General features: G+C 35.7%; 3 protein-coding genes across 3 annotated transcripts in view; 2 read left to right on the top strand and 1 right to left on the bottom strand.

Annotated features, from left to right (window-relative positions):
- The first annotated feature begins 14,294 nt into the window (after positions 1-14,294).
- LOC122010365 lies at positions 14,295-28,511 on the top strand. Its single transcript, XM_042566870.1, has 3 exons — positions 14,295-14,853; positions 23,117-23,374; positions 28,197-28,511. The coding sequence occupies exons 1-3, from the start codon at positions 14,446-14,448 to the stop codon at positions 28,389-28,391; spliced, it is 861 nt and encodes a 286-aa protein (XP_042422804.1). The 5' UTR covers positions 14,295-14,445; the 3' UTR covers positions 28,392-28,511.
- A 26,622-nt stretch (positions 28,512-55,133) lies between these two features.
- LOC122011311 lies at positions 55,134-56,144 on the bottom strand. Its single transcript, XM_042567698.1, has one exon. The coding sequence runs from the start codon at positions 56,142-56,144 to the stop codon at positions 55,134-55,136; it is 1,011 nt and encodes a 336-aa protein (XP_042423632.1).
- Positions 56,145-60,671: 4,527 nt separating this feature from the next.
- Positions 60,672-72,089, top strand: part of LOC122010362 (N-alpha-acetyltransferase MAK3-like) — a 33,768-nt gene continuing 22,350 nt past the window's right edge. The window contains exons 1-2 of the mRNA XM_042566869.1: positions 60,672-60,989; positions 61,074-61,194. Of these exons, the coding sequence (XP_042422803.1) occupies positions 60,765-60,989; positions 61,074-61,194 (346 nt within the window). The 5' untranslated portion in view covers positions 60,672-60,764. The remainder of the gene's footprint in view (positions 60,990-61,073; positions 61,195-72,089) is intronic.

Genomic DNA, 72,089 nt, shown 5'->3' with positions numbered 1-72,089 from the left:
ACATCTACTTCAATCTATCAGATACAAATATGAGAATAAAAAAGGTGGAGAGCATATAAATTTTATGATACAATTATAAGATACATCTATAAGATTAACTATATTTCATTGAATTCTAAACGCATTATTAATTGGTGTACAGATGCTATGAGAATATTTTAAATGCATGAGGTTTTCCTAGAAATTATATAAAATTATGCAAACATAAACAAGAACCCTCGAAATTATATAAAATTATGAAAACTTAAACAAGAGCTCTCAAAATTATGGTAGGAACAAGGTATTTGCTCGAAGGAAGGTAACAAAAGAGCCAACAATATGACCTTAATCAGATAGCCTAATGATTGCAAGGGAGCAATGCTGAGAGGTCCACCAAGAGAAGACTACATGATTTAGCCTAATGTTTCTTTAGCAATAGAAAAGGAAACAAAACAAGGTAATGTTACAGATGAGTTTTTTTAGGGACATATTTTTAAAGAAAAGCAAAGCAGAACAATGATTCTAACGACTCTTGCTAGCATATAAGTATCAGGTCATCCCAAAAGACACTAGCAAAACATCATTTGAAGTAGAAGGGAGCGGTGATGGGAGACTAGAGAGGCTGGAGGCATTGCCGCATTGAAGGGAGTGGCGTCGACGAAGATCAACATGATGAAGGGAGCAATGTCGACGGAGATTGACGCGACCAAGGGAGAGGCGACGTTGAAGGGAGTGGTGTCGAATGGGCGAATGACAGAAGATGTAGGGTTTAGGAATTAGGGATTTCATTTTTACCTCACTTATATTATTAATATTAGTTTTATTATTAAAATCGAGGCGAGTTCAGGGATGGGGATAACATACCCATACTTGCCCTGGTTTAATTTCGAAGATTTTAAAAATCCCCGAACTCGAACTCACCCCCGTTTTGGGTTTTTCCCACAGGGCCTCGAACCTGTGGGAAAAATTGCCATCCCTAATCCGTATGACGTATAATAGTGCAGTGGTTAAGAGGGTGTATTCGATCAAGAGATTTAATAATAATTTTTATTGACTTTTTTTAAATGGTAGATTTTTATGAGATTGATAGATTTTTATTGACTTTTATAGAATCTCACAGAGTTGTGAAAAGAATTTCATGAAGTTCTATAGACTTTTTTGCAAAACTTTTATATATATTTGTAAACTTTTTCATGAAAACTTGTGTATTTATAGGAAAGAAAAAAAATCTAAGGTTTGTTATTGTCAATATGATGAACATCATTTCACATTTGATTCACTATTGTATCTCTCCAGGCATTAACATTTACTTATTGTTGTTCTTGAGTAGAAAAATAATTGATCAAAGCAATCAACATCATAAACTTGTTCTGACAGGGATGATAAAATTTCATTATCTAGTTCAACTAGAAATTCATTAGAAAACACTCCTTGCAAAGAAAATTTTACAATCTGACACAAGGCAAAATTGTTGGGTTTTTCGGGCCACGAAAATCATTTTTTCGCGTCGCGGAAACCCTGAAACCCCTTAGCCAACGGATCCGTGCGAAGAATAGATTTCGAAAACATACGAATACGAGTTTACCTAGATCTACACTTAGATCTACATGGAGAAAATCTTATACCTTCGATGCGTGCCCTTCGCGAATCTCGCTCGTCCAAGGTACGCCGGATCTCGTGATTGTCAACGTAGACAATCCTCTAGAAGTATCCACACGAACAAGATATGTTCTCTAACACACAAGGATGGAGAAGAGAGCACCACAAGTGTGCTAGCACTCTCTAGGGCTCTCGGGTAGGATTGGAAGAAGAAGAAAGGAAAAGAAGAGAACACACTCCTCTAAAATCTCTATGTGACTTTCACTAACCTTTCTTCTTGGATTAGATTCACTCTCCTTTCTTCTCCCTTGCTTGAAACCCACGACCAAGAGAAGAGAAGGAGCAAGAAGAGAGCTTAGGAGGAGGAAGATCACTTGAATAAGAGTTACGCTTGCAAAATGAAACTCTTTTCATCTAATTAAGTGGTTTGTAACCTCCATGGGATACCAAGAGTCACAACTCTTGGTAACTCCCATGAGGTGGCACTTCACTTAAGTAACCATGATGATGTGGAGCATCATCATTGTTTCACTTAATACCAACTCACCAATGAGGTGGCATAAAGTCAAGTCAAACTTGACTCTTCATCTTCCTCTCAAGTCAAGTCAAACTTGACTTAATCTCTCTCATGGTTGATCTAATCCAACCATTTAATTCAAGCCAATTTAATATAATGAATCTAATTCATTTAATTAAATTGATTCAATGAGTCATAATCTAAATTAGACTCATTGAACACATGAATCAACTTGAGTCTAACTCAATTAGCCCAATTAGGATTACTCTTAATCCAATTTGATTCATCAAATGAATCTAATCCTCTTGGTTCATCATATGAACCTAATCTCCATCCACTTGTTCTTTGTGTGTGACCCAATAGGTTCTTGTAACGTTGGCAATGCCCCTAAACTCATTTAGAAACATAAGTAATGAGCGATATCTAGCAATACATCATTACTACCCAAGTTACAAGAATGTTGAGATCCAACATCACCTTGTGACTACTAATTGTGTCTCCTCACAATATATGACAAGTGTCCTTCTATCCTAGACATCTAGATTGATCAATGTGAGGCATAGACCGTGTCATCCTCTAATCAATCTAAATCTTGAACTCCAAGTAGACTCACTCGATCAAATGAGCTCAACATCTCATGTTGACTCATTTGGGCATGGCCATGCACTTCGTGGTCTCACTCTATCAAGAATACCGATGTCTCTCCCGTCATATAGGAGGGATAGATCTCATCTACATCACTCACATCCCTCCGCATAATTTGTTACATACCCAGTAATCGCCTTTATAGTCCACCCAGTTACGGGTGACGTTTGACGAAACCAAAGTACATAACTCCTTTTGTAGGGAACCATGGTGACTTCAGGTCTAAGGACTAGTAGTCATACTAATAGCCACATGAGAAAGTATATGACACTCATATAACGATCCATGATACTTTCTCATGGCGGGTCATTCAGTATACATTCTCCAATGCATACCCATATGTCAACTTGATATCTCTATATCCATGACTTGTGAGATCAAGTCATCGAGTTGACCTACATGCTAGTCTTATTGCATTAACATTGTCCCTGAATGTTAATACTCGACTAGGAATGATTAAGAGTAGTGTTCCCTATATCATCTCACTATCGGTTCAACTAACCGATTGATATAGGTGAGAACCTTCTACTCAAGGACGTTATTATACTTAGTTTATTTGGCACCAATACAAGTAAGTATAATAACCAAAAATAAAATACCTTTATTTATATAGAATATGATACAACAAGTCCAAAATACAATCATCAAATGATTGGCTCTAGGACTCTAGCTAACAATCTCCCACTAGCACTAGTGTCAATCAGTGTAGGCTCTAAGCCCCAATGACCTAGTGTGATCATCATGCTTCCTCTGTGCCAAAGTCTTGGTCAAGGGATCTGCGATGTTAGCCTCTGTAGGTACTCTGCAATTCTTCACATCTCCTCTCTCGATGATCTCTCGAATGAGATGGAAGCGCCGTAGTATGTGTTTGGTCCGTTGGTGTGAGCGAGGTTCCTTCGTCTGTGCTATAGCTCCATTGTTGTCACAATAGAGCTCAATGGGGTCATCAATGCTAGGAACCACCCCAAGTTCAGTGATGAACTTGCGAATCCAAACTGCCTCCTTTGCTGCCTCTGATGCAGCAATATACTCGGTCTCTATCGTAGAATCAGCTACTGTGTCCTGTTTCGAACTCTTCCAGCTCACAGCACCACCATTAATGCAAAACACGAACCCCGACTGCGATCTATAGTCATCCTGGTCGGTCTGGAAGCTAGCATCACTGTAACTCTTTACAGCTAGCTCATCATTGCCTCCATATATCAAGAAATATTCTTTAGTCCTTCTTAAGTACTTAAGAATATTCTTGACCGCTATCCAGTGACTTTCACCTGGATCTGACTGGTATATGCTCTTCATGCTCAAAGCATACGAGACATCAGGTCGAGTACATAACATGGCGTACATGATCGATCCTATGGCTGAGGCATAAGGGATCTGATCCATGCGGTCCCTCTCCTCTCTAGAAGAGGGACCTTGAGTTTTCGAAAGACTCATGCCATGTGACATCAGCAGAAATCCCTTCTTGGAGTTCTGCATGGCAAACCGAAAGAGTACCTTGTCAATGTATGTACTCTGACTTAGGCCAAGCAATCTCTTAGATCTATCTCTATAGATCTGTATCCCTAGAATGCGGGATGCCTCACCTAAGTCCTTCATTGAGAAGCAACTCCCTAGTCATGTCTTGACAGACTGAAGCATAGGGATGTCCTTCCCAATGAGCAGTATGTCATCCACATACAAGTTGAGGAAGACAACTATGTCCCCTACAACCTTCTTGTTGACACAAGGTTCATCTTCGTTCTTGATGAAACCAAACTGTTTGATTGTATCATCGAATTGAAGATTCCAGCTCCGAGAAGCTTGCTTTAGTCCATAAATAGACCTATGCAGCTTGCATACTCTGCTAGTATGGTGTGGATCTACAAAACCCTCAGGTTGTGTCATGTACACATCCTCGAGTAGGTTTCCATTCAGAAACGCGGTTTTGACATCCATCTGCCATATCTCATAGTCATGGTAGGCTGCAATAGCAAGCATGATCCGAATGGACTTAAACATCGCTACTGGAGAAAAGGTTTCATCATAGTCAATACCATGAATCTGCTTGAAACCTTTAGCTACCAAGCGACCCTTATACATAAGTCCATCCATGTCAGTCTTTCTCTTAAAGACCCACTTACACCCAATGGGTTTTACCCCTTCAGGTGGATCAACCAAATTCCATACTTGGTTGGTGTACATGGATTCCATTTCGGATCTCATGGCCTCTAGCCATTTCTCGGAATCTGGTCTCATCACAACTTCCTGATAGGTGGTAGGCTCATCCTCTATGAGCATAACGTCATCATGGTCAGACAAGAGAAATGAGTATCTCTTAGGCTGACGACGTACCCTATCAGACCTGCGAAGAGGTATGTCTACTTGAACTGGTTGTTGTTCCTCAACTCCTTGTGGAACAACATCATCCACAACACTTTGTGGTTCCAGTTCAATTTCCATCGAGGCATCAGTGCTATTGTTCGCATCTTGAACTTCTTCAAGATCGAACGCGCTCCCACTAGTGTTTCTAGAAACAAAGTCCCTTTCTAGAAAGACCCCAGCCTTTGCCACAACTACCTTGTGCTGACTGGGAATGTAGAAATAATATCCCTTAGTTTCCTTGAGATATCCAATAAAATAGCACTTGTCGGATTTGGGTCCTAATTTGTCTGAGACTTGACGTCTAACGTAAGCCTCACAATCCCAAATCCTCATGAAAGACACCTGGGCATCTCTCCCAATCCATATCCTATATGGTGTCTTTATCACGGCCTTGGATGGAACTCAGTTGAGTATAAAAGCTGCCGTGTCTAGAGCATAACCCCAAAGGTATGTCGGAAGATCTGTGTGACGCATCATAGATCGCACCATATCTAATAGGGTACGATTCCTCCTTTCGGATACACCATTCCACTGTGGTGTTCCAGGAGGAGTGAGTTGGGATAGAATCTCACACTCAGCTAGGTAGTCACGAAACTCATAGCTAAGGTATTCTCCACCTCGATCTGATCTAAGTATCTTAATACTCTTGCCAAGCTGGTTCTGTACTTCATTCTTGAATTCTTTGAACTTTTCAAAAGATTCAGACTTATGTGTCATCAAGTACACATAATCATATCTACTGAAGTCATCAGTAAATGTGATGAAGTATCTATAACCGCCTCTAGCAGCAACATTGAAAGGGCCACATACATCACTATGTATGAGTCCTAACAAATCAGTTGCTCTCTCGCTATGCCCATTAAAGGGAGTCTTGGTCATCTTGCCTCGTAGGCATGACTCGCATATCTCATATGATTCAAAATCAAATGAGTCCAACAGACCATCCTTATAGAGCTGGGATAAGCGCTTGTCATTTATATGACCTAAGCAACAGTGCTAGAGGTAGGTTTGGTTCATGTCATTTGACTTGAACCTCTTGGTATTTATGTTATAGATAGGGCTCTCAAGGTCTAGAATATAGAGTCCGTTTATCAGAGGTGCACTACAATAGAACATATCGTTTAAATAAACAGAACAACATTTGTTCTTTATTGTAAATGAAAATCCTTTCTTGTCCAAACAAGAAACTGAAATTATGTTCTTAGTCAAGGCAGGCACATAACAACAATCATCTAATTCTAGTACAAGCCCAGAGGGTAGAGATAGATAGTAAGTTCCTATAGCAATAGCAGTAACTCGTGCTCCATTGTCTACTCGTAGGTCTACCTCACCCTTCGTCAATGCCCTACTATTTCTCAGCGCTTGTACATTAGTACAAATGTGCGAAGCACATCCGGTATCTAATACCCAGGATGAAGAAATAGAGAGGTTGACTTCTATAACATGTATACCTGAAGTAGAAATCTTATTTCTCTTCTTCTTAAGATCTTCCAGGTATTATTTGGAGTTCCTCTTCCAGTGCCTTGCTTGTCCTTGATATAGGTGACAAAGATGTTCAACCATATCGTAAGCGCCCATCAACTCATGTTGCTTCTGAAGCTCAGAGTTCATGGTCGTGAGCATAAGACAGGACACATCTAATGCGTCATCTTGATGCTTCTTGTAAGCATCTCGGTCTGCTCGCGTGGCAGGAGGAGCCTTCGGAATGGGCTGCTCCAGAACGTACAGTTTACGTTCTTGGGTGAGAACTATTCTCAGGTTCCTGTACCAGTCCAGGAAATTTGCTCCGTTGAGCTTGTCCTTCTTAAGGACAGATCGCAGAGAGAAGGTGTTCGTATTCGACGTCATGGTAATCTACAACAGAAATAAATGCAGAAATAAATATCATATTCTTAATCATTTAATTAGGCCTTTAACTAAATGATTCTCCCACTGAATTCTATAATTCATGTGGGACAAGATCCACATCATACTAACCCTTGAGTTAGCTTTGGCTAATACGCCCAAGACTTAGTATGATCGGTAGGTAACGATTACCAATTACATCTCTATGCAACTCTTGTTTATAGGATCAATATCCGTATTTATATTAAAACTCGAGTTAGCTTTGGCTAATACGCCCGAGAGTTAATATATATGTGATTTTGACCTATCTTTCTAACCGTTGGAAGAATGCCTATAGTTATACTCGATCCAACCGAGTTAACTAGGAATACTCAATCTAATTGAGTTGTACTCACCCATGCGTTGATAGGCGGGACCAAGATTGTCCCTCCGTACCCTACCAAGATAGTATGTGTTGCTCTACTTTGGCAGATTCAACAACAACATGCGATCGAGGTAGTGGTAGGTATCACGGCATGGTAGGCATTACGAGTTGACGTGATTTAGATCTAATCTAAACGATGATGCGTATCATATACTCGATAGATCTAATCTAATCGAAGGGTGCATCATGTGCACGACTTAGATCTAATCTAATCGTAAGGCACTAATTAATTACTTAATTAACTAGCATGCATCACATACACACAAAACAATTAATTAAATAATTAATCAAATAATTTTGTGATTATGTCATGGCCTTACTATGATCTTCTCAAGCCAATAAAAAGATCGGATGGTCAACCTAAGGTCAACAGCTTCTCAAGCTTCTTCGTTTGACCATCTTGTGTTGCTCGCGCCCTCCTCGTAACTCCGTCTCGAGTGGACCTTCCACAGCTCCAATTTTGTACATTACAATTTTGAAACTCGAGTTACATTCGAGTCTAAATCTAATTTACAACCAGAATATAAGAGAAAGGCACGACGCGCAGGTCGCGAATAAAATAAAAATAAAAAAATACAGCACGCACATCATATAACGGCACGCAGGCCGTATTATGAATTACAACACGAATTATCCAATCAAATTGGGTCTTTGGGCCATGACTATCACAAAAATAATATATAATTCAAAATTATATATTTCTATAATTTTCTGTAATTTTTCTATAATTTTTACAATTTTTACGAGTACAATTTCCCGGCGGTTCCGTTTAGCGGTTTTCGGGCGCAATCGCGGAACGAAACCCCTTGCGAGGCCAGGGGCAGCGCCCCTACCCGCGATCTAACCATCGCGAGGGTTCCATTGCGATCTAATAGTACCTTAGCCCGCTGTCCCAAAAAGTTTTGGGGTGAAACTTGGCCGTTTTGGAAAAATCTTCCCGGTAGCGGAAGCCTACAAGCGCCGAAACACTTGTGCTTCGCTTCTATGAGAAAATTACCCATAAAAACTATAAAAACATGAATTTACAGAAAGTTTACAAATCTATATTTTTCATAAAAATACGAATCTAAACTCGTACTCGCTTCGCACCTGGCTCTGATACCATTGTTGGATTTTTCGGGCCGTGAAAACCGCTTTTTCGCGTCGCGGAAACTCCGAAACCCCTTAGCCAACGGATCCGTGCGAAGAATAGATTTCGAAAACATACGAATACGAGTTTACCTAGATCTACACTTAGATCTACATGGAGAAAATCTTATACCTTCGATGTGTGCCCTTCGCGAATCCCGCTCGTCCAAGGTACGCCGGATCTCGTGATTGTCAACGTAGACAATCCTCTAGAAGTATCCACACGAACAAGATGTGTTCTCTAACACACAAGGATGGAGAAGAGAGCACCACAAGTGTGCTAGCACTCTCTAGGGCTCTCAGGTAGGATTGGAAGAAGAAGAAAGGAAAAGAAGAGAACACACTCCTCTAAAATCTCTATGTGACTTTCACTAACCTTTCTTCTTGGATTAGATTCACTCTCCTTTCTTCTCCCTTGCTTGAAACCCACGACCAAGAGAAGAGAAGGAGCAAGAAGAGATCTTAGGAGGAGGAAGATCACTTGAATGAGAGTTACGCTTGCAAAATGAAACTCTTTTCATCTAATTAAGTGGTTTGTAACCTCCATGGGATACCAAGAGTCACAACTCTTGGTAACTCCCATGAGGTGGCACTTCACTTAAGTAACCATGATGATGTGGAGCATCATCATTGTTTCACTTAATGTCAACTCACCAATGAGGTGGCATAAAGTCAAGTCAAACTTGACTCTTCATCTTCCTCTCAAGTCAAGTCAAACGTGACTTAATCTCTCTCATGGTTGATCTAATCCAACCATTTAATTCAAGCCAATTTAATATAATGAATCTAATTCATTTAATTAAATTGATTCAATGAGTCATAATCTAAATTAGACTCATTGAACACATGAATCAACTTGAGTCCAACTCAATTAGCCCAATTAGGATTACTCTTAATCCAATTTGATTCATCAAATGAATCTAATCCTCTTGGTTCATCATATGAACATAATCTCCATCCACTTGTTCTTTGTGTGTGACCCAATAGGTTCTTGTAACGTTGGCAATGCCCCTAAACTCATTTAGAAATATAAGTAATGAGCGGTATCTAGCAATACATCATTACTACCCAAGTTACAAGAATGTTGAGATCCAACATCACCTTGTGACTACTAATTGTGACTCCTCACAATATATGACAAGTGTCCTTCTATCCTAGATATCTAGATTGATCAATGTGAGGCATAGACCGTGTCATCCTCTAATCAATCTAAATCTTGAACTCCAAGTAGACTCACTCGATCAAATGAGCTCAACATCTCATGTTGACTCATTTGGGCATGGCCATGCACTTCGTGGTCTTACTCTATCAAGAATACCGATGTCTCTCCCGTCATATAGGAGGGATAGATCTCATCTACATCACTCACATCCCTCCGCATAATTTGTTACATACCCAGTAATCACCTTTATAGTCCACCCAATTACGGGTGACGTTTGACGAAACCAAAGTACATAACTTATTATGTAGGGAACCATGGTGACTTCAGGTCTAAAGACTAGTAGTCATACTAATAGCCACATGAGAAAGTATATGACACTCATATAACGATCCATGATACTTTCTCATGGCGAGTCATTCAGTATACATTCTCCAATGCATACCCATATGTCAACTTGATATCTCTATATCCATGACTTGTGAGATCAAGTCATCGAGTTGACCTACATATTAGTCTTATTGCATTAACATTGTCCCTGAATGTTAATACTCGACTAGGAATGCTTAAGAGTAGTTTTTCCTATATCATCTCACTATCGGTTCAACTAACCGATTGATATAGGTGAGAACCTTCTACTCAAGGACGTTATTATATTTATTTATATAGAATATGATACAACAAGTCCAAAATACAATCATCAAATGATTGGCTCTAGGGCTCTAGCTAACAAAAATAAGCTTGACTTGTGTTGTATATGAAAAATGGAGAAGTTGTTTGAATATTTTAATGACTTAAATATTCCAAATACCTTCTTAATGACATTCCTCAAGGAGGCATGACGAAGATTGAACAATTCCTTTTCATTTTCTAGGTGATAACCTTGGCCAGTAAGTTCCTGGAGATGATAACGTACACCTTGAAATGGAGCAAAAAATTGACGCTTATTTAGATATCCACCATCTACTAAAAAATATTTACCTATTAAACCATGTTCGTAAAATCAAACGACCAAATATAAATAACATATGTAATTTTAAAAATTACAAAAAATAAAATAAAATAAGTGTAACATATAGAACAAAATATATATTCCTGGTGAAACTTTAAGCCCGTTATTTCTTGATAAAGCATTTGTTAAAAATTTTGAATCATGGGAAGATCCCTCCCACCTACTGAGCACATATATAAATTCTAAATCAAAGTTACAAGCTGCCAAAACATTTTGAGAAATCATTCCATGACGATTACAATAACTATTAGAATCATGTACATGCACCATTGTTAGAAAATGATTGCCATCAATAGTCCCAATGCGATCATGTAACAATGACAAAATAATAACAATAATAATAATAGCAATAGTAGTAATACAAATAATATAAGAATTTTATTACTTACTTTGAAGTAAGGAAAAAAATCTTGTACTCTCCTTTATTCTCTCAGGCACTATAGATCTAGATTAAATCATCATATCTACTGCAATGCTATTTAATACTTTCAACACCTTGTTAAAGTTTTGGTTAGTATTGTAATATGATCAATCAAATGTTTATAAATCAAAGAGTATCGAGTATTGTGATTAACAACGAGTAAAAACATGGCAATCATTTCTTCAATACAAATGTATCTTATATCTTGCAATGGTGTTTTTTCTCTAAGGATGTTGTACAATTTTAAAAATATACCAAGGTGCATTCTATAAATTTCTCGAAAGTGTGTTGGATCCTCTTTTAATATTCCATGAATATAATTGTATACTTTGGAAATTATTGGTTGTCTACTTAAGGGAAGATGGGCATGTTCACTACACATATAAGTTATATGCTCAATCAATATACATACGATTCTATAAAATTCTACCAACAAACACCTAAGCTTTTCGTTTAATTCTTCTTCCAATACCTCTTCTTCCATTTGTTCTTCTACTTCATACATGTTGATGTTTGACATTTAAACGAACCACCTAATATCAAGCAAGAAATTAAAATAAAAAACTCTAATAATTTATGAAAATCATTTCACTTATAACCAAAATAAAATATAATTGATAATTAAAACTTCTTCCAAAATCTTGTATCCATTAATAATTTTTTCACTTATTAGCCACATGATTTCTTCATTATTTCATCGAGAAACAAAAAAAAAAACATGACACACATATGACCTTTGATTATTTTATCATAATGATTCAAAAAATTTCATGAAAAACATACATTTGAAAGTTGACGATCATAACCCTCGATTGTGTAGTTTTTTTTGGAATGAAAGGAACATCTCGTCTTGTGAGAGAAGAAAGAGAGGAAGAAAATTGACAACCATGATGAGCAATGGCGGCACAAGAGGATGAGAAAGAGAGGAAGAAACAGAGAGATGGAGAGGACGTCGAGAGAAGCCGACAGGATATGGAGGGGCGTCGCCGACCTTCACCGACGATGACTACAAGAAAGGAATGACGGTAGGGTCCTGCTGCAGGTGTGCGTGTGAGAGGGTTATAACGTTGAAGAGGTGAGAAAACAAAATAAGAGAGAGACGTGTAGGGTTAAAATTCTATAGAAATCTCAAGGATGAGTAAATGATTTTTTTTATTTTTTATTTTTTATTTTTAAAGTTGTACCAAGTGTTATAAAGTTTGTACCCAAGGAATTTTAAAAGAATTGATGAGAATATATTAAAAGTTTGGATACCAAAAGATTTTCATAGAGTTTTTAAAAAATCAAGTTTGAATAACTTTTTAAACTCTATAAAAATCTAATTTGGATACCACTAGATTTCTATGAAGTTTGTAAAAGTCATTGAAAATAATTAAAAATCCATGATTGAATACTTGAATTTTAACCGAGGCATTTTGTACAATATATTTCTTTGAAAATTTCTATGCTATCGGATAAAATTAAGGCTAAAATACCTTTAACCCCATGTGTTTTCTATCTAATAGCATTTTGCCTCCTGTATTTTAAAAAATAACATTTAATCCCCCTTTGATCAAAAGTCGAATGTGAGAAATCTTATAAGAGATAATTATGTCCTTGACTTTTTTATCATTTTTAATAATAACCTCAAGAGGGGAACACACATTGAATTAACTATTATATCCTTCGGTATAAATCCTCACAAAATTCATACATGCATCAGCATAAACAACAGAAAAACAACGATTCTGAAATGGATAACTAGCCAAAAACTCATTCCACTATCTTTACCAAACTAAAAAAAAAATCAGAATTCTAAATTGATGAATCAAAATTAAATGAAAATGGAACAAAGTTCATTATTAAAAATCTCCTTATCATCAAATGTGAAGTACAATTAAGTAGGAGTGATTTTGGTTCATCAATTTAGAATTCTGGCTTTTTTTTATTTGGTGAGGGTGGTGGAATAAGTTTTTGGTTGGTTATCCCTTTTAGAGTTTCTGTTTTTCTATTGTTTATGTAGATGCATGTATAAATTTAATGAGGGCTTTTACTAAGGATATAATAATCAATTAAATGTATTTTTTCGCTCTTGAGGTTATTATCGAAAAATAATAAAAAAAAAAGACAATGGCATAATTGTCTTTTATTCATTGTATGATTTGATGACGAGGAGGAGATTTTTAATGATGAACTTTATTCCATCTTCATTTGATTTTGATTCATCAATTTAGAATTCTATTTTTTTTTTCAATTAGTGAGGGTGGTAGAATGAGTTTTTGACTGATTATCTCTTTTAGAGTTGCTATTTTCTATTATTTATACTGGTGCATGTATAAATTTTATGAGATTTTTATCGAAGGATATAATGGTTAATTAATGTACTTTTTTCCTCTTGAGATTTTTATTGAAAATGATAAAAAAAAAAAGAAAATGGCACAATTAACTTTTACAAGATTTCTCATATTTGACTTTGGGTCAAAGAGGTTAAATGTTATTTTTTAAACACAGGAGGTAAAATGTTACTAGATAGAAAATATAGAGGGTTAAAGGTATTTTAGCCTAAAATTAATAAATTTCTAATTAAAAAGGAGTAAATTGGAGAAAAATCTCTAACCACAACTTCAACTTTACATGCAGTTCCCATGTTTAAAAAACTTTGTTTCCATTCAATGTATGCAAAGTTTTGTTTACTTCAATTATCTCATACAAGCATTGTTACCTAATTGCCTCTTATATTTTTTAAGTATAAAAAAGTCCAAAAGTAAATATAATTCTTATCAAATTCAACATTTTAACTATAATCGAGTATATTTTTTTATTAAATTGAGCATGATTTTTTTCACTTAATATAATTCCTCCTAAATTTAGTACAATTTAAACATAATATTACATATTTCTAATCTAATTGAGCACAATTTAAAGAGAATATAGTATATTTTTTATCCGGTGGAAAAAAGTCATACTTGATAAAAAAAATATATTAAATTTCTAATTTAATCTACTAAATTTAATAAAATTATACTCATTTTTAAATTTTTATATTAAAAATATATAAGAGCGAATTAAATAAATTGATTTTCATTATGCTTAGTTAGTTAGTTAGTTAGGGAGCGTGAAATTATGATTTGAGAGTACAGGTACATTTTCTAAAAAAAACAAAACAAAGAAATAAATGTGTCCGCTTCTATTCCTCAAATTCGAAATCGCTCCTCATGCTCTCCTTATCCCATTCTCGTGGTTCCGGCGTTATCTCCTCTTCTGGTTCCTTTTTTTCCTTTCTTTTTCCACACCACTCCTTCGGAGTTTCGCCCTTGCCCTTCCAAGTTGTAATCGAAGAAAGTAGATCCGACGAGCTTTTTCTCCACCTCCGATGATGAGCACACCGTGCAAGATCTCCGCCATCGGAACAGCGCTTTTGTCCCCTTCTCCTGGCCCCCATCCTCCCAAACCCTCTTCTATCCGCCCAATCCATCACCTCCCTTTTCGGCGCCCGCTACTCCTGCGGACTGCCGATCGGCTCGCTTGCAAGGCCGCCGAGGTTTCCAAGGTCGAAGAAGAAGAACCTAAAGCGCCCGCGGCGCCTGAAACCACTGACGGGAGGAACTGGTTTCCTGTCGTCCCGTTGTCCGCGTTGCCCAAGGGGGAGCGTCGCGTGGTCATCCAGGATAACGAAACCATTTTGCTGCTGTGGTACAAAGACCAGGTCTTTGCCATCGAAAACCGGTCGCCGGCCGAAGGAGCTTACAGCGAAGGCCTCCTCAATGCCAAGCTCACACAGGTTCCTTTTCTGCCATCATTTCTTTATCCAAGTTGCTAATGGTTTGTCACCGTAATGCATGTGCACAGAGACGAGGTTTTCCTTCTCCCTTTTTGACTATCATACATGATAAGTCAAATTTCGGAAAGAAATTCAACATTCTCTTCGAATTTGGTATTCGAGTTACATTAAAAAAACATTTTAATTGTTTTTAACAAATATATAACATGATCAAGATGGTTATATTGGCATGCATGAAAGAAAAATTATGTAGGCGGTCCAATAATAAAAAGTGCAACACTTTAGTGAACCGCTCAAGGAAGTTTTAGTATTACCCATTTTACACACCTAACTTTCATAATTCCAAAAATACATAGCACATTTCCATTATACCTCTCATCTTTCTTTCCACGAAATAATTATGTGGGTTTGTGTGCGTCTCTCCAAATTTTTACTCTACCCATTAAAAAATTCATTGCTCCCAATTTATGCTATCGAATTTAGGTATGAAAGCATAGATACATTACGGAGGTTTGTAGGAGCATTGATTTTGATTTAAAGTGACTTGGAGTTCTTTAGGTTTATCAGTCAGTTTTGTACTCCTATAAGCCTCCTTAATGTATTCACACCCTCAAATCTAAATTCGATAGCATAAATTGAGAGCAATGAATTTTTAAAAACTTATAAAGGTTTGTGCAAAAACTTGAAGATGCACGCATGCAAATCCACGTGATTATTTCGTGAAAAGGAGGAGGGCTATAATGGGAATGTGCTAGGTGTGTTTGGTATTATGAAAGTTAGATATGTGAAATGATTAATATTGAAACTTCCTTACGCGGTTCAGTAAAATGATGTAAAAAGTGAGATCAAAACCAAGTATGTTCTTGATGTTTTTTGTCCTGCCATAGTATCAATAATCCAAGTGAAGCCTTCATCAATTGATTGTTCCATCATGTGATTACTCTTCTCACACAAGCCCATGACCATCTAATAATTTGTGACGACTAAGATGCTCCTCACAAAGGACATGCGTAGTGAAGTCATTTAGCATGCATGCATGGTCTAATGAATCATACATACAATGTGGACAATTTTTGCAGTAGCTAGTCTTGGCCTAGTCAAACAAAAAGCAAGTGTTGGGAGATTCAAACCATAGTGTACATGGGGATCAAGAGGGGTGTTTCTATAATGCAGGAAAGTTTTGATGTGGAGCTGCTTCTTGAGGACATTCATCCATGCCATGTAACATTAGAATATTCTATGCTTGCCAAGTTCAATCCTTTTAGCAAAGAATAGTTGGAGATTTTGGGGGCAATTGATCAAGCAATCACAAACAATCAATTTTACTGTATAATTAAGGATACATCTTTAATGTAGAAAGGTAATTCAATAATTGCCTTAAGCGTTAGAAAAGATTAATTGAATTTATCGATTGTAGATTTAGGAGCTTCAAACCAAATGACTAGACATAAATAGACTAATAAATTATAACCCATGGCACAAGATAACAATCACTATAGCGCACAGAACACTTCCCAAAGTGATTGGGATCGGGAGAGTAAAAATTTCAAACGACCAATGTTCTTTTAGTCCCTCAATTAAACTGCAATTTACTATCAGTTAGTAGACTTACTCAGGATCACAATTGTGTCACAAATTTTTCTCCAAAACGTTGTGAATTCTAGGTCTTGGATTCGAGGAGGATGATCGGTATTGTTAAAGAATGCTTGTGGCTTTATTTTCTTGAGGTGAATAATGATTCTCCTAAAAGAAAAGGTCATAATAACAGCCATTTACCAAGTCAAAATCTAGTTTCTATTTTTTTTTTAAATAGGACAATGCTATCATGTTACGACACTCTAGGTTAGGACATCCAAATTTTCTATATCTCAAGAACCTTTTCCCATCTCTTTTCAATAATAAAATATAAATGAATTTCAATGTAAAATTTATCAACTTACAAAATATGTTCGAAATTCTTATCCTAACCTACCTAAAAGAATCACAACTTTTTCATTAATCCATAGTCATGTGTGGGGTCCATCTAAGTTAAGAATATTATTGGATCTCGTTGGTTCATTACATTTATAGATGATCACACTAGACTTACATCACTTTTCTAATGAAAGAAAAATCAAATTAGACATAGGTTTGATATTTCAAAAATTCAATACCATTGTTCAAACTCAATCCCAAACAAAAATACAAATTTTGAAAACAACAATTCAAAGCAATGTTTTGCATCCATTCTTAGTGATTACCTAATAAGTCAATGGATTGTTCATCTAAGCTCTTGTGTTGACGCACCTTAATAGAATGAACTAATGAAGTAGCCGAAAGGAAAACCAGAGATATCCTAGAAGTAGCCTGCCTCATATTCCAAAACAATATTGAGGGAAACCTTTCTCACCGTAACCTACCTCATAAATAGAATGCCTTATCGAGTCTTAAAATTCTAGACCCCATGCCAGATTCTTCTTAAAATACACCTAGCCACATATCTTATATTCTTCATCTCTATCAAGTTGTCGGCTACTTTGCTTTTGTCCATATCCATAACCAACATCAGGGAAAACTTAATCCTCGAGCCATTAAGTGCATCTTCTTGGGATATCCTTCATACCAAAAAGGGTACAAATGTTATTCTCCAATTACAAGAAAATTCCATAATACCAAGGATGTTACATTTTTTGAATACTAGCCATATTATCCTAAATCTAACATTTAGGAGGAAAATAGTTTCACACAAGAATATCAATTTTGGGATATCAATATTGAGATCAACGACCTAGATATTCCCCACACTTTATCAAATCGGTTGAATACCCAAATGAAAACTGTCCCTATTCACCCAAATGAACCCATGGTTCCATACCTTGACTCGCCGCAGAAATGCTTGAACTTCCAAATACTTCTTTCCCAATCTCTTCCTCTTGTCCAACTATTAGTCTTTATTCCCTAAACACTAATCAATCTGAAAACAATAAAATCAATCCGAAAATAGTAAAGACCTTCTCACATATCTTAGAAGGAAAAAGAACTAAAAGAGATAGAACACAAAATATTCTTGAGCAAATCTAAAATTGGAACTAGACTTGAGATCTAAAGATCCACAAGGTAACTCTAATCCCGAGTCTTCCAAAGATGGTGATCATCCTATTGCAAAAAGAAAGGGTGATAGAGAATGAATAAAATATCCAATCTATAACTTTGTGTCTTATCATGGGCTGTCTTATAAGTATAATACTTTTTTGGCAAGTTTGGATCAAACACAAATTCCTAAATCCATACAAGAAGCTCTCACAAAACTGAGATGGAAGGTTGCCGTTGAAGAAGAGATCTGAGCACTAAAGAAGAATGCAACGTGAAGATCACTCAACTACCACTTAGAAAATGTTCTGTAGGTTGCAAATGAATCTTCACAATTAAATACAAAGAAGATGGAAGTGTTGATCGGTTCAATGCATGGCCCGTTTCAAAAGATTGACACAATCCTATGCTTGGTTTGAGAGATTTACTATAGTAACCAAATAGTGTGGTGTATCACACTCTTTTTTATTAAATGCTCATCTCAAGGGAGAATTGTTGTCCTTACTGTATACATGATGACATTATTCTCGTAGATCGTATGCAGTAGATAAACACACTCAAGAGCCTACTAGCTAAAAAATTTGAAATCAAAGATTTGGGAATCCTTAGATATTTTCTTGAAATGGAAATAACTTGGTCAAACACAGGAAGCTCAGTCTCTCAATGAAAATATGTTCTAGATCTTTTGAAAGAAACTAATGCTCAGATGCAAGCCAACAAACACTTTCATGGACTCAACAATCAAACAAGGAATCAAAGAGGAGTGTGCATCAATTGATAAAGGAAGATATTAGATACTTGTGGACAAACTACTACACACAAGACCCAACATTGGCTACTTAGTATGGTTAATCAATTCATGAAAAATCCAAATGGAGAGCATATGGAGGCAGTCTATAGTATCTTAAGACATTTAAAACTAACACTAAGAAAGGCTTGTCTTTCAGGAAATCAACTGCTAAAAGCATTAACATATAGAGTGAAGGGCATATGGAGGGAGTTAATAGGATCTTGAGATATTTAAAATTAATACCAGAAAAAGGGCTTGTACTTCGGGAAATCAACAGACAAAAGCATTAACATATACAATGATGCTGATTGAGCAGATCATTAGTAGATTGAAGATCAACTTTCGACCACTACACATATGTGTGAGAAAACTCAATTACATGGCGTAGCAAGAAACAATTGATTGTGTCAAGAAGCAATTAGAAAAATAACACATGGTATATGTGAGTGGGTGTAGCTACAAAGACTCTTAAAGGAGTTAAGGATCGTCATTGAAAAGCCTATGATGATGTTATGTAACAATCAGTCATTTATCAATATTGCAAAGAACCTAGTGCTTCATAATATAATGAAACACGTGGAGATTTATCGTCACTTCATAAAGGTAAAGATAGAAGAGGGAATAATCAAGTTCTGCATCTGCCAACTAGTCTTCAAACAGTAGAGATCCTCACTAAGGCTCTACCAAGGAAGAACTTTGAAGATTTAAAGTCCAAGTTAGGCTTAATCAACATTACAACCTAGCATGAGGGGGAGTGTAAAGTATTGTAGAATAGTCTAGCTTCCTTATATATATATATATATATATATATATATATATATTTCTTTTTTAGGAGATTCGACAAGTTCTCTTTCCTTATTTTCTAGATCTGGCATCATCTATAAGTAGGGTTGTACAATATGATTTTTATGAGTTAATACTATTTTAATTTCCAATAGGGAGAGAATCATCCATTGAAGAATCATAGGCCATGTAGTAGGAATGAGGGTTCTAAACCATGTGCATTAGTGTCTTAGCATTGGTTTTGCTTTTTTGTCTTAATTCTGTTGTATATCTTGTTTACGCGGAAATGTCACAGGTATAAAAGCTATTGACATCCCCCTTTAGCATATCAACCAGCCACTACTCTCAGTCCCAACAAAACTAATAGAGTGAATGAGAGAAAGAGAGAGAGGGTTGCTGGCAGAGGGGAGATTGATGCCTACAATTGAGGTCGACCATGCATAATGATAAAGGTGGTGGCATCGACATAGCATGTACAAATAGAAGGCAGAGAATCGGGTGAGAAGATTATGTGGAGAGAGAATAAGGGAGGAAATATATATAACCCCAACAATTCAAAATTTCCACTTAACCCAACATGATATTGGTCTATCCATGTGGAAATTTGGTTCGACTCTAAACTTGCCAAAACAAGTCCAAAGTAACCTTAATCATCATGTCTACACAATGAGTTCTATCCAAATTAATCTTGACTTTAATTCAACCCCAAAACCAAATTTAGTTTGGCTTAAGTTAATTCGTCATCTAAAATTTTTTAAAAATATACTTTAAAATGCAAAAATTTAAATGAGATAAAATTCATCATTTAATACAAGATATTATTATTTGATAGAAAATATGCTAAGATGCATATGCTAGGATAGGTTTTGTATTTTGTATTTAGACAAGCCAAATCTTTAGAGCTGAAGATGTTAAGACTAAAAAACTCTAACTTCTAGCCTATACCAAGAGATTTGAATATGACCTTGTAGCTGGTTCAATAGAGAGATAAGGTTTATGTAGCTAACCCCAAATAATTAGGACTAGAATGAATTGTTATAGGTGTTATTACATGGTATGTTGTAGAAAGCGCATAAGATGAGTAGATTGATATCTTTACTAATCATGAATTTAATCTTGAACCAACATTGAAAAAGTAGACTCAGTATATTTTCCAACCTGACCAACCCTAACCCTAACCCGAACCCAAACCTAACCTGAATAACTCTAAAACCCGATTCAAAATGACTTCTTTTTTTTTGCTACTTTCCCTATAATTCTTCACTTTTATTTCAATATTTCATCATTATTATACTAACATTGATATTAATATATATAAAAACATCTTAATTTTCAAAATAAAATTCGATTTAACCCCAAAAAATCCACTAAACCCTATATTTGGGTCAACCCGAACTTGACCCGACCCAACTCGAAAATTTTCAACCCGAAAATCCTCCATTCCGAACCCGACCTGAAGTCGGAAATGCTTAACCCGAACCTGATTTTTTTTGGGTCGACTCGGGTTGGGTCGTCTGGTCATCGGGTCGGGTTCACTTTTGACACCCCTAATAATTATCTCTTAATTAACCACTTAAACTCTTCTAGAGGTACAAGTATGTTATGCCAAGAGTTAGAGCCTTATGCATGTGACTCTAGGCTCTTATAAATAATGTTAGCATACCTAATTGATTAACTTGTTTAATCCGCATGAAGACTCTCTTCATTGATTTAGGTACACAAGTTTTGATTAGTACGACTAATTATTTTAGAAGTGGTGGAGTTCCACAAAAGTCTTTCCACAACAATGGTTGTCATGCAATTTAATCCTCATATCAACTTATACTACGACATGCGTTTAGGACTTGGATTAATGTTTATCCTAATAGGAGACAACCTAAAATTTTTGATATAGTTGCAAGCTACTTGAAAAATGTTCAACTTGAGAACCTTTGACTTTCTCTATGAATCAATTTTTAAAGTGATCACTGATCAACTCTGACAATAGCATACACTTCTCTTTTCTATATTGAATACTCACTCATCTCTATAAGGTGGCTTACATCATACCTATAGTAAGTATATACTAACCTTTTTAAAGGTCCAACCTATTAGTATCAAAATATGTTGCTCTTCTTATGAGATGACCATTGGAATTGCAAGTCAAAGGACCAATTGCACCCACCTGGTATAAGAAGACTCATAAACAACACTAGGTAATATATCAAATCGATCCTCATAGTGAGCACGTCTAGTGGGTTTGTTTCCATCATCCTGCCTATATACTTGTTTAGTCATCAACTTGCCTATAGGTCAACTATCAAAAACCTAACACCTACTAGTTGTACCATAAAGCCAATATTTTGTCTCAATATCATTATATAATAGTATTAGTTGATCCATTACTAAAGTAGTAGTATTATTAAGATAGGTTATTACAATCTACCAATTATATAAAAAAATAAGATTCAAAATAAAAGTGATGTTTTTATAATTTAATTGTCCGTAGGCCACCATCATTAATGTAGGGGTGGTATGTTGAAAGGGGGAGGAAGGAGAGTGCCAATGAAGATCGACCAAGTGAAAGGAGATAGTGAAGCAATAGAAGGGTGGATGGGAGTGGTGCAGACAATGCAAAATTTTAGCAATGTTAAATTTCATTTATTTTTTAATGTAATAGGGCAGAGAATGATGATGGTCCGAAGAGTGACATTGCACTAAAAATTCAAGGTAGAGTTTTCCTCTTCTTGATGTTGGGTTTCTTTAGTGGTCTATAAATGTGCCACAACAATATAAGTTTGATGAAGCTCTTTGAAGAATTGAAAATAGCCATTATAAGGATGCTTGAGGTGAGATTACTCATCCATGGAATGACTTGATACTAGTTAATTTGAGAGTTGCGACACCATCAGCTATGGATGAGGATGACTAGTGTTCGTCTTTGGAGAGGAGAAAAAAATTCCTTAGATTTGTGGTGAGAAGAGAACCCAAATTCTTAGAGGATTATAAAGAAGAAAGAATAGTTTGTAATTTGATTTGTTTGATATTATTTCTATAATATGATTATATAGAAAGAATTTACAACTCTTTTATCGACTCGAATAAACTTGGTCTTACTCTCAAATGATAAACCTATTTCTCTTATCTTCATCCTTGATAAACCAACTCCCTATATTTACTCTTGCAATTAAAACCATTTACAATTAGACATACCATCTACTTTTAAATAAACCAATTAGCACCAAATTAAAAGCTACTGTTATTGAGGATGCCTCATAGTATAATTCTTTGCTGTTAACATGGAGGCCAAACTCATTATTGACCTGACAAAGAAGCAACATGTAGGCCAGCTTCATAATAAATTTTCATTGGCTCATCCATTCCCACATGATCTCATTAGGTGTAGTGGATTTAGAGACCCTTGACACTACTTGTTTAAGCCATTTCATCTGTAGGCTTCAATAGTGTACCCAAGTGTTGCCTCAAAAGCTACATGGTTTGTTACCATCTCATTAACTTTTATGTCTGTATTCCAGCAATCTTGGGCAGTGATCAATGATGTCCTTGGGATCCTCTTTAGATTATTGTTATTTTGCATATTGAATTCTCAACTACCCTAATAAATTTATTTTCTCTTTACAGGATGGATGCATTATTTGCCCCACTACTGACAGTACTTTTGATCTTCAGACTGGAGATATCAAGGAATGGTATCCAAAAAACCCAGTTCTTAGGGTTCTTACACCAGCTTTAAGGAAACTTTTTGTGTATCCTGTCAAACTAGATGGACAGAACATCTATATCAGCATGAGAGGAGGAGGGTCTGGGGGATCAGCTGAGATTGTTTTCAGCGGCAGAGCTCAACCTGGGGTGACAGCATCTGATGTCAATGTGGAAGAGGTTTCTGTCTTTCATTTGTCTTTTACATTCATGCATGCACAACATGCAATCACATATACTAGTACTTCTGTTTAAAAGGTTTATAATCCCCCTGTAACCAGAAGAAATATAAATCATCTATACCCAACATATAGGCTAGGAGACTTGCAAAGATGATTTCTCACTCTAATCTATAGCCTAACATGTTAACTCTATGTTATCAGATGTGAGACCTCAGTGAATTGCTATTGATCTGCCGATTTCATTCTTTCATCCCTTGAGCATAGAATAGGTGAAGTATTAACAAGAGAAAAAAAATGGAGTTGTGGTGGAGAACCATCTATCTCTATGGGCTTTAGAAGAAATTATTTTAGATGCAGAAAACAAAGTATATGAAGGCCCCTAACTTCCAAGGTTTGCATGGGAAACTTAAAGATTGACATGGGATTCCAAAACTTTTGTTTTAAGACTTGTTCAAAGTTGAAACTCTAAAAATTGCAGGGAGACTATAAGAAGATTTACTGAGACTTGGAAAACAAGTTACTTTTTTTTTCTCAAACTATTTCCTCTACATCTCTTATCACTTCTCCTGCTTCTAATTCCTATTTATGTACCAGATCAGTTGGTATGATGGCGAACTAAGAATATACCCTATTGTCAAAAGGAGCCAACACCTTTTCATTTTATAAAGAAACTCATGTACTAGTTCAGAAATTAAAGCGGCACTCACCTTTGTATTTGTATACTATGGCAACTACAACCATCTTAGCAAATCTTTGTACATCTAAATGACTAAACCTAAAAAAATGGTGATACGAACTAGCCATCTCAATGAAGCTTAAAACATAGAACGATGCCCTATCGTATAGAGTTCCATGACCGACCAACTTATAAACTAAATTGACATGCCATCACATCAATTGTGAACCAGTTTTATATCAAATTATCAAATTCTAAATTCCCTTTAACTTCTTGAAAAGCATCCCATGGATAAGGAAGTTATGACTATTTGAGAACCTCAACATTCTCCATATTCAAACCAAGGATCTTACTTAATCCTCATGCACCATTCTGCCTTGGCAATCCAAATAACCAAAGCACTTGCAGAGCTAGATGATGTTTGGTTTGTTGAAAATTTAGGGATTTGATGTGTGATATTTTGATGGAAAGTTTGTTCTAAGTGTACTTATTGATTGACATAAGACTAGCAAATAGTTCATGCTATGAAAATTGTAATAGTTTAATCTAACATGGTAAATTGTTGCCAACAAAAATGATTTATAAAATTAGATGAGTAAGTTACTAGTAACTTAATTAATGTTACCCATGCTACGTCAAACCTCATACTTTAGGATTGAACTTTACCCTAAATAACATACAAAAGAGCCAAGATCCCTCGAACATAATACTAAATAAAACATTTTTATTTTAGTTGCAATAAAAGTATTTAAAGGAAAGCCTTGGTGCAATGGTAAAGTTGTTATGGTGTGACCTAGAGGTCACGGGTTCGAGTCTGGGAAACAACCTCTTGCAAAGTTCAGTGAGATTGCGTACAATAGATTCTTCTCTAGGACCTTGCATTGGTGGGAGCTTCGTGAACTGGACTGTCCTCTTTGTTAAAAGGGCATGTGTGTTATGTTTTTTTTTTTCCAAAATGGTGCGCCACATTTTATCTTTCTTCAGATCACACATCTCCCTTTTTCACATACCTAAAATACTCTGATATCAAAGAATTAAAATTTTTTTCTTTCTAATTTATTTTAAAGGTTAGATTTTATCATTTTGGACATATAAAATAAAATAAAATTACTGTTGGATTTGGGAGACAAATTACAAAATAAAATTAGTTTCAAGTTACAGCAGTTTTAGAAGGACCGATAAGGTGTTTTTTTTTCCCTAAAATCACCTTCATCGTCATTTTTTATTCTAAATTATTCTGTTGTACAAAAAAAAAAAAAAACTGAGAAGGAACATGTTGATACAGTTTGTTTTTGCTAAAATGACTTATTTTAAGCTATCAGGTTTTTGCAAATAAAATAAAATGATATTATACTTCTACTCCTTACACTGAACATTCATGTCTGCTTTCATTTTGACAATACGAGTAGTTCAAAGTGCTTTTGTAAAAACACATTGAGAAGTTGAATACACCTTCATCTGCTTGCCTTTGTCAACAACCTAAACTGAGACCACTGTTACTCTTAAGAATTCATATATGCTTTCAATTTTATCATAGAAGCACCCTAGGATAATTAAGGTGTTTTTGCAAAAAAAAATACCTTGATGACCTTGCACTTGTCTAAAATTAAAATGAGATTATATTTCTGCTTCGTAGATTCAACAAAACTCATATCTACTTTTATTTTTGTTATATGAGCAATGTCAAGGTGTGCTTATAAAATCACTTTGATGGCCCAACACTTGTCCAAAACATAAAATGACACCATATTGTTACTCTTTATGTTCTTGAAAATTCATTTCTGCTTTCATTTTATGATATGAGTAGTGCAATGATATTAAGGTGTTTTTGCAAAAAGAGATTGGTGATTGTATATTACTCCCACCATAGAAACATAATCATATATCACTTTCTAAGACCAAAGAGCATAATCATGGTCTCGTTTTAGGTTTTTGAAGTGTAAGGTCATCAAAGTCTTTCCTAACTGAGGTGCTTTTGCAAAGAACCTTGCACTACTTCGACAGTAGAGATGAAAACACATGATTTTTTAGGAATCTAAGGAATATAATCATTTCATCTTTTGACAAGTGGAAGACTATCAAGGTTACCAAAGTGTTTAACACCTTGATGGCTCAAAATTAGTTATCTTGGCTAAATAAATCATTTACGAGTATCTTCTTTGAGTCTCAATTAGTATATTAAAGTCCATTACCAGTGCCCTCTTGAGAGTCTCAATTAAAATATTCAAGTCCTTTTCTGGAAAAAGATCCTAGTGAACTATGTGCTCCTTTGGAGAAATTGGCCTTAAAAAGAGGTGAAGAAAGGGGATGGCCGAAGTGAAAGTGGGAGTATTACTTTTCTAAAATGATAATGAATGGTTTTTGATGATATTTTTGTTGGGACCGGTATCTCCCGGAGTGCGCAAACTGATATTGATCGTCGAGGCTAGTGTTCGACACGATCTCCGTAAATGATATTGCTCCGCTACGGTGCTAACGGATAGCAGCAATTCGTTCCCAAGATACAACGACGAACGTCTCGGAATCATAGCACTCCGAATTCCGAAACCAGCGAACCTTCTCGTAGGCTATTTGGACTCTTTATGCACAAGATGAGATGAATGCTCAAGAGAGAGTAGAATAGATGAATTCGATGATTCGAATGAATTTTCCAGCATCTGGAGGGTTCTATTTATACCAAATGAAGAGGTTGAATGCCTTTTGGGTGAGTGGATGTGTTCTTTGGGTTGGATCGATCTGGATCGTCCATTCTGAAGAGTTATAACCCTTCACATATTCCACTTTAATCTCATCCATCAGATCTGAAGAGTTGTGACCCTCAGATCTCGCCTATTGTCATCAGCCATCGGATTTGAATCTACTGCTCCATTCGATCTAACGCTTCAGATCAAGTCTCATCCCAAGTGGTCAGATCGTGACTATTCGCGATCTAACGCTCCAGATCGCATCACCGCCGATCCATCACACCTCTTTGATCAACGGTAGCCATCCGTTTGCCCCAATCAACAGTCCAGTCATCTCTTCTTGTCGACATGGATGCCACATAGGCATTGTCATGTCAGATACGAGTTTGATACGTCACCCGAGTGTCGCGTAGGCACTGCAATGTCATCTGGAGCAGAAGTGCAAAGTGCGCCTACAAAGCGCCCATTGCGCACGTGGCGGGTGGCGGGCTCACAGGTGCGAGCACCTGCTCGCCCTGAGAAGAGAGCACTTGGTCTTTTTCTGAGTTAACTCCATTAACACAGCATCATTAATAAGCAAAGAATGCCCATCGAAAATTTTCGATATGGGACTATTCTCCCATGCATTTCCTTATATATCATTAATGAGTAATTAATGTTTATTTGGGCCGACTTTAAACAATTAATTTCTCATTCACCTTTAATCGGTTTTGAGCAAATTAATAGTCTAAATCTATCTACGCGAAACGTAGATTTCAATTTTGAAGTCAATTATGACTTCTATCTATTGATGACATTCCGATTTTTCCACAAAACCGATATTGGTCCATTAAGGTTCCAATATCCAACAATTTTTACTTGTTTGATTGCAACATCCATTAAGTCTTGGACAGGTTCTATGGTTTTGTTCGTTAAATATTATCTTTCACTTTTCATTACTTTTTTTTTGAACTAAAGACTTGACTGCATATCATTTATGTTGAGTATGTTGAGTAGAACTTGATTGCTTGTATTTCGTAAGGTACTTTTTAAATGATCTTTAACAATGTTTATCTCTTTTTGTTCTGAACGTCCCATTTCATTTCATCCATGATACTTGAAGTGAGATACCTTGCTTGTTCAGAGGAGACAAGTAGAATGACATATTCTACCTGACATAAGCTAAATTTGGAACATATCTACTTTGATAAGTCAGTCTATCCCAGAGGCCCTTAAATCAAGATGGGTTTGTTCCACTCTGGACTTAGTGGTTTATACATCTGAACTAATTGCCATATCGTATGTCCGTCAGGTGTTAACAGATCAGTTGAAAGTTTGCTTTTTTCCATTCTTTCTTCAGATTTATTGTGGAAGCAGTGGAAAGAAAATACTATTTTCATTTTTATTAGCTACTTCCCTTATGCTAGAAGTTGATATTTGAAATTAGTATCATTAATTTACGATGCAGCTATTTCTTGTAGGTTAAAATGGTAGTGGACGAGGATTTTGAAGGCTTCGGTTTCACTGGCAAAAATGAATTGCTAAATGGGAAGGTGGCCATAATTGGTTTCTTATTGTTGATTGACTTTGAGCTTTTAACTGGTAAAGGTCTTCTCAAGGGCACGGGTTTCTTAGACTTCATATATTCAATTTCAAATGCTTTCGACTCTTTTTAAAATTTGGTACAAGTGTTGGAGTAGCCAATTAGTATTCCTCGTCTTCATGTACCCTATTTTCCTGAAACCAGGAACACTGCATCTTTCACCTGAAGAAGCGCTATCATCTCATGGGTGTCATTTGTGTGCATGAAACATGTATTCACTGTACTGAGTCAATTTTGGTGCTAAGCATGTCCACGGTACCTAAAATTTGTACTTGTGCTATCCTGTTGCTTGGGTGAATGCATTGAGGGAGGAATTTAAGTTGTGCACTGGATTCTTGCACCTGCCTCCTTATAAATCTTGCACCTGCCTCATTGCACCTTTACTACATTTTCTTATCACCTCTCCCCATTCTAAATCTTGCACCTGCCTCCTTATTGCACTCCATGTTAACATATCAGGTTTTATCCCCTGAATTGATTATATCACTTAGTGAAAGGACCAGCTAGGCCAGTAAGGTTCACTTTCTCTTTAAGATAATCTGATCCTATCCGAGCGCTGAGTCGACGGACGCTGGGAACGTGACACGTTCCGCTGTCTCTGACTGGTAGTGTAGATCTCCGGCGAACCTGCAAAGAAGCCGAGCCGGGAGGGGTTTCCCGGTGACGGCCCTCCGACGCTCAAGTCAGGCAACGAGAAATGAGAGAGGCAGCGTAACTATGGCTACAGTGAAGATTTGTGCATACCTTCGTCGACATCTGGGGGTCCTTATATAGGACCCCGAGGAGGTGCGGACACGCTTCTCGATGCATGCATGCTTCCCCAAACATATCTTAACGAGCCCGTGTCAGAAAAGTACCCCTGACGTCATTCCACAATCGTCCGAGTATATCCCGAATGTGACGGTGGAAGCTTCCGCCGTATGATCATGTGTACGGCTCGGCCGCTAACTCTGCTGTTTGTCGACGGCAGACGTCTCGAGGATGATGTTATCCCCTGTCTCCTTTGTCTCTTGCGTCGCTTGTTTGTTCCAAGGCCGAGCGGTTCGGACGCTCGGCAGGCATATCCCTTCTGCCCCGGTTGTAGGTATCGGTCCGACCGGGAGGACTCCCGGTCGTATACTCGGATGAAATTGCTCCTGCCTCTTTGTTGCCTCGTGCCCGGCCGAACGGACAGCCCGCTTGGCCATAAAACCTTTTTACCTTGAGCATCGGAAACCCGACCCCTAGTCGGGTTGTCTTTCATTCGGCTCGGGGGATTCCCGGCCGGTCGGCCTGCTTCGTCCAGTCGGTCGGCCTGCTTCGTCCGGTCGGTCGGGTCTCAGGGTTGAATCTCTTGACCTTTAACCTCCACGTGTCGTTGACCTTCCGCCAACGAGGATCCCCCGTCCTTACCACCGGATCATAAACAATTGCATATTGTCGTTAGGGGATTGGACGATATGGTCGCCTAGATGCTCTCCTCCAAACACGTGGAATTTGGTGAATGAGGAGATAATTAACGGCTATCGAATCTGGTAATACCAAGATGATGGAGGAGTCCACAACGTAGCGCTTATGTGGAGATGCTCTTCTGACAATTTATAAACCTTAGAGAGGGTAAGTGCAAAGGATTCTGGACTCTCCATAACTCCACCAGGTTCTCTTATTCTTCTCCATCTTCTTTCAATATAACAGCTCAAGCAAACCCTAACTTACGCCTTAGAGTAGCCTATCGGGATCCATCGTCGACATAATTCTAACTCTCTTTTGGAGCGCATCTCAGGCTCCTTCATCCTCCTCACCAACGATCTCCTGAGAGCACAAATGTCAGCTTGTTCATTAATTAGTGGCTTGACTATCCACAATATTTGGTCGGAACAAGTAGCATACATTTTTTTTATTTAGCATTTGATATCCAATTCTTTAAATTGATTAATCCTAGGGGTAACCGGTTTGATTCTATAGAAAATTTTCATCAACCACTAGGATAAATCGGAAAGTACTCATAGAGGCTTATTCAGATGACCAATGTTTTTAGGCTCACTTCTCACTAGAGAAAAAAATCTCTTATAATATGCTATAGTTGAGACTTAAACTTTAAATTTTTAGTTATTTATTAGAGGACCTAATTAGTGTACCATTACCAGGGGCGAACAAGTAGCATACATGATTCCCTAGTGGAAATGACAATTGCACATGCAGTTGCCATGACTCTCAGGGTGCGTTTGGTTCAAGTCATCATGTATAACCTTGGTTATGTGATTATCAGGTAATCACATAACCAAGGTTATAGGGAATAAAACATAACCAAATGTTGTTTGGTTCAACTTAGGTAATGTAACAAAAACTTGTTTGTTTGAAGGTTTTAATGAATACCTTAGTTTAATATTTTACCGTATTACCCTCAGTTACAAAACCAACTATACATAATAATAATAATAATAATAATAATAATAATAATAATATTATTATTATTATTATTATTATTATTTATTTATTTATTTTTTAATGCTTTTTTACTTTTTTTTTCCGGTATATTTTTTTACTTTTTTATGTATTTTTTTATTTTTAATGTTTTTATATTTTTATATTATTTATATTTATTTTTTTTTACATTTTTTAAATTTTAATTTTTATTTATTTATTTTATTTTAAATTTTATTTTTAATTTTAAAATTTTTATATTTTTTAAAATTTTTATAAATTTTTTTTAAAAATTTTTTAACATTTTTAAAATTTTTATTTTTTGTTTTTTATTTTTAAAATTTTTATTTTTTTATTTTTTTAATTATTTATTTAAAAAAAAAATAAATTTTTTAAAACATTTTTTTACATTTTTTTTTTATATTTTTTACATTTTTTCTCTTTTTTTCATATTTTTTCTTATCGGAGGGTATTTTTGGTAAAAAAAATTCGTTAACCCCGGAATCAATAAAAACTTTAGTTTTCTGAGATTTTTCGATTCCGGGCTGCATGATCCTTTTGCTGACGTGTCGGGCATGGAACATTACTTGGGAATCATCGAATACCTAAATCAAACAAGGTTTTTATTGATAATCTTGGATGGATAACCAAGATTATCAAGAATAATTTTGAACCAAACGCACCCTCAGTGTCAGTTAATAAAATTGCATTCTCCCTTTATATATGACGTCCAGGTAAAGGGAATGGATTCAGGCAAAAATAAAAAAAATCTGAAAAGGAAGAACATCTTTGTTCGGTGAAAGTTCAAGGGTGGTTCGTCCTAATCGTCTGTGATGGCAAGTGCAAATGACGAGGGACATCATCAATTGTAAGTGTTGAATTATTTGAATTGTAGAGTTGAGTTGGTTTGTGTGAAATAGAGTTATTATTATAAATGTGAGACAGAGTTATTATTATATATAAAAAAAAAAGATAGTCAGTCCATTGTACGTAATTTGTAGTCTTATCTTATTTTTTATAAGAGATTATTTTCAAAATTAGAATAAGTGTCCTTTTGATTATATGATAATAATTTTATCATTATGTCAAATTCCCTTCAAAATTATTATTATAAAATAAAATTTTAAATTTTGATAAAGTCAAAAAGAAAAAAATCCTTCCCCCATGGGATGAAATTGACTTTGTCAAATACAACAATACAAAAATGATGTTGATTATAATTGTGCATTCATTTAATATTGGTTATGCATGAAATAAAAGCATGGCAGAACAATGGATGCATACATCATGTCCATCTTTATTGTGAACTTTAGAATACCGATGATCATGTTTGATTCACAATAAGATTGGTTAGTGATCCGGAGGTAAGAACAGAGACTGTCTTCGAAGAAAGTCAAAGTCATGTGAAAGTCAAAGGGTCAAACGGCCGACCGGAGAAGGGGAGACCGGTCGGCCGAACGGGATCCCAGCGGAAGCACAAACAACCCGACGGAGAGTCGGGTCTCCGATGCTCATGGGGAACAGGGTTGCCGGGCCGATCGAGGAGGCCACTCGGCCGAAGGCATAAAGTAGCATTACTGTGAACAGTCGGCAGAGCACACGACCGGGAATCTCGCGAGCGGACCAGCACATACGACCGGCCGGACGTGAGGGGACGGCCGACCGACCGGACGCTCGGCATGGGGTAAGAAGAGACAAAAGGACAGGGGAACAACTTCTGACAGCGGATATGCTCAATGACCAGGTCATACGCAGGATCTTATGACAGAGGGTTCCGTTGTCCCATCAGAGATGTGCTCAGACTGTAGCAGTATGGTGTCAGGTAAGCTTTTCTGACAAGCACATACTGAGGTATGGGCTGAGGACACGTATTCACCTCGATATGTGTACGTGAGCCCCTTCACAGCTCTATATAATGAGCCTCACACTTCGCCGGAGGTACGCATTCTCCGATATTGAGAGCCCACTTCTTTGTTGTTCACTTGCCTGATTTGAGCGTCGGAGGGTCGTCGCCGGGAACCCCTTCCCGGCCCGACTTCCTTACAGGTTCGTCGGAGGTCCGTACGACCGGTCGAAGATCTACGTCAGTAATTCGGAGAGCGCCACGTGCTCAGCGTCCGTTGATTCAGCGTTCGGACAGGATCAGTTAGCAAAAGTGAAATTTTGCCTCTAAAAAAAAAAAAAAATATATATATATATATATATATATATATATATATATATATATATATATATATATAAAAGAAAGTAAATTGAGAAGTTATAATTGATTATTATGAGGAGGACATTTTTCTTAATTTTATTGAGATTTAACTTTTTGCCTATTATAGTAATATATGTTTCGTAATAGTCAACTTAATTGTACCTCGAGGGCATGATTCACAATATGATGCTCCATACTGTTTGATATGGGATATAATGAGCAGATCTAGGAAATAACGTGGCGGTCAAAGTCAAAATGATGTGATGATCAAAGTCAAAAGAAGGGAGCGTTTTCCACCTAGCTTGGTTGGTCGCCTAGTGCTAAGGCTCTCAAGTCCAGCCCAACCGGATTACAAACCGTCTGAGAGAGGGTCGACTGACCCTTAAGTCGGTCGAGCATAAGGGGTTTAGTGCTTTACTCTTGAACTGAAAAGATAGCATGTCTGACTGGGTTTAAAGACGGTCAACCTTATAGGTCAGCCAGAATGTCCAATCCACCTCATAATCGACCAGCCATAGGTCTAATCAGAATAAAAGTTAATCTCCCCGATTCTCACAAATCTCTCTATGCATGCTCGGCCAGATAAAAGGTCGACCGGGTCTAAGACACTTAGCTTCATATTGATTCCCAAAACGGATTTCCAGCACGCACAATTTATCATATGACTTCTTAAATGGATTTTCAGCACGTCCAATGCATCATATTATTTTTTGAACGGATCGTTAATACCATGCATAACATAACTGAGCAGCTTAATGTGAGCACAAAGATAAAAACGACTGGCCTTATGAGTCAGCTGGGATATACTCAGCCGACAACATGAGCAGAGAATCCTAACAATCTATCAGAATAACAACTATATATCAGAGAATATTCTGTTGGAACTTTTTTCAAGGATTATTGTGTCTCTCATCAGCCGACCACTTATGATAGCATATTCCTTCAACGTCATAAGCTATAAACAACAAAAAGGTATACATATGAGCAAATGGAGGATTCCTCGAATAATTATTGCACATTGCCTACGTCGTATACTTTCCTTTACCTAACAACCGGATGATTACGGAGGTTATGAGAGGTGGTATATAAAGGAGAGTCCTCTCTGTTGGCAAGATACGCTCTCTAAACATCTCAAGCTTGCTCTCGCATGCACGTTCTCTATTGTTCTTCATTCACTCGTTCAGAATTGTACTTACTTGAGTGTCAGAGGGCCTTCGCTAGGGACTACCCCCTGATTTCTGGGCACTGACGTTTTGTTTGCTCATCTGAGTGTGCGCATGATAGAAAGGAAACCTCCCCATGAAGTAAAAAAGTCTTCTCCCAGTCAACAATCAAGTCATCGTTTCCAACATACCATTTCCTCAATTTTCAGACAGGATCACTGTTATTAAAATTAAAATGCAAAATCAGTATGAGCCAAAGACTACGAAGTCTATGATGATTTGCGCAATCTTGTTCATTGCTTTATGAGCAGTTGCACATCTGTCACTTTCTGCATACATCTTGTCCAAATTGCAATGAGTTTGCATGATATGGACATGATATGTCATGGGGTGATGTGGCCCTTGATGAGGTTCAACCAATGCATGCATAAATGTGTGAGTGCATAATGGCGCGTGTGAGCGCATGATGATCATGGGTCAGTTTAGATTAATATTCTGATTTTATATTAGAATGTTTTTCTGAATTGTTTAGGATTTTTTAAATTAATTTTTTAAAAAAAATAAATTTAAATGAGGGAAAATTGTTTATATTCAAATTTAAAATATTTATGAAAATTTTCTTGTACCTATTGTTTGCTTTTGTGTTCTTAGTGTACTAGTTCTATGCATACTTTGAATTGAAATAAATCAATATTGTTATTGGTTTGTCAGTTGTGTATTGACTTTATTATTTTCAATTTCAGATACCATGAATAATATATACTATGACTTATTGTGATGTGCGACAAAATGAACTGAGGGAGACTATTCAAGAGATAGAGTATGACTCTGCTTAGGGAGTTAAGGGACATATTGAAAGACTTGATAGGTTATCTTGAAAACTTGAGCAGTAAGATTTTCCTATCCTAGATAATTATTGAATTTGGGCTTTGATTCGATCACTACCGAGACAACTCAATGAAGTAGCACACTATATATGGGGGCACTATGAGGGTGCATTACATATGCGGAGTTGTGTATAGAGAGACTTCATCATGTTGATCATGAAATACCACCTCAAGAAGAGGATCATGAAGAGATTGAGGAGGATTCAGAAAAGGATTTGAATGTGGATTTTGGAGGATCAAGTAGAGTTTGCTTGAGAATGCCCTAGCTGAGTCTAGAAAGATAGGGTTGTATTGATTATTATTGCACTATTGTCTGTCCTAATGGGAGTAGTAGTGACCTATCTAGTTTCTAAGACTTGTTTATGTTATGAGTTAGCTATATTATGTTTTAGCGAACTTAAAAAAAGAATGATTAGTTCATTTAATAACGAGTTCATTTCATGATTAGTTCATTTAATGAGTAATCGTTCATTTAATGATTAGTTCATGTCATGAGATGTGTGTAATATAATCGATCAATGTTAATTAGATTGAATCATACAAATAATAAGTGGAAACATAATTATCACTTGATTTTGTAATTTAACTCAGATTTACATTGAGCCAATGATAAATTTCATACATATAAATTACATTGAATAGCTAAATCATGTATTTATTTATGATATATTATGGTTACTAAGAACATCATAGCTGAACTCAATAAAGAAGATAAATTATATAGGGATAACTATAAAATATAACATCTTAAGATATAATACGTTCTTGAGAAATAAGAAATTATGGTTCAATAGCATAGCATAAACATGATCTTGATGCTTATAAGGCATGCAAGAAAAATGACTTTACTGCTAAGGGTATATTGATTAGTTCAATGATAGATAACCTGGTCTATGAGTATGAGTCATTACCATTGGCTTATGTTGTCTGGGTTGCCCTTAAATAAAAGTATAGTGGAGTAAGACTAAGCTCGAAATGGGAGAGTGCTTTGACACCTAATGCTACTATAGAAATGGATTCAAGAAGATATAAAACTAGACCATATAAAGTCCACCCCTACTCTCAAACTGAAATGAAAGTAGAGACCCAGGGTGCTTCATACATTGTTGATTTGGAAAGAAAATATTATAAGTACAGAGAGTTTCAAAATTATGGATTGGCTTGGTCATATGCTATTGCTGTAATCATTCATCAGAACACTCCTGTATTGTCAGCATTATTTTCATTTACAAACTTGGAAGGCCACTTACATGGATTGTATTTATCCTTGTCAAAGCAAGAAATTTTGGCCTTGTGGTGTAAACAACTTTATAGTTTTATATTCCCATAGCTTTGTGCAGCCCGGTAGGTGAAAGAAGTTACGAATTGAGTTCAAAACATAACAGGAAGGTAAAAATCAAATGCAGCCGCTGTAAACAACTTGACCATAATCGAAGGACTTGTAGAATGCCGCCAGCCCCTGCTAATTGACTTACTGGTATATGTATGCAGGAATATTTTGTAAGCATAAATATTATGCTTGATTTATATATTTTGTATGAAGGCGGAATGGATCCATATCTTTTGTATGTAGTATATCATGAAAAAATTTATATGTAGTACATCCATATATTTTTTTTACTGGTATATGTTTGCATGAATTTGAAGATAAACAGTTGTGTTGAGTTTTGTAAATTTTATATCTCTGATATGAGGTGTCAATTGTCTAGATATTTCAAAGCGGGTGCTTGTAAATTAGACTTCATCTGAAAGGTATGACTAAATTATGATAAGTTTTAGCTAGAACGTGTCAGGCCCATGGAGAGCCTTATATGGAACCATATGTAGGGTCGGGTAGACCCGCTAGAAGGGGGGTTGAACAGCCTGAAAAATAAATCAAGACCTTTCTCGAACTTTTAACTCGAGTTAGCAGCAATAGTATAATAAAAGTAAACAATACAAAAACTGAAAGAAGAGACTCAGAATTTTACTTAGTTACAACCGGGGTGATTGTTAATCCAAGACAATGATAGCACTAGAAAAACTCCTTCGTGTAGGTGGAGAAGCCTCTTACAATTTTTGAATGCTCAGAATATTGCTAGGAATTGAATGCTGAGTTGATTGATTATTTTCTAGCAGCAAAGGATTATTTTATAGCTCCTGGAAATTATATCTATAACTTGAGGGCGCCTCCCAAGGGTATAGAGGGTGCCTCCATCGAGGCGGTATGGATAAAATTTTATCCGCTGCGAACAACCACTTTGGCCAGGTTGAGGGCGCCCTCAATAGGCATGGAGGGCACCCTCAATGCTATGGAGGGCACCCTCCATGCTTATGGAGGGCGCCCTCCGCCTGAAGGCTGCGGAGGCGCTGGTTCGCTTCGGAGGTGCCTTCAACACCTTGTTGAGGGTACCTCCAGCAGTGTTCTCTAGCTCCTTGCTCTCCTACTGTTCCGATTGCCTGGGTGATTGCGGCTAACGGAAATAGGGCTCACTCGAACCCAATTTCCGACCTTCTCCTCGAGCAGCCTTTTCCCAGACTTCTCATCCGTTGAACGTCGCGCCCGTTCTTCTCGTCTACCGATGTACTTTTCCGTGGTACCTCATCCTTCGGACGCACCGAGCCCATCGGCTCTCTCCCGTGTCGTCCTTCTCGCTAGTCGCGTCTTCCGCTCGACTTCCTGTGCTCCTAAGCTCCTGCACACTTAGACACAGAGATCAAACCAAAACATGACCTAACCTAACTTAGTTGATTACACTAAAAACAACCTGAGGCTCCAACAATCCCTCCTTTTTATGTGAGCAACCCAAGTTAATTTAGGGTAAAACAATCAAAAGATAAAATTGCAATACTAAATAAATAAAGTTGTAATTATACAATAAGGTGCAAAAGATTTTCAAAATTTAAATTTCGAACTACCTCCCCTAGACTTAATCTTCTCTTCTCCCTCTTTGATCATACAAAAAAAAATTGGGGTTCTTAAAATCTAAGGGTAAAAAAAATGAGTTTTAACAGAAAAAACTTATTTTACTGTTAAGTAAAAAAATAATTTCTAAGTGAAAAAAAATTCTAAGTGAAGTTTGCAAGTTAAGTAAAAAATCATTGAAAAAAAATTGAAAGTATTTAATTTAATTAATTACTTTATGCTTATCAATTTGTCAATTAAATATTCAATTCAAAAATTGACTTCCAGGTTGTGATGAGACACTAGACCTTCTTGGTTATTGGATCATCAACCACTTCTAGACAAAGCCGCTTAATGAATTTAAACATTTAATCTACTATCTGAAAGCATAACAGAAATCTTAATTCAAATATTCTTTAGGAACCTAATATAAGTTCTTTCCTATTGGGTTAATTAGAAATTTATGGGGTACATAACTATTAGGAATTTTCCTAATTTGACCTTTATGAAATCTAAGATACCAGTTCAGATTTCTATATTTCCTAATATTTTCAATGTATGAACATGTATGATTTTTTCAAATTTTCTATCTCTGTTTTTAATTTATCATTTTCTATTTGCAGATTATCATATAAATCTAGTGTACATGCTTTGGACAATTGTATTTTCAAATCTATGTTTTCTTTTTCTAGATTGCAACATTCTTTAGTTAATAACTTCACAAATTTAAACAATTTGTCATGTGGGAGAAATTGTATCTTACTTACCTTGTTGATCTCATTGTTTGTTGCCCCCCCCCCCCCCCCCCCAACTGTTGCTTTCTTCTGTTGCTGCTCCCCTTCATCGATGTTCTCGATGCTCATTTTGGACGAGCTTGCTTCATGTTCGACTTCTTAGTGACTTGCCATCAACGCAAGTCCGGAGAAAGCTTTGACCTCTGACTCGAACAACGTATCGTCCCATGTTACTTTTAGGATCTTATGTTTGTCTATTTGGATAGACTTCTTATCTTTGCCTTTGTCCATCTTCTTCAACTTAGGGTAGTTGTCTTTTACATGTCCTTCTTCATCACAGTGGTAGCATTTTATTTTTCTTCTTCTTCTACCTTGTACTTTATTAAATTGCTTAGATTTAAATAATTTTTTAAACTTACGCACCATTAGCGTTGTTTCATCATCATCGAAGGACGATTCTGAATCTTGTCGTCCATTTTTGCTTTAAGAGCAATATTGTGCTTTGGCTCCTTCTTTGAATTTGCAAATCTTGTTTCATGAACTTCAAAAGTAGAGAATAATTCATCTAAAGTAACAGATTGTAGGTCCTTAGAGACATAATAGGCATCCACTAATGATGCTCATTTCTTTATTTCTAGGGAAAGTATTAAGTGTGTACCTTAGCGAATCTCGATTGCTTACCTTTTCTTCGAGATTCGAAAGTCCAATGATTAGCTCCTTGATTCTCGAGTGAAGATGTGCTACAGTCTCATCTTCTTCTAATCGGAGGTTGCTGATATGGTTGCGAAGTAAGTCCCTTTTCGCAAGTTTTACCTCCAAGGTTCCTTCGTGAAGTTCCAAGAATTTTTTCCAGAACTCCTTGGCGGACTCGTAAGCTCTGATCTGGTTGACTTCTTGTGGTGGTAGGACGCTCAACAAATAAAATTTTGTTTTGCCGTTTGCCACGAAGTCAGCTTGTTCCTTCTTCGTCCAATGGAATTTATCTTTACCTTCGGGTGCTGAAAAACTAACCTCCATTATCAAAAATAAATAAAAATCCATCTTGAAAAATACCTCCATCTTCTTTTTCCAGTTGATAAAGTCTCCCTCGAATTTTGGTGGGTGAATGCTTGATCCGACTATCTCATGTGCTTCATTCGGCAGTTAGTCCTCCTGAAGCGCCCCTTTCTCTGATACCACTTATAGGTCCGGGTAGGCTGGCTAGAAGGAGGGTTGAATAGCCTGAAAAATAAATCAAGACCTTTCTCGAACTTTTAACTCGAGTTAGCAGCAATAGTATAATAAAAAATATAAAATATAAAAACTGAAAGAAGAGACTCAGAATTTTACTTGGTTACAACCGGGGTGGTTGTTAATCCAAGACAATGACCACTAGAAAAACTCCTTTGTGTAGGTGGAGAAGTCTCTTACAATCTTTGAACGCTCAGACTATTGCTAGGAATTGAATGCTTGAGTTGATTGATAATTTCCTAGCTCCAGGGGTCATTTTATAGCTCATATAAATTCTATCTATAGCTTGAGGGCGCCTCCCAAGGGGATGGAGGGCGCCTCTAGCGAGGCAGTACGAATAAAACTTTATCCGCTGCAAACGGTCACTTTGGCCAGGTCGAGGGCGCCCTCAATAGGCATGGAGGGCGCCCTCAATAGGCATGGAGGGCGCCCTCAATGCTATGGAGGGTGCCCTCCATGCTTATAGAGGGCGCCCTCTGCTTAAAGGTTGCGGAGGCGTTGGTTTGCTTCGGAGGGGCCTTCAACACCTTGTTGAGGGCGTTTCCAACAGTGTTCTCCAGCTCCTTTCGCTCTCCTGCTACTCCGATCGCCTAGGTGATTGCGGCCAACCGAAATAGGGCTCACCCGAACCCAATTTCTGTCCTTCTCCTCGAGCAGCCTTCCTCCCCAACTTCTTGTCCCCCGAACGTTGCGTCCGTTCTTCTCGTCCACCGGTGTACTCTTCCGCGGCACCTCGTCCCTCGGACGCACCGAGCCCGTCGACTCTCTCCCGTGCCATCCTTCTCGCTAGCCACGTCTTCCGCTCGCCTTCCTGTGCTCCTAAGCTCCTGCACACTTATACATAGAGATTAAACCAAAACAGGATCTAACCTAGCTTAGTTGATCACACCAAAAATAACCTAGGATTCTAACACCATATTAGGCCCATGGTGGGCATGATATGAGAAAATATCAGGTCCACGGTTATTTTTGATGTGAGAATTATATGGTTGAATAATTTCCTGAATAACAAATAAGGTTGTAAATTAAGTTTCAATTCTAAGTTACGACTAAACAAATAGGCTTTTGTTGTGCTTGTAAACTAAAACTCGAAAGTGTGTGTTGTTCATCGAATTCCAGCAAGTACACTGATTCGTGCCAAATGACATGACACAATCACTTTATTGGTAGTGGTTAGAACCTAGGTTTGACACCATATCTATCTTCTCCTCGCTTAACCCTTCCCATTGCTAGATATTTTGGTGAAATCTAACTACATTAGGTCCATCAGTGAGTTTTGGTTAAGACCCACTAATGAACCTAAAGAGGTCAGATTTTACCCAAATCAATTCCTGTGGTTTTCTCATGCATCAAGGACTCCAATGGTACCATTTATTATTGATTTAGATCTCTCTGAAGGCAATTAAATCTTACGATACATTTTAGCCAGAATGTGGGCCTGATATGGAAACATATCAGGCCCAAGGCAGGCATGATATGGAAACATATCAGGCCCAAGGCAGGCATGATATGGAAAAATATCATGGTCACGGTGGGCCTGATATGGGAAAATATCAGGCCCATGATTATTTCTAATGTTAGAATTATATGGTTGAATAATTTTCTGAATAACAAATAGGATTGTAAATTGAGTTTCAACTCTATGTTACAACTTAAAATATTAATAGGGTTTTGTTGTGCTTGTAAGATAAAACTCGAAAGTCATGCTCGATATGGCTAATATCAGGCCCAACATGATTTACAGAACACATCTGCTTCAACGTATCTTCTTTATCGAAATTAGGTCAACTAAATTGCGAGCGGGATGAAAACTTAACATTTCACGAAACTCCTGTGGCTTAGGACTACCATCATCTTCTTTCTCGAATGTACGTATCTCCAATACTTATTTAGTTTTTATTTTGCCTGGGGTTATTGTTAGTATATAGGGCGGTCAAATTTGTTTTGATTGTGACTGATGGTTTATGCTTGCTCAGTTAGGGATGACTTCAAAAACAGAGTCCTCAAGTGGAGGTGCTGCTCTACCCAGTTATCCTAGTTATTGTAAACAGAGTGCACAATAAAAGAATGAACTAGAAAAGTAGCCATTTTCATTTCATGGAATTTATTTCTTCTGTTCAACCGACAACACAACAAGAACAGTTGATTCAAAGCACACCCTTCTCGTGGGTCCTCGACCTCACTAATTGTCCTTATGTAAGAGTTGTGGTCCATAATATATTTGATAATTGGGACTCGGAGGAACACAACTTCATCTTCCACGGGAAAAAACTACAATTCACAAAGGTTGATGTTGCAGGGATTCTAGGCCTACTCGACAATGGAGACACAATTCCACTTGATTTAAATGAGGCATCCAGACCTTTGTGCATGCAAGTTTTCCAATAGTCTGATTGTTCTGCCAAACATTTGGAGGAACTCATAATGAAGTCTAGATCAAATGACAAGCTATACTGTCAACTTTAGATTCTCTATTTTTTACAACTGTTATGTTTCGTGGTACTAGCAGCGTTGCTAGATTACCTGTGCTATCCTTGATTGACTGCCTAGATGATTTTGACTACTTAGCCAGGTTTAACTGGTGTAATGTGATTTACAATTTCATGGCTCCTCAATTGGAGATCATTAGTTTATAGGCTATATTGAGGCCAAAACCATAAGTTGTTGATTCAACCCCTAAGGCTCCCTTGCTAAAGGGATTTCCCACTATATTGGCGATAAGTTAGATTATATGTGACTTACATTATTTGGTCTAAATTATTTTTAATCATTATAATCACATTGTAGGTATAGATGAGTGAGCACATATATTTCATTAATCCAATGTAACCTGAAGTATTTCCTAGAATCATTCAATGCAGTTCGCCTAACAATCATGTTGACACAGTAAAAAAGATGATCGACCATGTGAGCGGTGAGAAAATTATTGTAGATTTAATTCTAATAGAATCTGAACTAATTTTGATACCAGGTTGGCCTCCTCCAACTCAAGGACCTGATATATTAGACCAAGGTTCTTCACATCAGAGTCAAGAAGGTCTATTGTATTGCCCAGAGAGTTCCAATTGCAGTGAGTGCAAGGAAAAGGCAGAACATATTGAAAATTTAAAGCAACAACTAAATACTATTGTTAAAAGTTTGGAGGATGTTAAAAGGGAGATGGCCACGACCATAAATGAAAAGAATAATCTCTTATCAGTAAAAGATAAGTTAATTGCTGATGCCGAAAGTAAAATCAAAGAGCTCCAAACTAAGCTTCAGATGAAGGAATCTGAAGATGCACAAGCGGCCCCTATCACGGAAAAAGAGGTCATACCACCAACACATACAAGAGTAAAGAGGCTACCCAATAAGAGTGTGAAGCCCCTACCAACAACATTTGAACAATGACCCAAAGGAAAGAGAACTGATAGAAAAGTTATATCTGAAGATAAAGGGACAAACAAAGAAATTATTCAACATGTAGATTCAGTAGCTACTATCAAATCAACTATAAGTTCCACCATTTCATCAAGCCAACAAATCAAATGTACTCATCTTTAGGAAGTCAAAAATCAAATATTAAAGGTAGGGTTTCAAGACATATCGCGAAACAATAAGGATGAATAAATAGGGTGAGAAAAGCATACTCGTCTTTTAATCCTCAATGACATTTTTGTCTATAAATTTGGCCAGCAAGTGAAGACATCTTTCAAGAAGAATAAAAGCCTATTTATAGCAGATGCATTATTAAAGATTAGTTAATTAAAGTATGTTAGTTGGTAACGTAGTTACATCATTATGTAAAACATTAATGATTTGTGGAGTTTACTAATATTAATAGTTGAAAATTGTTACTATGTTTTTGTTGTTTATGAAGGGTTACGACGCTTCCAGTCTGGTCCAACTCAATTTTCTCACTAGATATGGAAGATTTATTTACAATCTTTGATTGGGCTCAGTGGACACATGGTGATTGCATTAATGTATATGTTTCAATTATTGCACATGAAGCCAAAACCTGTGGAAAAGCATACTTTCCATCCATCTTTTGTGGGGTTTCCTTTGCCGTAAGTATTTGACTACCATAAATCATTTTATTTATTAATTCTTGACTTTAGTCTTTAAATGAAATGAATCTTCCTTACATAGAATATGTTTGAGATGATGAAAGAAGAAGTCTTACAACAAACTTGTCAAACTGATGAATATGGATCCATTAAATATATCTTCCGTCCGCTCAATAACAAAGATGATCATTGGCATCTAATGATCATCGACATGGAAGAAGGTCTATTCATTTATTATAACTCTCTTGGACATATAGACAATTACACTGTTGTATTTAAAACAACTGTAAGTATTAGGTTATATATATTTAACACATTTAGCTTTTAATATGTATTGATTACTAATGTCATTTATGTGTAGGTGGAGTTTTTTAAGAGTATAGACAACTTATACTTTGATATGTGGCATCAAGGTCTACAACCTATTTTGTCAAAAGAGTTTAAAATGATTCAAGTAGATGGTCCAACATAAAGCAATTCGTAAGTAATTGTTTACCACCTGTAAATTACTTGAATGCAAATGATTCTTAATTACCTACTTAAAAAAATTATTTTGTAGGTTAGATTGTGCCTTTTTTGTAATATAATATGCGGAGAGTTTAATATTTAAGAGATCAACCGCATTTAAGCAAATACAAATTAAATCTTATAGATTTAGAGTTGGACATAAAATTATGATAGGCACAAACTGAATCGAGCAAGTGTGATTGTTGTCTATATGCATACTTCAATATATATATGTAAAAAAATTGTTGTTATGTTAAAAAGTTTGATGTTATGTTAAAAAAATTATTTGTATCTATTTGTGATATCATATTTTTCATATGAGGCCCACCGTTGGTCTTGATTTGGCACCATATCAGGCCCACGTTCTAGCTGAAATATATCGTACGATTTGATCACCTCTGGAGAGATCTAAATCAATAATATACGACATCGTTGGAGTCCTTGATGCATGAGAAAGCCACAAGAATTGATTTGGATGCAATCTGACCTCTCTAAATCCATTAGTGGGTTTTGACCAAAACCCACTAATGGACCTAATATAGTCAAATTTTACCAAAATATCAAGCAATGGGAAGGGTTGAGCGAGGAGAAGGTAGATATGGTGTCAAACCTAGATTCTAACTATAGCCAATGAAGTTATTGTGTCGTGTTATTTGGCACAGAACAGTGCACTTGTTGGAATTCAATGAACATCACACACTTTCGAGTTTTAACTTACAAGCACAACAAAACCCTATTTTTTTAGTTGTAACTTAGAGTTAAAACTTAATTTACTACCCTATTTGTTATTCAAGAAATTATTTAACTATATAATTCTTACATCAAGAATAATCGTAGGCCTGATATTTTCTCATATCAAGTCTACCGTTAGGCCTGATATTTTCAATATCAGGCCCACCGTGGGCCCGATATATTTCCCATATCAGGCCCACCATGGGCCTGATATATTTTTATATCAGGCCCACATTCTGGCTGAAATATATTGTAAGATTTGATCACCTCTGGAGAGATCTAAATCAACAATATACGACACCATTGGAGTCCTTGATGCATGAGAAAGCCACAAGAATTGATTTGGGTGCAATTTGACCTCTCCAGGTCCATCAGTGGGCTTTGGCCAAAACTCACTGATGGACCTAGTGTAGTCAGATTTCACTAAAATATTGAGCAATGGAAAGGGTTGAGCGAGGAGAAGGTAGATATTGTGTCAAACCTAAGTTCTAACCACTGCCAATGAAGTTATTGTGTCGTGCCATTTGGCACAGAACAGTGCACTTGCTAGAATTTAATGAACGACACACTTTCGAATTTTAACTTACAAGCACAACAAAACCCTATTTTTTAGTTGTAACTTAGAGTTGAAACTCAATTTACAACCCTATTTGTTATTTAGGAAATTATTCAACCATATAATTCTCACATTAGGAATAATCGTGGGCCTGATATTTTCACATATCAGGCCCGCCGTAGGCTTGATATGTTTCTATATCAGGCCCATGTTTTGGATGAAATGTATCATAAGATTCGATCACCTCCGGAGAGATCTAAATCAACAATATACGGCATCGTTCGAGTCCTTGATGCATGAGAAAGCCACAGGAATTGATTTGGATGCAATCTAACCTCTCTAGGTCTTTCAGTGGGTTTTGACCAAAACCCACTGATGAACCTAGTGTAGTCAGATTTCACCAAACTATCAAGCAATACAAAGGGTTGAGCGAGGAGAAGGTAAATATGGTATCAAACCTAGATTCTAACCACTGCCAATGAAGTTATTGTGCAGTGTCATTTGACACGGAATAGTGCACTTGCTGGAATTCAATGAACAACACACACTTTCGAGTTTTAACTTACAAGCACAACAAAACCCTATTTTTTTTGAGTTGAAACTCAATTTATAACCATATTTGTTATTCAGGAAATTATTCAACTATACAATTTTCACATCAAGAATAATCACGGACCTGATATTTTCTCACATCAGGCACACCGTGAGCTTGATATTTTCCCATATTAGGCTCGTTGTGGGCCTGATATGATTTCATATTAGGCCCACTGTGGGCCTGATATGTTTCTATATCAGGCCCACGTTCTAGCTGAAATATATCGTAAGATTCAATCACCTCAAGAGAGATCTAAATCAACAATATATGACACCGTTGGAGTCCTTGATGCATGAGAAAGCCACAGAAATTGATTTGAGTGCAATTTGACCTTTCTAGGTCCATTAGTGGATTTTGACTAAAATCCAATGATGGACCTAGTGTAGTCAGATTTCACCAAAATATTGAGCAATGGGAAGGGTTGAGCGAGAATAAGGTAGATATGGTGTCAAACCTAGGTTCTAACTATTCTGATAATGTTATTGTGTTGTGTCATTTGACATGGATCAATGCACTTGCTAGAATTCAATGAACAACACACACTTTCGAGTTTTAACTTACAAGCGCAACAAAACCATATTCTTTTAGTCGTAACTTAGAGTTGAAACTCAATTTACACCTATTTGTTATTCAGGAAATTATTCAACCATATAATTCTCACATTAGGAATAACTGTGGGCCTGATATTTTCCCATATCAAGCCCATCAATGGGCTTGATATTTTCTCATATTAGACCCGCCGTGGGTCTGATATAGTCCCATATCAGGCCTACCGTGGGCCTGATATGTTTCCATATCAAGCCCTTGTTCTGACTGAAATGTATCATAAGATTTGTTCATCTCTGGAGAGATCTAAATCAACAATATACAACATCGTTGGAGTCCTTGATGCATGAGAAAGTCATAGGAATTGATTTGGGTGTCATCTAACCTCTCTAGGTTCATGAGGGGGCTTTGACCCACTTTAGTCATTCCTTTAAGATGAAACCCAATTTACAAGCACCCACTTTTAAATATCAAGACAATTATAACTTTGCATTCCCTACAGAACTTTTTTTCATATAACAATGGATGTAATACATACAAACATGATCAAGTAACAACACCATACAAAAATATAGATTTACATTACAACACTTGATGTACTACATACAATACATACAAAGATGATCAAAATAACACCACTTTAGAAAGTTGTAGCTTTACACTCCCTACCCAACAATTTTTCTTACACCACTAGATAATTAATCTGATTTTATGTAGAACTTGTCCCTCAAGATTGATGCTGCTACATTAATTCTAAATTTTTTCATGCCTCCTTATTTGAACTTCATCTTAAATCATATAGCAGACATTGAATGTATTACATCACAAAAAAGCCACAATCAACGTTGTAAATAACATCAGCAATTTAATCTTTGATATTTAATATACAATTATTATATTCATACTGTTTCTTACTTACTTACCTGGCTTCTTGTTGTGGACATTCTATTGTGAGACATACCCATTTGTCCAATGGATGATGACTTTCTAAATATGGATGAATAGCAGCAAGTTGCTCATGAGTATATTGTTTTATCTCTAACACCTGTAAGAATGAACAAACAATTTATCAAATAAACATCAACTATAATTTTTAATTTATACTGTAATACTAACAAACACATGAATATTGGATGCTCACCACTGATTCAAACTCATATTTCGATTTAGAGCTACTTGTAAGAGAATTATAATAATTGAAAGTCCTTGCTTTGATATCCACCGTCATCAAGTGAAAGTGTGCACTATCAGTGGACAAAGGTATAAAATTATACCTAACCCCTTCATCTTCAATATCTGTCTTTATCACTTATTATTGCATGTCAAACTTCATTATGGACTTTTTAGCCAACTACAAATATGGAAAGACATATTTACTTAAGAAAATAATAAAATATCGTAAGATATTTTATATTATCAAATCATTTAAATTCCTTATAGTGAAGAAAGTGAAACAATATATAGATTTATTATATGGTCTACCAGATAAGGATGCCTCCCTAAACAAAATTTTATAATAGGTGTCAATTAACTCCCCTTTTGTAAACACTTCTCTATTCACACCAAATAAGAAGGAAGCCACAGTTAAACCAAAAGGTGGTTCCTCTCAAACAAAATTAGTTGTACACCTGCAAAGTAAATCAATTACTATAATAAATTAAAAAAAGAACTAGATAATTTTCATACCTTTTCATTGAATTAAATAGACTATGTATTTCAGAATTCACACTACCATATTTTAGGGTTTCCAATTGTTTTAACAAGTATGCCACATCTTTGTCTTATTTTTTCTTCTTTAAGTCTTAAATTACTTCTTCACATACTATGACTATAAATATTAAACACATTTAATTAATAATTTAAATCTAACATCTAAAACTAATTAATATCCATATACACACTTACGACAATGACTTGTTTTCTTATTTTGTTGAGTTATACAATCCTAAGTGCATCCTTTTTCGCCTCTTCTTCAGAATTACCTTCCGACATTGAGATAATATCTGTTTCTTCTTCCATATCATCCACATTAAGTTTTCAATTGCCCTTGTCCATAACATCTTTAGCTTCACCTTCTTTTATAATTTTTTCAATTTCTTCTACTGCTATGATGTTCTCAATAGGCTTGCATACACTACAACAAATATAGCTTTTTACAGCGCGCAAATATGCTATCCACGGCGTGCATTGCGTCCTGTACAATGATAAGCTGTTGAAAGTCTAAAGATATCCACGGCGTGCAATAAACGCTGTAATTGACGTAATCGCGGCGTGCAATGCATGCTGTTGTTAGTGCCATCAATGGCATACAATAAACGCTGCAATTGAAGAATTCGCGGCGGACAATGCGTGCTATTGTTAGGGTAATAAATGGCGTGCAATAAACGCTGCAATTCAATTATTCGCGGCGTGCAATTCATGCTGTCATTAGTGTTATCAATTTACAATTGAAGTATTCACGGCATGCATTGCAAGCTGTTGTTAGGATTGTCAACGACATGCAACGCACGCCGCAACTTGCTGTATATTCACGGCATGCAATGCATGCTGCCGTTAGAGTTATCAACAACATACAATAATACACACAAAACACAGAAACATAATGTGCAAAAAACATAAAATGTCGACACACAAAATGCAGAAACAAACACAACTTGCAGAAACATAAAATGCACCACACTTAACATAACATAGCAAGAGTTCACTTAGTAACATGATTTGGATCCAACAAAAATGTATGACTTTCAAATAAGTAGAATCTATCTCACTCACACAAAACTACAAGTTTAGACAACCATGCTACTGTGCTTCCTAGTGCATCGTCGAGATAAAACATTTCATCATTTGGTCGTATCAAGTCTACCTTCTCCACCAGAACTTTATCAACCCAAACCTTCCAACAAGATCCTCCAAGAGGAATGTGATGCACTTTTGCTTTTGGATCTGTGGATGCAACTCGACCTTCTGCAACAACTCCCTCACCACACCAATGAAGTAACTTACATTTATGATTATCATGGACAACTTCACTATTCACATTCTTCAGCTTTGCCTGCATATAGTTAAACAATATAAAATTATTAATATGACATGATGCTTAAACAATGAACTTTTGGTTTATAAGGCATACAATTTGAATATAATTACCTGAAATTGTTTTGCACCATTGATATCAATATCATTCCCAATACCGCTACTAATGCCACCACTAGCAACCTAATTTGACACACAAATTATGTCAAGTAATGTCATCATGTAATTAAATCCAATAATTTAACTATACATACTTAACTTATTTTATCTAATGATGGTTAATTTACTAACCTGTTCTTCATCATTTCGTTGCCTCATACTTTGGAGAAACATGGACCTCATTTCTTGCATTTCTTGTTGAAAGTTATTCATCATACTTTGAAGTTGCTTAATAGTTTCATTTTGTTGAATGCAAGCTCCAGTTTTTGATGGTGTAATTCCAAAGCCCAACCCACGCACTCTACCTCGAGCTTCCTTGCCAAATACAATGCTAATTGCGTCATCGGCAATGCTAGTTGTATTTAAAGATTCAGGTGGGCATTCTTCTATTTTTCTCTATCAAATAGAACAAACAAATAATTTTTTAGTAAATAACAAATTTTTCTAACATTTTACAAAATTCAAAAAGATAGTTTTATTACCATTTTCTCTCCAACAGCTTCACTACTAGGTTGCCCATTTTTTTTCTTGTGAGCCTCAATCCAAACTTTTGATCTTGTAATTGGTGTATCTGCAGGACTTTTTTCCTTAAGTATGGAACATATAGAATATATAAAAATCATTAGAAAAGAAATTTAAAAGATGTATCATTGCTTAAATAAGAAAACTTTAAAACAAACTATCCATAAAGTTGTATAAATAATAATATTTACCATCATGTTGGCTAAACGGGCATAACCTCTCCGGCTCATTGTATGATTATGGTCTTGTTTTACCCTCATTTCTCTAAATTTGGCGCTCTTCTCCTGAGAATTAAAAGATAACCAACAAGAAAAAATACAATCATGAGCAGTAACAATCTAAGAAAAAATTCATAGTAAGGATACAGATTCTAAGATATTCAAAAATCTAAGAAAAAATTCTAGCATTCTGTTTGTTAATTCTTGACAAATCTCTATCTTCATTTCACTCTTCAATTTTGCTGCACGCTATTTTACAAGAAAAAAAGCGTGCAGAAAACTGAGGCCCAGCTGGCTACCACCAAGCCAAAAAAAAAGCGTGCAGTTTTCTGCTGCAGCCTGAGGCCCAGCTGGCTACCACCAGGCCAAGAAAAGCTTGAGCAGCTACAAGTGAGGCAAATCTTCTTAGGCTGTAAGCTTGCTGCAGTATTGTAGTTTGCAAATCTTCTTAGGCTGTAACCTTCCAATATATACACCATGCTTGAAATAAACCATGCTTGCTGTATAAGTGAGGCAAATTGCTTGAAATAAACCATGCTTGTAGTATATGCACCGTGCACTAAAGATGGCACCAGATTAGATTGTCACACTAATGGAATTACTAAAGACTACCAATATCTTTACCAGATTAGATTGCAAACACATACTACTGTGGCAATCATATATTACTAAAGCTGATTGCTAATACCAGATTAGATTGTCACACTAAAGTTGATACTAAAGCTAATACCGATTGCCAAATAATATCAGACTACCAATATCTAATCTGGTACTAAAGATGGACAAAATCAAATTCGTAACGGAATTACTACAAATGGAAGAGAGGTTAGAATATATAATTAACCAAAATTACTACAACTGATTAAAGTGAGTGAGCATATGATACTACTTACTGATTTTGGTCCACAACAGTGAATTAATACTTACTTGAAAGGAAAGTGACAGTGTCTTCTTTACAAAAATGTCCCACTGATTTTGGTCCATAAATTCGGGCTTCAAAAGGCTAAGATCTCGTGAAGCTGCTTGGCCAGTATTAACTTCTCGTATAAGTATCTGCAGCCTGGACTTTCTATCACGCCACAACTTACCCAACTTTTGAAAGATTGTTTTCTTTTCCCACTCCTCAACATTAAAATGTAGCTGTAAAATATAAAGCATGAATATATGACTAAATTTTGTTATAGAATTGGAAAATAATAATTCAGTGATAGATGACATTACCTGAAGACAACTCCACATTTTACTTTTCAAATCTTCATTTACGTCATTCCATCCATCCAATGTATATGGAACAAATTCTTTTACCATACAACCAAGAAAAGATGCATACTTCACCGAATTATCTCCAATTGGTTGTCCGAACTCATTACGCTCTAGCACTTTGGGATTTTGTTGGCCACTAACCAACATCAACTTTGATGGACCTCATCCCTTTTTCCCATCAATTTTACTGTCATCAACTGACTCTTTACCATGCAAAGGTTGTGAAGAATCAGAGGCAGTGTTAGAGTCCATTCTCGATAGTTGATTAACAATTTTTTCCTACAAAATAGCATAAAGAGATGTTGAAATGCATAAGTGTACTTATTAAAATAAACCAAGAATTAAAAAAGGATTACAATATATCACCTAAACTTCAACTATAGATTCTCTAGTGCGTTTTTTGCCCATTTTTTTCATCATTTGAATGCTAAATAATGACCTGATAAAATATGTAATATGACATGATGCACCACTGAAATATTGTAAACTAGAACAAAAATATATTGCAAAAGTAAATAAAGAGTAGTGGAGTTTGAAAAGAACATTTATTTGTTGAAATAAATAACTATAAATCTACATCTGAAAAGTTCAGTCATGGGATATCAATAACATCAATTCCCTCACACTCATTTCTGGAATATGGTTCTTTCTCAGTAATGTTAATCTCAAGTCTAGACACATCAAGAGGTTTTGATGATGTATATGCATCCTCTTCAAGCAAATCCATGTTATGAATACCTCGAGGTGGTGCTTTTAGCAACACATACCAATTTGATTCATCATTTTCCCTAGAATAGAAAACTTGCTTTGCTTGTGATGCTAAAATGAAAGGATCATTTTCAAAAGTCCTTAGTCCTTGGTGTAAGTTGACAAGTGTAAAACCATCATCCATTTTGATACCAGTTCCAGGATTAGCCCAATCACACCTAAAAACAGGTACTTTGAAAAAATAATAGTCTAGTAACACAATATCTCGTATAACCCCATAGTACGATAGTCTTCCTACTGTATGTGAATCAGTAGAACTAGATTGCCAAATAGTATCAGCTTCAACTGAAACACCACTATCTTGTGTCGACCTTCCAACATCAATTGTGTGGAACCGATGTCCATTTATAATATAACCTGTATATGATATAACATGCTTTCTTGGACCATGTGCTAGCCATTGAATCCGATCTGAAGAGTTATCAAGAACATGTTTTGATAACCATTGAGCAAATGTTTCCATATGTCGTTTTTGTAACAGTGTTTCATTACTTGAGAAACGACGATCTGTTTGTTTAAGCTCCTCAATGTGCATCCTATTTAAAATCATTGAAAAGTGATTGTTAAAATATATGAATCATGCAATACACCAAGAATATTACGGTTGCAATTTAATACTCACTGTATGTAAGGATCAATTTCTGCAGTATTGAACAACACATATCGATGTGCTGCTTGTAACAAATGTTCTTCTAAAATAATTTCTTTTCCTTGAGAAATGGGGCGACCTTCCACTACTCCATTTTCCAAATCGTCATTCCGATTAGATCGGAGACCAATACAAGCAGCTTTTTTTATATAAGCACTACAAAATCGCATTCGTTCTTCTGCAAGGTAACACTCAGCTATGCAACCCTCTGGCCTTGCTCGGTTCTTCACATAGCCTTTCAGCATTTTCATAAATCTAAATAATTAAAAATCACATGAAATAAATGTTGATAGAAAAATCTAAGTTGTTGTATGATATTAAAGTAGTAAAAAGATAAATTATTATTTATTACCTTTCAAATGGATACATCTAGCGGAATTGAACTGGCCCACATAGGCGAGCCTCTCTTGCTAAATGAATTGTCAAATGAACAGAGATGGTAAAGAAAGCTGGTGGAAAGTACCTCTCCAACATGCATAAAGTTTCAGCAATATTCTCTTCGAGTTGTTCTAGACGGTTCCTATCTAACACTCTTTGACATAACTCATTGTAAAATGCACAAAGCAAAAATATAGCATTACGTGGACCTTTTGGTAAAAGACTTCTCAATGCTACTGAAAGCAATTGTTGCATAAGAACATGACAATCATGAGATTTCAACCCAATAAGCTTTCGTTCTTCTAAAGAAACACAGTTACCAATATTTGAGCTATAACCATGAGGTAACTTTATTTTCTTCAACCTAGAACAAAATACGTCCATTTCTTTTTTAGACAATGTGTAAGGTGCAGGTGGCAAGTGATACATGTTTTCTCCTTTTTCTTGAGGATGTAATTCTTTTCTAATATTTAAGTGCCTCAAATCTTTGCGAGCGTTAACACCATCTTTTGATTTTTTCTTTAAGTTTAACATTGTACCTATGATATTCTCGCAAACATTCTTTTCAACATGCATAACATCTAAGTTATGACGTGGCAGGAGCCCCTACAAGTTTAACCATCAACACATTTCATATATTAGTTCAAGATTCAAAATAAATTGTGCATAAAATATAAAAAATTTATAAAATACAATTAATAGAGTGCAAAATAACTTACACTCCAGTATGGCAAATTGAAAAATATTGACTTCTTCTTCCACATTTGAACTGGTTTTTGAACTTTTTTTGAACCATCACGCTCCTTCCTCTTTTTCTTTGTATTATTGATATCTTTACCCATTTTCTTTTTACCCCAGTCATTTTCAATGTCTTTCAATTCATTAAGAATTTCTAATCCATTCAGAGGCCTAGGTTTTCCTTTTGTCTCTTTATTCCCATCAAACCACTTCTTCTTCTGACGGAATGGATGATTAGGAGCAAGAAATCTCCTATGCCCTAAATATGCAAACTTTCTACTATACTTAAGCCACATAGAAGATATGCCTTCACCACATATTGGACAACCAAGTTTCCCTTTTGTGGCACATCCAGCTAAGTTTCCATAAGCTGGAAAATCATTGATTGTCCACATCAAAATAGCTTTCATATTGAACACTGACTTGCTAAATGCATCATACGTCTCCACACCAATGTCCCATAACTCCTTCAAATCCTCCACTAGGGGTTCCAAGTATACATCTATATCATTTCCTGGTTGCTTCGGGCCTGGAATCAATAATGTCAACATAAGATTTTCCTTCGCCATGCACATCAACGGAGGAAGGTTGTAATTTACTAAAATAACTGGCCAACAACTATATCTAGAACTAAGATCACCAAAAGGGTTGAATCCATCTGTTGCAAGACCAAGCCGGAGATTTCTAGGATCCGATGCAAAAGGCGGCTTCTATGATTTGATCCAAAGCTAGAATCAACTGGATGACGCATCATATGATCATGACTTTTATGGTTGGAATGCCAAATCAAGTCTTCAGCCTTTTGTTCTGATTTAAACATCCTTTTCAATCTTGGTATCACAGGAAAATATCGTAGCACCTTTTCAGGAACTCCTTTACAAACTTTGGTGGTGACTTTGTCTACCTTCCATCTTGAAGAACCACACTTTGGACATGAGTCCAAATCTTTAAGCTCCTTTCTAAATAGACAACAGTCATTTGGGCATGCATGAATCTTCTCATATCCTAAATCAAATGGTTTTAACAACTTTCTCATTGAGTAAACATCCTTTGGAAGCGTGTTTTTTTCTGGAAGCATGTCACCTAAGATCTTAAGGAGCTCATTGAAACTATTGTCAGTGTGACCATTTGTAGACTTGAAATTGTATAATGTAACGATTGCTGACAACTTCGTGTAAGTTGTACAACCAGGGAAGAGAGGAGTTTCTGCATCTACTAATAAATCAGCAAATTCATAATCTCTTGCCTCAGACATAGTGTGGTCAACGCTTTCATCAAAGGCAAAGGCATCTTTATATAAGTTATATGCCTCTCTAGTTTCATCCTCCTCTTCCTGAACTCCTCTTGAACTACTTTGACCTTGAAAATTTGGAGTATAAGTTTCACCATGGAAGACCCAAATTGTGTAAGAAGGATTGAATCCATTAATAATTAAGTGATCGTACACTTGGTCAAATTTCATATACTTCTTATTTTTGCAATGTTTGCAAGGACATAAGATTACTTCACGTGTTTTGGCATAGTTTCGAGCTTGTGTAAGAAATTTTTGAACCCCTTCTTCATACTCGGGTACAAGCCTTGAAGGAAGATGGATCCATTCCTTATCCATTTTGTAAAAAATGGTCCTTGATACTAATAAAATAATCTGAAAAAAATAAATAAAAGGAAATTATCCTATTTTTATAAATAATTTTAGTGTTATGATATTTAATCCATCAAATTTTAGGAAAAGATAGACTTATAAAAAAATGATATACAATAGAACAAAAAAATTATATCTGAGTATTATCAACTTACATATATTACTCAACTCAAAAACATAAATAAAAGTATCAGCAACCTAGTAAATAAATTTTATACTAAATCAACCAATTGTGTTCAACTTCCAAAGGTTGTAAATCAAAGTATAAATTCACATCCAATATCTTAATTATGTTTATGAATACATAAAAAAGATAACATAACACCTATTTTTCATGAACATTGAAAAATAACATATGGATGTTTGAAATCAATCTCAAAACAATAACTATACAAATATTTAAAATCTAAAAATGATCACCACCGAGCACAATAGACAAATTTGTATGAATAATAGACCTTTTAGAATCAAATCCAAGAGAATTAACAACATAATCGTTGTCTGGTTAATAGACAAATCCAAGAGAATTAACAACATGATCATTGTATGAATAATAAACCTTTTAGAATCTAAAGTAATTAATAGACAAATCCAAGAGAATTAACACCACTGAGCACAATAGAGTTGAAACAAGATATTGGATGAATAAAGAATGTGTATGAATAAAAAATTTGATTACATATTTTAGAATCAAATCAAGTAAAAGCTAAAATGAACTAAAGCAGTAGTTACATTTTCAAAGTTACAAAGTAGCAAAAAACAAAATATGAAAAGAAAAGCATAGCTTAAGTCTGCTTAGTAACATTTGAGCATTAAAAAGTTTAGAAGTTCTATGAGAGTGAGCTTCACGTGCCACAATGTCTACCATAAAATTGCCTTCTCTAAATATATGCATTCTGTAGCAAAGATGAGTATCAAGCAGCATGCAAATCTATACTTAAATAAATTCATGAACCACAAATCTTAAGTCAAGATTGGGATGAAGCAATGAGTTTGTATAGCCTAAACACATATTGAGTAAATCTAACTTGCATTGTTATGAATTGGCATTGTTTTTGTAACTAGCCGGTTAAAATGGAACTAATCTAATTTGGTAAAAATCTGGATTGGACCAGTTCTGCATTAATGAAAATCGGACCAATTCAAACCAGTAGTTACATGCCTAGTAAGGGAAATTAAAATTGAATGGCAAACAAATGGACTCCAAGGCTAATGTTTCTTCTCTAACTCCCTCTTATGGCTCATCAGCCTCTTTCTGTGAAGTATCCATATCTGGAAATCCCTAAATGACTTGTTTTCTTTGAAGCTTATAAAAACGTTCATATTTTCTATAGAGTTCAAAAATATTGAGGCTTCATAGGGTCTCCAGCTATGGAGTGTTATTATTTCAAGAAACCCTAGAAGGAAAATAAGAATGAAAGAATTCTGAAACAGGGGGTTTACATGAGATGAGAAGCGCAGTATAAATCTGAAACCATGACACAAATCTCCTTGCTAGAAAAAGGAAAATAAGAACAAAGAATGCTTTAGATGTAGAGAAATCTACCGCCGCTGGAGAGAATAGCAAGAAATCTGTTGTCGCTGAAGGAGAGAACAAGAGCGCGAGAAATCTGTTCTTTGGAGGGAGAACAAAGATGAGCGCAAGAAATTTGTTGCCTGAAGGAGAGAACAAGAGCGGCAGAAACTTGTTCTGCTGAAGGAGAGAACAAGCACGAGAAATCTTCATTGCTGAAGGGGAGAAAAAAGGCGTGCACGAAGAGAAAAAGAATCGGCGCTAAGAGGATGGCGCGAGAGATTTGGGGATTTTAGGGATTTGGCGGTTTGTTATATTAATATATTTGTAATCTTTAAGGAATAACAACGTGATTTGAGCGCTGTAAATATTACATTTTATTATAAATTAAAAAATTTATTGTAACACTATTAACAGCGTGCAATGTACGCCGTAAATATTTAATTTTAACAGCATACATATAGTTTGCTGTTGAAATAACTATTTACGGCATGCATTTTTTGCATGTCGTTTTTTGTATAAGTTGTTATAATATTAACAGCACACATCGATGAGCGCACCGTAAATACTAACATTGGCGGCGTGCTTTAAATGTGTGCCGTTGATGCTGAGCCGTGAAAAGCTATATTTGTTGTAGTGATATTTGTATTTTGCTCCGCTTCTTCTTGGGTAAAAGTTTTCATCACACTGGACTATCATTTGGATTATCCCTATAATCATACCAACTACGGTCATGTACTCTCCTACTCCTTATTCCAAAAGCAACTGGGTCTTGTGGATCGACTACACTCATTTGATTGACCTTGCATGCCTTTATTTTCTATTAGTTCGATTAATTCTTTCACCCTTTCATTCATATGTATGTTCTCCAATGTTAGCTCCTTGATTCGATTTGCTTGAACGATGCATTTACGACATTCCTTATTACCTTGCCATTCAACTTCAGTGTCATCTAATTGTGGTGTCTCCACTGGACGTGGAATATCATTAGCCAAATTAAGGTTCTCAACCAATGTTTTTTCAAATTGGGTAGAGATTAATTTAATAATAACTTGTACAATTATAAAAACAAATGTAATAAACTATATATTTACTTTGAATAGGTGACAGTCTTCAATATTTACCTCTTCAGGTGATACTCGGTCTAACAAGATCCTCACCTTACTAATATGTGAAGGAATATTCCTCCACTTGTTTATTCGTGCTCCTTCAATATCGTATGGTTTTTGGATTGGAACATGCTATAAAAATCATGCTTGATTCATCATAATAAGTGTTACATAATCATAAATGTCCACAAAATATTATCATATTTAACATAAAAAATATACTCACAGGCAAAATACCAATAAATCCCTTTAGGTAAGGGAGTGTGGTGGTCTTGGGGTCATATGCCCGAGTTGATAAAAATAAATCCCCAATTGTAGCTAATTGTGGAGTCATAAATTGACGGATGACTTTAATCCAGTTGAATCTACTAAGATTCTCAAAATCATCTACTATATCTATAAGACCTAAAGGAAGTTTATACATACTAGAAGAAAATGAGACACAAACAAATATATACAAAATGTAGAATTTGTAAAATAATAAAATATCAACATGTGCTTCAATGCTATTAGAATAAAATTTCATCAACTCCTCAATTCTTGATCTGGTTATGGGTTTATTATTTGAGAAGTGAGCAAGAAAGATGTCACCCGATGCTTGATTTGAATTTAAAGGAACCAAAGCACCCCGATCTACAATACCAAGCAATAAAGATATGTCTCTTCGTGTAAATGCAACAGGTACACCTGAAAATCGTAAGTTAATAGTTATATTGTAAGATACTTTTTTGGATACCAAAATGCAAAAAAAAAAAAAAAAAATAAGACATTAAATTTCTAAAACTATTTGGTGCTTAAGATTAAAAGCTGTTAGTTGTATCTGAGAATCTAAAGGTTTGAGATATTAAATCTCAATTTTTAAATATATTAACCAGTATACCACGGATATGCTGGATTTCTTGTATGTCTAAGAAAACACAAAAGGGAGATTGTTTGATCATCGTTAGATGTCGATCATATAAAATAACAGCTTTATGATGCATTTCTTTGATTGTGGATGATTGAAAAAAAACTGTTAAAATGACCTAACACATTGTTTCAATGTAGTTTCTGGCCAAAATCAACTACAACCTATAATTTTTACAAATTTAATATATTAACAGTAAAATTAAAACTAGTGGAATGTTTTCCAAATCGAGCTTCACATCATTCTGGAGAGCCTGATATGAGATCATATCAGACCCACATTGGCCCTAATATTTTACCATATCATGCCCAACGTGATGATCCCATATCAGACACTTTCTAGATTTATCCTATGATTTCTGGATATATCCTATGGGTTGAACAAGTTCATGATACTTACCTTTGCTATCACACCTTCTTGCTTCATTCTGAAAGGAGAGTATTTACGGCGAACAAAATCCTAAACACTTGAATGGACATACCTCTGTGTGGATTTTGTCGGAGACCCTTAACGTCTATCGCCTTAGATGTGTGGATTTCGTCGGAAAGGCTTAACGTCACCTTAGAGGGACACACTGTATGAATTCTGTCAGAAATCCTAGATGCTGGGACACACGAAGACAAGGTTTCAGTGGGAACAATGACCATAAATTTTCACGAGGTAAGAAAAAGGAGAATGAGTCTCGCATGCATCCGAATCATTTTATTAATTTTAAATAAAAAACTAAACAAATGTGGCTCAGATGCATTGAAAAATAGTGTCCGGAGGGAAGAAATTTAGGAGATTAGCGGGAGGGGTAGGAAGGAAATAATATTGTTTTTGATTTTTTTTATAATTTTAAAATTAAGGTGTTGATTTTAGTAAATAAACAAATCTGTCCACTCCTTTTATAAAAAATAACAGAATTTTTGAACTACGGACAATAATAATAATTATTTATATCCACCCACCCCACCAGTTCCATTGAACTGAAGACAACCTTTCTCGGGCCGGTTTGAGGTTGGACCGGCGATTAATAGTGGATCGAGAAAACGAGGGATTTTGGTGGGAACTGATTGATGGAAGCGGCCGCCCCGGTGGTGGTGGTCGACGCAGCCGGGACGACGGAGGTTGAAGGAGAAGAATCGGAAGTGTTCTCTCCTTCGGATGTCGAGTATATAAGCTACGGGGGAGAGCATCATCTCCCTCTAATCATGGGTCTCGTCGATCAGGAGCTCAGCGAACCCTACTCCATCTTCACCTACCGATACTTCGTCTACCTGTGGCCTAACCTCACCTTTCTGGTACACCGTCATACCTTTTCTCCATAGTTCTGGTCGACTGAGTAACGTTTTGCTATTCAATTTCCAATTTGTGGCATAATCCAGGCGTTTCACAGGGGGAGGTGTGTGGGGACGGTGGTCTCTAAGATCGGAGAGCATAGGAACACCTTCCGGGGGTACATTGCAATGTTGGTTGTCATCAAGCCTTACAGGGGCAGAGGCATTGGTAAACTATGTTAGCCGCTTAGTCATTTTTTTATTAGACAAATGATGAACGAGCACTCTTGCCTACTGCTGTTGAGTGAAATTTGTGGCAGCATTGTTGAAGCTAATCTTAGCAATTGATTGAAGGGATTTTATCTGTTCTTACTTGATGATAATTGAAAAAAAAACCCTCCTAGTTATGTTATGCTTGACGTTTGAAGGCATAGATGATGAAACTAGAAATCACGAAGTCATACCTGGCTTTAGCATAATGATTTGATAAAGTGTGATATGTAAAGGTTGTATTTCTACCTTGAGTATAAGCTATGAATAGGATCAGTTTTCTAGATTTGTTTGCACTTTGGTTCATTTGTTACATACATTGCCTATAGGTGAACTGTTGACACCTTTATGCCATATGAAGCATATTTTGCTACATGATATAATTTATTGGTTAATAGTGTGTTGTTTTTCACAATTATCTCTCTCACTTCTATTATTAGCAAGTTCATTTTAACAGGATGAATAGAAAAGGCTATTCATAGTAGCTTTATGAATTTATAGGTTTAAGAAAATTTTGAACTGTGAAATAGACTATTAACAAGTTACTCTTAATAGATTGTTATGTTGATATGCAGAATTGCCAAAATAAGTTTAATTTGTTTGATTTTTAACATTAAGCATTATTATGACATTTGTTCATAAGAAATTTTCCACTTTTTGATATCACATTTGCTCTTAGATGATGCATGTTAGATAACATCTCTTATTCTCACTTTGCCATAATAGACGAGAAGTACTTAATTCCACATTGAGAGCACAATTTTTTGGAGCGAAAGCATAAGAGTTGATTCTTATTTATTACCCATCTATTGTGGAAAATGTAACCATTATAAGTTAGCAATATCACTAAGTGCAAAACCTTTTAGGCATTAACTAGTTGGGACTCTCTAGTCTTGTGCTAAGTGGATCCTTAAATGAGGAGGCAATAGTTCCCAAATGAGGCCAACTTGCAAATATCACGTCTTGCAAATATCACATCTTTTCCTTCAATATATGTAACCTTGCATTTTAGATGTATTTTAAATTTAATACTTCCTTTAACTTAACTAGTAAGGAACACACCTTAGCTTCAAATTGTGTCATTTACTCATATTTAAGTTATGTAAAACTTTTTCAAACATATCTTGATATTAGGTAATTTACTTAGTTTAAGGTTGTCTAGATCAAGTTCTAACCTACACATAGTGAGAGATTCAAAGGATTAGATCATAGGTTCATTAGGTGTCAATTCTCATCTAAATTGGGATCTTGGTGGTATATGCTAATTTGGATCATAGGTTTGTGTGATCATATGGTTTGTGTTGCATTTTGACGACGATAAATATATTCTCAAGGTTGAATGATTGTCTTCATGTATTTGGCTTTCCAATGAGCTTACATCTTTACATTTAATCTCTAGTTCTAGAAAATGATGAACAAACAAGGGTCTATTTGTTTCACATAAAATAATTTGTTAATGTAAAATATTTTTGGAGGAAAACTTTTAAAAGGAAAATGGATTACATTTCCTTGTTTGTTTATACAACAACCAAAACATTATTCCGCTAGGTGGGGTCGGCTATATGAATCCTTTTACGCCATTGACCTCTATTTCCTACTATATCATCGTCTATACAATAACAACAACCAAACCTTATATCACTAGGTGGGGTCGACTATATGAATCCTTTTACGTCATTGAGTTCTATCTCCTACTATATCATCATCTATACTTAAATAAATTTTATCTTGTTGTATTGTTGCTCGTCAAATCTTTTTTGATCTTCCTCTTTATCGTTTGATATGCGTGCTTGTCATAGTTTCACATCGCCTTGTCTAAGTACATACCCGTACCATCTTAAACGTGTTTTTCGGAGTTTTCTTTTAATAGATGCAACTTTGACTTTCTTTCTAATACTCTCATTTCTTATTTTATCCATTCTCGTATGTCCACACATCCATCTTAACATTCTCATCTCTGCAACTCTCATCTTTTGCTCATGTGCTCAAGTCATAACCCAACATTCAACTCTATATAACATAGCAGGTCTAACTTCGATTTTATAGAACTTTTCTTAAAGTTTTAGAGGTACTTTACGGTCATATAAAACACCCGACGTTTTCCTCCATTTCAACCATCCTGCTTAAATTTTATGCAAGACATCTCTTTCAATCCCTCCATCGTTTTGCAAAACTGATCATAAATATTTAAAGCTCTCGGTTCCGTGTAACTTATCATCTCCTATCTTAATAATTGTCTCATTACGTCTAATATTCCTAAACTTAAATTTCATATATTCTGTCTTTAATCTACTAAGGCTAAAACTTCTCTGTTTTAGTGTTTTTGGTCAAGATTCTAGTTTAACATTTACTCCATGTGTTTCATCTGCCAAAATAATATCATCTGCAAACAATATACACCACAGTACACGGTACTGTGTCTTGAATGTGCGAGTTCGTCCATAATTAGTGTAAAAAGATAGTGACATAGAATTGATCTTTGATGTAACCCTATCTTTATTGAAAATGCTTCAGTTACTCCTCTTTATTTTGGTTGTTAGTTCCTCATACATATCTTTAATTAGTTCAATATATATTACGCTAACACTTCTCGTTTCTAGAATTCTCCATATAATTTCTCTTAGGACTTTATTATAAGTTTTTTCTAAGTCAATGAATACCATGTGTAGATCTTGTTTTTGCTCCCGATATTTTTCAACTAATTGTCTAAGAAGATGTATAGCTTCTATCATCGACCTTCTAGGCATGAACCCAAATTGATTTTTGGTCACATCTTAACTTTTTTTCTATTATTTTTTTAACAAAATTTCATGGTATGACTCATTAGTTTAATATCCCTATAGTTTGCACAATTCTGTATGTCTTCCTTGTTCTTATATAAAGGAACTAGAGTACTTCTTCGTTGATCAGCCATTTTTTTCGTTTTCAATATCATGTTAAATAATTTTGTAAGACATTTAATATCTTGTTTCCGTAGGCACTTCCATACCTCTATCGGAATATCATCCGGTCCAACAACTTTTTCATTGTACATCCCATTTAAAGTTTGTTCTACTTTTGAAATTTGAATTTTACGATAAAAATTTAAATTTCTATTTTCAGTTGACCAACTTAAATTACCTAAGTTAAGTTGGTCATCTAAGGTGGCGTTTGGTTTATGGGTTTGGGAATGAGGGAATGGATTCATTCCTAAATCTTGTGTTTGGTTAATGGGAATGGAATCAAGATTTTGGAATGAAACAAAAAAATTTGAGTATGGATGAAACCCACCCCCTCCTTTGGGTTTTGATGGAATAGGATTGTGAATTAAGTTTTAGACAAAAATACCCTTAGTATATTTGTTCAATTTTTTTTTTTAATTTCACATACTCTCTCATCATATTTTCTCTCTCCTTATTTTATGATCACATTTTCTCTCTCAAGATATTTTCTCTCTCCTCATTCTCTCTCTATATTATATCCCATCATATACTCTCTCTCCTTATTTTCTCTCTCTTCTATCACACTTTCTCTCCTATTACACACTTTCTACTTATTTTTTCATCATACTTTCTCTCTCATCGTACTTTTTCTCTCATCATACTTTCTCTCTCCTCAATCTCTCTCAGCATACTCTCTCTCCTCATTTTCTCTCATCAGACTTTCTCTCTCTTTATTCTCTCTCATCACACACTCTCTCTTTAATCATACTTTTTCTCTAAGCATACTTTCTCTCTCATCATATTTTCTCTCTCCCAGTCTCGCATTTTCTCTCATCACACTTTCTCTCTCTTCATCTTTTTCCATCAATCTGTCTCTCTCAACCCACTTTCTCTCTCATCATACTTTTTCTCTCCTCATTTTTTCATTTTCTCTCATAATACTTTCTCTCTCTTCATTTTTTCCATCACTCTTTCTCTCTCATCATATTTTCTCTCCCCTCAGTCTCTCATTTTTTCTCATCATACTTTCTCTCTCTTCATTTTTTAATCACTCTTTTTCTCTCAACCCACTTTCTTTCTCATCATACTCTCTCTCTCATCATACTTTCTCTCTCCTCACTCTTTCATTTTCTCTCATAATACTTTCTCTCTCTTCATTTTTTCCCATCACTCTTTCTCTCTCATCACACTTTCTCTCTTATCATACTTTTTCTCTTCTCAATCTCTCCTATCATGCACTCTCTCCTCATTTTCTCTGATCATACTTTCTCTCTCTTTATTTTTTCCAACACACTTTCTCTCTCATCACACTTTCTCTCTCATCATTTTCTCTCATCATATGTTTCTCTCACATTCAACTTTCTCTCCCATTTACTTTTTTCTCTTATTTTCCTGTAAGGGTAAAAAAGGAAATTTAGGTTCATTCCGATTGAAAATATTTAACTAACCAAACATCATTTTTAAGAATGATACCCAAGCTCATACCCATTCCCATTCCATAATACTATCATACCCATTCACATTCCGATTCCTATGAGAGAACCAAACGCCCCCTAAATGTTCATTAAAAAATTGATGAAAATACCTCTTTCACTGTTCTTTTATTTCTCCATCATTTACTAGTACTCTATTACATTTATCTTTAATACATTTTATTTGGATAAGATCTCTTGCCTTCCTTTATCTCATTTTAGTTATTTTACAAATGTCTCTTTCCACTTCTTTTGTATCTAATTTTTGATATAATCTTTCAAAAGTTTCATTCTTTGCTTCGTTCATTACTTTCTTAGTTTTTTTTTTTTGGCTATTGTATATTTTTTAAGTTTTTCTCGTTCTTATAAATATATAATTCCTTATAAGCTATTCGTTTTCCCTTCACTTTCTCTTGTATTTTCTCATTCCACCACCAAGATTCCTAACTTAGTGATGCATGACCCTTTGACTCATCAAGTACACTTTTAGCTACTATTTTCAACTTTAATACCATATTTCTCGTTCCAAACTCATAACTCCTATGTACCCTCTCATATTCGTCATTTTTCACTCCGACATGCCCATTTACATTACCTCCTATTAAATTCATTTCATTTGGTGAAATATTGTGTAATATTTCATCTAAGTCATTCCAAAATCTTAATTTGGTAGTTTTATCTAATCCTACTTGCGGTGCATATACGCTAATTATGTTCATAGTCTTCTTTTGCCACTATTATTCTAAGGGCTATAATTTATCTCCTTTTCTAATTACTTCTACAACTTCATTTTTTAACGAATTATCTACAACAATACCTACTCTATTTCTTGCTTTACTCTTTCCAGTATATCACAACTTAAAATCTGAGTTCTCTATTATCTTTGTCTTCTCGCCTATCCATTTTGTCTTTTGTATATACAAAATACTAATTCTTCTTCTAATCATCGTATCTATTACCTCAGGGTCCTATGTTCCATGTTCTAAATCTTAGATTGTTAGTTTTTTTTATCATATTTGTTCTTATCTAACATATGGTGTGGGGACTCTTGCCTATTTAATACTGCACTCAAGTTCTCATCGAGATATAGCGGTCCTTGTCGATACGTTACAATCGGACCTTGTAATGCGAACTCTTGCATATTTAGCACTAAACCCGAGTTCTGGAGATGTAGCGGTTCTTGCTGAGACGTTACAGTCGGACTCTGCAATGTGTTCCTTCCGGGGAATAACCTAGCATTAGCACAATAGTTTAATAGATCCATTCATTAAATATTTTTCATAATTTTAACGTTGGCTAATGCAACCCTCCTACTTAAATAAATTTTATTTTGTTTTATTATTGTTAACCAAGTTTTTTTTATATGTGTGTTTGTCATATTTTTATATCGCCTAACTGGAGCATTTATTGGTCGTCTAAGTACATGCCCATATCATCTTAAATGTGTCTTTCGAAGTTTTCCCTCAATAGATGTAACTTCGATTTTCTTTTTAATTCTCTCATTTTTTATTATGCCTATCCTCGTATGTCCACACATCTATCTTAACATCCTCATCTTTGCAACTCTCATCTTCTGCTCATGTGCTCGAGTTATAGGCCAACATTCAGTTCCATATAACATAGCAGGTCTTACTGCGGTGTTGTAGAACTTTTCTTTAAGTTTTAGAAATACTTTATGGCTAGGTTTTTAAAGGCGTGCCTGAGGCGCACCCGAGGCGCCAGGGGCGCTGGGGAAACCGCCTTCTCCCATGCGAGGCGGGCGTTGTTCGTCAGGCGCACGCCTGGGCGCGCCTAGGGCGCCTTCGCACCTCAACTGAGGCGCGATCTATTTCTGGATTTTTAACCAAAAAAAAACTATTTCAAACCAATTTGGTTTGGAATTAGGGTACGAAGAAGGAGAAGAAAAGGAAAAAAGGGAAGAAGAAAAGAACCGAAACCTGAATTTGAAGAAGAGTCGCGCCGTCGCCAAGGTGTTTCCTTTCGCCGCCACCGGCCCTGTCGCTGAGTCGTGCGTCGCCTAGGTATGAGTCTTTTTTTTTTTTTTTGTTTTTGTTTTTTTGTTCTTCACTTCTTTGCTTGTTATCTTCTTCTTATCTTATTCTGTTATTGCTTCTTTTTCTCTTCTTCATTCTCCCTGTTCAATTTCTCTTCGTTTTTTCATCTTCTTTTCTTCTCTTTACTCTCGTATCTTCTTCTTCCTCTTTTGTGTTTTTTCTTGTTAAGTTGTTGGTTCGCATTCTTGCTGTCTGATTTTGTTTGTTTGCTTTTTTTTTTTTTTTTTTTTCATTTTTGTAGACTGTGTTGTTGCTGTCAGTTTTGCTGGCTAGTGTAGCTATACGATTTTGCTAGCTGATGTGTTTATTTTTCTTTGTCTTGTTTTTTTCATTTTGTTTTTCTATTTTTCTGTCTTTTTTTTTCTATTGCTGAATGCTGGTACAGTTGCTTTTCTTTTGCTAGATGTTGGTACAATACTTTTCCATTAAACTACTTTTTTATTTTGTTTTTGATTTTTCAGATTATTTTCTTGTTCAATTATTATGGAAGGTAGTAGTGATACTCCAACATATATATCAATAGATCCGGCATGGAATTATTTTCAAAGAGTTAATCCGGATGATAAAAATGATTTGATTTGTAATTTTTGTCAAAAAGTTACAAAAGGGGGTATTTATTGTGCAAAACACCATCTTGTGGGGGGGTTTCGAAATACTACGACTTGTAAAAGATGTTCGCCTCATGTGCGTGAAGAAATTAAAAATTTCATGGAGAAAAAGACGAAGAAAAGTAATCTTTCTAAACTTACGACATTGGACTTTGAGGATGTAGACCCTCTGGGTGATGATATTGATATGGATGATATTGGAGCTAAAGCTGTGCTGCCTATAAGTACAAGTACAAGTTCTAGATCAGTGAATATGCAAAAAAGACCAAGACAAATAGATCCAATGGATACGTATTTTGCTCCTAATGTGAAAAAAAATATTGAAAGTAAAAAGGGTAAAGAGAGGCAAACTACGATAAATGAGGCATACAAGAAAGAATTGAGGGAAAAAGCTTGTATGACCATAACTGAGTGGATGTATGATGCGACAATTCCTTTTAATTCCGTTAACTATTCAAGTTTCAAAAGGATGTTGGACTTGGTTGGCCAATATGGTGTAGGTCTAAAAGGACCTAGTTATCATGAGGTGCGGGTTCCTTTTCTAAAAAAAGCTGTTGATAGTGTGACAAATGATTACATTAAGTCGTGTGAAACAGAATGAGCCAAGTATGGATATAGTTTGATTGCAGATGGGTGGACAGACAAAAGGCATAGGACATTGATTAATTTTTTAGTTAATTCTCCTAAAGGTTCAATTTTCATCCAATCAGTTGATGCTTCTAATTATGCAAAGACTAGAGAGAAAATATTTCAGTTGTTTGATCGATTTGTGGAGCGTGTAGAAGAAGCAAATGTTGTTCAAGTTGTTACGAATAGTGCAAGTAATAATGTGCTTGCTGGTAAGAATCTATTTAATTCTTTCTTATCAATATGTTTTTTCTTAGATATGTTAAACTTTTCTAGTTTTCTAACTTCTTTTTTAGGAAAATTATTAGAAGCAAAAATGTGGCACTTGTATTGGACTCCTTGTGCTGCTCACTGCATCGACTTGATCTTAGAAGATATTGGGAAATTGCTTGATCAACATTCAAGAAGACAATGAGTGTGAATGCTTATATTTATGTTCGCCACGGCATGGTAAATATGTTGAGGCAATTCACAAGACAAAAAGAGCTTTGTCGAGCGGGTGTCACAAGATTTGCTACTGCTTTTCTCACTCTTGAAAGGATGCACCTACAAAAGCAAAACTTAAGGAAAATGTTTATTTCAAAGAATTGGACAGAGAGTAAATGGGCAAAAGAAGTTACGGGGAAGAAGGTAGCTAAAATCATCATGACACTTAGATTTTGGAGTAGCATTGTGCATATATTAAAGATATATGACCCTTTAGTTCGTGTTCTGAGACTAGTTGGTGGCGAAAGAAAATCTGCAACGAGCTATATTTATGAGGCTATGGATAGGGCAAAAGAAACAATTATAAAGACCTTTAAGGAGAAAGAAGAGAAATACAAAGAAGTGTTTGAGATCATTGATACGAGATGGGAATGCTAACTTCATCGACCTTTGCATGCTGCAAGATATTATTTGAATCTAGAATTTTTTTATTCATACACAGATTCAAATATCTGTGGAGAAGTGGTGAATGGTTTGTTTGAAACTATGGAGAGATTGGTTTCAAGCGATGTTGAGCAAGATAAAATCACTACCTAACTCTATATATCGAAAGGCAGAAGGGTTATTTGGGAGGAATGTGACAATTAGACATAGAAGAGCATTATCTCCAGCGGAATGGTGGGAATGTTATGGAGCAAATACCCCAGAATTGCGAAAGTTTGCTATTAAAGTGCTTAGCCTCACTTATAGTGCTTCCGGCTGTGAGCGCAATTGGAGTGTATTTGAGCAGGTATGTAATAAATATAAATGTATAATACATTAATACTATTAGTATGTTATTTTTATAAGTAAAATATATTCTTTGCTATTTTATTATACTTATTGTGATTTTTGACATTTTGTAGATAAAAAAAAGGAATAGGCTAGCTCAGCAGCGCTTAAATGATTTGGTATTTGTGAAATACAATCGTGCCTTAAAACTTCAGTATGATGCACGTGATAAGATTGACCCCATCTCTTTGACAGATATTGATGACAGTAATGAATGGTTGACGGGTAGAATGGATGGAGAAAGTGATAATGAAGAAGATGAGTTAGTTTTTGAAGGTGATCACTTGACATGAGATGTCGTTGCTAGGGCTAGTGGAGCTGAAGAGCCTGAATATTGTACTAGAGGAAAAAACATTGCATCCATGACCTCTAGTTCATATGCTAGGCTTAAACAAGTCGAGAAGGGAAATATATCTTCCTCTATGAGACACTCATCTCTAAGACTTAGAGATGAAGAAGAAGAAATTGAATTTGAAAAAGATGAAGATAAAGAAGAAGAAGAATACAATGATGATTATCTTGAGCTTGATGATTAATTTGATTCATTACACTTGTTTTGATGAACTTTGTTAGTTTAGATTAGAAAGTTGAAACTTGAAAGTTTTAAACTTTTATTAATTTTATCATGGTATTGTTTTGCTTGTCATATTTGATATTTGTGTGTGTGAAATATTAATAATTATCATATTTGACATGGTAGTTTAGTAATCAATCTCATGTTCAAGAGACGCACACCTCGAGCCCGTCTCGCGCCTCGGGCACGCCTCGCGCCTCAGGCTCTAGGAGCCCTTTTGCGCCTCAAGCTCTAGGAGCCCTTTTACGCCTTGGTGCGCCTCGCGCCTCTAACAACATTGCTTTGTGGTCACATAAAATACGCGACACCCTCCTCCATTTCAATGCTTGTATTCTATGTAAGACATAACTCTCAATCCCTCTATTGTTTTTCAAAAATAATTCTAAATATTTAAACCTCTTGGTTTTGAGCAACTCGTTATCTCCTATCTTAACAATTGTCTTATTGCGTCTAATATTGCTAAACTTAAATTCTATATATTCTGTCTTTATTGTACTAAGTCTAAAATCTTTCTCTTTTAGTGATCCGCTAAGATTCTAGTTTAGCATTTACTCTTTCATCTATTAAAATAATATCATCTGCAAACAATATGTATACTTAGTCTTGAATGTGATTTTCCTTGTTTGTTTATGATATAAAGAAAATATTTTCACTTTCTTTTACTTCCATGATTGATTTGGGTGAATTGGTGGTTTCTCCGTCATGGAAATTGTCTAGTGAGATGAAGGTCGTGAGGACATTAGTTGTGCGGTTGAAGAGGATGAGTCTGATGGAGGTGGTGAGGAACATAGTTATTAAAGGCGCTCGCCTGGTTGCGCCTTCGTGCCTGTGCGATTTAAGCATGCGCCTTGTGAGAGGAGGAAAAAATCAGTCTTGAGGAAATTGATAAAGAATCAGTTATATAAATCTAAAACATGATAATGATGATAATGATATGATTGGGGAAGATGATGAAGATTTTGCTGATTTAGATATTTATTTTTTTTTAATTTGAATTATGCGCATAACGTATTTATTTGCTAGTGAATTTTATATTTATATATTGTTTAATATTTTATGGACTATAGTTTTGTTAGTGAATAATTTTGACAGAAATTCCCTATTTATATGCTTAAATTGTAAAAATTTATACCAGAGTGTCTTAAGGTTTATGTGGACTACAATCGAGATAGTGAGAACATTGATATTGCGTTCTGTTGGGACAAGCAAGATGGAGGTTGTGGAGTGAGTGAGAGGAGGTGGTGTGGGTGAATAGGAGGAGTTGGCAAGGCCATCAGGTTCATTAGTGAGTACAAGCAGGATAAGCATGATGGAGTAGCAGTGAGAGTGAGTGGGAGGAGA

The sequence above is a fragment of the Zingiber officinale genome, chromosome 8A, assembly GCF_018446385.1.
Source record: "Zingiber officinale cultivar Zhangliang chromosome 8A, Zo_v1.1, whole genome shotgun sequence".
Taxonomy (NCBI): Eukaryota; Viridiplantae; Streptophyta; class Magnoliopsida; order Zingiberales; family Zingiberaceae; genus Zingiber; species Zingiber officinale.
The sequence above is the reverse complement of the archived record's forward strand: the minus strand, read 5'-3'. Positions and strand labels throughout refer to the sequence as shown.

Excerpts from the sequence above, each read along its gene's own strand:
- LOC122010365 (XM_042566870.1), top strand. The coding sequence starts at position 14,446 with ATGATGAGCACACCGTGCAAGATCTCCGCCATCGGAACAGCGCTTTTG. Across the intron at positions 14,854-23,116 it reads TCAATGCCAAGCTCACACAG|GATGGATGCATTATTTGCCC; the intron begins GTTCCTTTTCTG and ends TTCTCTTTACAG. Across the intron at positions 23,375-28,196 it reads CTGATGTCAATGTGGAAGAG|GTTAAAATGGTAGTGGACGA; the intron begins GTTTCTGTCTTT and ends TATTTCTTGTAG.
- LOC122011311 (XM_042567698.1), bottom strand. The coding sequence starts at position 56,144 with ATGGATAAGGAATGGATCCATCTTCCTTCAAGGCTTGTACCCGAGTAT.